General features: G+C 38.4%; 1 protein-coding gene across 2 annotated transcripts; it reads right to left on the reverse strand.

The window, feature by feature from the left end:
- Window positions 1–5739: 5739 nt before the first annotated feature.
- Window positions 5740–36425, reverse strand: GTF3C3 (general transcription factor IIIC subunit 3). 2 transcript variants are annotated; one of them, XM_057551806.1, is made up of 18 exons: window positions 36211–36425; window positions 35168–35279; window positions 31372–31562; window positions 30738–30861; window positions 28530–28721; window positions 27843–28008; window positions 24396–24543; window positions 23754–23853; window positions 22849–22952; window positions 21803–21887; window positions 18912–19114; window positions 18461–18566; window positions 17699–17830; window positions 15650–15887; window positions 14881–15071; window positions 10622–10746; window positions 8726–8878; window positions 5740–7303 (listed from the first exon to the last, which is right to left on the reverse strand). In XM_057551806.1, exons 1-18 carry the CDS (start codon window positions 36310–36312, stop codon window positions 7181–7183), a joined length of 2595 nt encoding a protein of 864 aa, XP_057407789.1. In that variant the 5' UTR covers window positions 36313–36425; the 3' UTR covers window positions 5740–7180. The 2 variants fall into 2 exon arrangements, with proteins under 2 accessions (XP_057407789.1, XP_057407788.1); XM_057551805.1 differs by having other exon boundaries at window positions 5741–7303; window positions 21716–21887.
- Window positions 36426–51565: the final 15140 nt, after the last annotated feature.

Genomic DNA, 51565 nt, shown 5'->3' on the forward strand with positions numbered 1-51565 from the left:
TCCTTAGAGGAAAAGTCTAGGTCTTTCCGGACACAGCAGAACTTCAATGTGTTAACACGCTAACCGGCTCTGTCTCTTTTCTCAGGCTTACCAGAGACCCTCTAGAAAAAGAGTAGGGCTGAGAAGAGATTAAGGAGAGGGGAAAAACCCCGTCCTGTCATTTAACACTACTGAAATTGTCAGGATATTTTTACCTTTCGATAATCTCCCAGCAATAAAAATCAATGTGAATTTTTCTTTACTCATCCAAAGCTGGTTTTAATCTGCGCCTCAAAAATGGCACGAAAGTCGTGCTTTCCAACCTTTTCCACGTCGTGGCACACGATAACTGGCAGTATCTGTAGGGCACGCAGGCGGCTCCAGGATTCTCTGGCCTCCGCAAGGCCTGGCGAGGTGATCAGCGCGGCTCCGGCTGGAAGATGCTCGCGGTTGGGAAGGTCTGTGAATACCACGCTCCCTCTAGCGGTCAGCGTCCCTACCTTTCTCCTCCTTTAATCACGGAAGAGAAACACCTGAAATGGGGAAGACGCGCCTCACCCACGCACGAATTTACCAAGCATCTCCTAACAAGGCAGAACTAATTCTGCAAAGCGTTTGTTAGAAAAATACCTCTTTCAACTGTCCATAGGTACGCAGGCGGGCTTAGATAAGAAACACTTGTTTTGCTGCATTCAACCCCCTCTGAAACTAGAAACTGAAATTAGTCTACACCACTACCTAGCTCTAGAAAGAGGCAACAACTGACATCCTTAGAACTGGCTATCCCAGCAGTGACTTCCTCCGGCCCTCTTGACACAGCTGCGGGCCCCTGAGTCAGAGCTGTGTTTATCAGCTTTCTCTTTCCTCTTTTCGCTTGCTTGAACTCCCTTTCCTGAATACAAACACCTGAGTGTCTTTGCTAAAATGCCAAGTGGTCTTGCTAATGGTCACTCTGATCCTAGTTTGCTTATCCTGAGTCCAAAAACAGGGTAGATTTCCTAATTTTCGTGCATGGTGTGGGTACCTTGATAGTTCCTAGACATTCTTTTGCTCAAGGCCAAAAAAATGGGCAGCAAGAAACATGTTAGGGCTCCAGCTGTCCTCTCCATGCTGATGGAGAGCAGTGCAAAGGGACAGAGCTTTTGGGATATGATTGCCCAAATGTGGAGAGTGTTTTTGCAATTTTTTCTCTTCAAGTAAAAATAATTAAGCTTATTTTGGGGGAAAATGTTAAAAGCTGGCATAACTGCATTAAGACAATGAAATGATGAAGTACAATTCTGAATTTATAAAATGTACGGCCATCTACTGCATATAAAAAAATCATTGTTCCTCCTACTGGAATTATTTATAATCAAGCAATCACATACCTTGAAATATAAATGAATTTATAAGATACGGTAACTGCCACAAAGAACTTGTATTAGACTGTTTTGTAACCTTTCATTTTCTCATCTGAAATTTTCTCATCTCTTCAATTTTCCTTTTTGTCTTTTTTAAATTCTATTTTCCCCAGCCCTTTCATGGAATTAATTCTGGCAGTTACATTTTTAATTTGATAAATCTTTTATTCTTTGAATATTCCTTTTTATAGCATTTTCTCTTCATGTATACAATATCTTCTCATCCGGGAATATTAATTACATTTTCTTTAGTTTTCTACTTCCTGCACTAGTTCTGTTCCCTTGAGTTTCCCCCCATCCCCTACCCATTCGCTTATATGAATCTCTGTCATTTCAGAGGCTTTCTTCAAACGTCTAATGATCATTAGCTGCCTCTTCAGACGAATATCAAGGTACCTCCAAGCTGACTGGGTTACGGTGAAAGTGGGAGGGGTTTGTCCACTGGCAGGTTTCACTGGGAACCCCCAGCTGTCAGTATCTACAGGTCTTTTATCTTGGGCCAGGTTTTCCTCTGCGAGGAATCCTCTAATCCCCTGCTTGGAGGATATTAACTTGGCTGCCAGTTTTCTGGGAGTTTAATAGGAGAAGGATGCTGAGATCACTGTTCCGTGTGTAGACTTTTACTTAATCCTCTGCTTTCGGTGTAACACTCTGTCTTCAGCTATGCCTGGTATTCCTGCATCCAGAGATCCTGATTCAGCAGCTCCAGAAAGTAAACCACTGGTGTTCTGCAGGGCGGGGGCGAAGTGGTAACCTACTCGAGGTGAACAGGGCAACTGAGAAGATCTAACGGCTTAACAGACTTTCAACTGCTCCACCTGCTTTTAGCCCCACCTCACCTGCCTTTGGAGGTTGCTGCCATCTCTAACGCGTGAGCCTCTCAGGGCTTGAATCAACTGGCATCCGATTGCCTCTCCACCACCTCCTGTGGGCACTTGGCTTTCATTTTCCTCTGGCATATTCAGTTGCCAATTGCCTATTTGCTTTTTACTTTCCAAAATTATTTCATCTGCCTGTCTTTTATTCTCTGTGGTCTTGAGTTCATACTGTATTTTTTGTTTGGTTTGCTTTTGTCTTTGGGTTTTTTGGATCTTTGGTTTTTTGATCTTGAAACCTCTGGGGTGTCTGTGTAGACCAGTTAGTTGACTGTTTTCAGCTCTTAGCAACTTAAAGCTACGCCTCAGCTTCGGAGCCAAAGCATGCTCTTCTCACCGGGGCCCCCAGCCAATGACTGAGCAAGGTGGAGATAACCCAGATCATGCTCGTCTCTGCTGAATTCTAGGCAATGACTGAGCAAAGCTGGAACGCAAGGGCCTAGCCGTGTCCACCATTAAGGAACTCTTCCAATGGGCGATCTGTGCTCCAGAGCTCCCCATTGAGCTGGCTCAGATTGTGTCGTCTGCATCAAAGTCTGATAGCTCCCCCTGCCCAGGCCTGGGCCTGTTTTCCTCACAAGTGTTACTCATCAATACACCTTTCGTTTTCAACACCTGCTTCCTAGAGAATGCAATTGGCATGCTAGCTTATGTAAGAAAGAGAATCTCTTGGAAGGATACAGAGTTATCTTAGAGAATCAAATGAAGAATTCACTTGTGAAGGAAGAAGCATTCCAGGTGCCTCAGCAACAGGACTCTGCCAGACTTTCCCTTAAGGCACTGCATTGGTGTAGTTTAGTTCCAAGGACACTGAACTTCACCATCATCTCTCAAGGCTGAGCTTCAAAATATCAGGAAGGGAGAATATGATTGGCCCAACTTGAGTCAAGTTCAATTAGCAGTGGCCAGGAGGACTTAGTACTAATTGAGGGCCATTTCCATAGAGGGAGGAAGTGTGAGCTAACAGTCATCCAAAAAAGATGTTACTCCTAGGCAGATGCCATTTGCCAGTGATTGTACAGGTGAAAATGAGGGATAATATTAGGTAGATATGTCTTATGAGCTAGATTCAGAAAAAAGAGAAATACCATTTATTCCGGGTCACCCAGAAAAAAGAGTAACCACCCTCCCACATGTCTGCCATTTACTATTTGAAAATAACTATCGTGTTTCCTTTTGAGTCTTCTATATTCTAGGCTAGGCATCTTAATTTCTTTCTAGAGTTCTCCAATAAACTCAAAATGAATTAAAGACCTAAATGTAAGACTGGATAATATAGGGAATTCCCTGGCAGTTCAGTGGTTAGGACTGTGCACTCTCACTACTGAGGGCCCGGGTTCGATCCTTGGTCAGGGAAGTAAGATCCCACAAGCTGCGTGGCACAGCCAATAAATAAATAAATTAAAAAAAAAGACTGGACTATAAAGCTCTTAGAGGAAAACATAAATCATATTTTCAAATTTGACATATTTATGTGAAAGGCAGGACACTCTGACATAAATCATAGCAATATCATTTTGGATCCACCTCCTATAGTAATGAAAAAAATAAACAAAAATAAACAAATTGGACCTAATTAAACTTAAAAGCTTTTGCATAGCAAAGGAAACCATAAACAAAACGAAGAGACAACCCACATTATGAAAAAAAATATTTGCAAATGATGCAACCAACAAGGGATTAATCTCCAAAATATACAAACAGCTCATGCAGCTCAATATCAAACAACCCAATCAAAAATATGGGCAGAAGATCTAAATAGACATTTCTCCAAAGAAGACATACAGATGGCCAAAAAGCACATGAAAAGATGCTCAACATCACTTATTATTAGAGAACTGCAAATCAAAACTACAATGAGGGGCTTCCCTGGTGGCACAGTGGTTGAGAATCTGCCTGCCAATGCAGGGGACACGGGTTCGAGCCCTGGTCTGGGAAGATCCCACATGCCGCAGAGCAACTGGGCCCGTGAGCCACAATTACTGAGCCTGTGCGTCTGGAGCCTGTGCTCCGCAACAAGAGAGGCCACGATAGTGAGAGGCCCGCGCACTGCGATGAAGAGTGGCCCCCACTTGCCACAGCTAGAGAAAGCCCTCGCAGAGAAACGAAGACCCAACACAGCCATAAATAAAATAAATAAATAAATTAAAAAAAAAAAAAAACTACAATGAGGTATCACCTCACACTGGTTAGAATGGCCATGATCAGAAAGTGTACAAACAATAAATGCTGGAGAGGGTGTGGGAAAAAGAGAACCCTCCTACACTGTGGGTGGGAATGTAAACTGGTACAACCACTATGGAGAACAGTATGGAAGTACGTTAAAAAACTAAAAACAGAAATACCATATGACCCAGCAATCCCACTCCTGGGCATATATCTGGAGAAAACCATAGTTTGAAAAAGATATGGGTACCCGAATGTTCACTGCAGCACTATCTACAACAGCCAAGACACGGAAGCAACCTAAATGTCCACTGACAGGAATAGATAAAGATGTGGTACGTATATACAATGGAATACTACTCAGCCATAAAGAAGAATGAAATAATGTCATCTGCAGCAACATGGATGGACCTAGAGATTATCATACTAAGTGAAGTAAATCAGACAGAGAAAGACAAATATCGTATGATATCACTTATATGTGGAATCTAAAAAACTGATACAAATGAACTTATTTACAAAACAAAAACAGACCCCCAGACTCTGAAAACCAACTTATGGTTACTAATGGGGACGTGTGGAGAGGAGGGATAAATTAGGAAGTTGGGATTAACATATACACACTACTATATGTAAGACAGATAATCAACAAGGACCTACTGTATAGCACAGGGAACTATACTCAATATTCTGTAATAACGTATATGAGAAAAGAATCTGAAAAAGAATGGATATATGTATAACTGAATCACTTTGCTGTACACCTAAAACACAACATTGTAGATTAACTATAAAATAAAAATTAAATTAAAAAAATAGAAAAAATAAAATAAAAACTTTAATTAAAAAAAAATAGGCAGAAGGCCTGGAGGATAGAAAAAATAACTGCTCATCTCCTTCTTCTTTCTAAAGTATATTTTTGCTCAATTTTTATGTTGTTACTCTGAACTGTAGCAAGTATGTTCCTCCAAAGGAACATCTCTGAGCAAGGAGTAGCCTGCTAGTGAACCTGAACATGCTATTTAATCTCTCATAAATAAGATGGGGATGATAATAACAACAATAACACCTACCTTGCAGGTGACTCTCCGACAGAATCAGAGTTAATGTATCTAAAATATCCTGCACTGTACTTACAACACAGTAGCATAGTAAAAACACTCAGCAAATGGTAGTTATGATTTTAAATGATAAACAAACTCATGCATTTATCAGCTTTTTTTTTCTTAGAAGACTGCTAGAGAGATTTATTGTGTCCTCCAAGGCTATTCAGCAGATACTGGAGTTACAGCACAGTGAGTTTAATTCAAGAGAGAAATTCTGAACACAGAGTACTCAACTCCACAGAATTCCAAGACACAAATCTACCTCATCACTATATCACAGTCGGCTTTATCATTACCTGCAAATGGCATGAAATAAAATATATATATAAGCATATGAAACAATTAACTTTAATTACAAAAATAAAGTTTATTTAAATTCTATATATACACATACATACACATACACACATACAGACTGCACCATACATTTACTTATTACATACAAATTCTGCTTCTCAACTACAAAGTTATGTATACAGTGTAAACAGTGGTAAGAATTCCTAAAAAGCCCCCACTGTACTTCTTTCATCCTAAATCTCATACTTGTTTTCCTCCCACAATTGGACTGGGTCTTATAATCCACATGTACATTTATTACAGTATTTGTTTCCCCCTAAAAAGAAACTCTAAAAAGCTCTTATTAAACCAAGTATATCTAACAAGTACTGTTATCTTAGATCCAAGAACATGTAATATTTGAGATAAGTAAAAGGTTTTTATCTGTTTCTACTTCATCAGTAAAACCTTATTCCATACATACAATTCCCCAGTCTTCCTACTACGTTCCTAGTGATCTTGAAATGGAAACCAGGTCATGGCTATTGAACCTAGTCACCTTTTTTTTCTTTTTTTTTTGGTCAGAAAGCCAAACATTGATAATGCATTTTTTTATTTGCCTCAGAGCAGTTTGCTATGAATTAAGCCCAGCCTCCCAGCCCTCAGTCTTTATGGCTAAGATACATGTAGGTGAAAAGTAAAAGATTAACTCCATTACTTGTCTTCCTACCACATAACCATTTAAAATAAGTTTGCAAGGAACTAAGTGAATTATATAATTGTGCTGACATGAGAGTCCCAATCTATCTTTCCTCTGCTAAGTAACCTCCTTTTCTATGTATCTGAAAAACTAATGGCAATAGTAACAGGGCACTAAGAAATGGATGACTGACAACAATGATATATGTAGAAATGTAGCAAACATTTCTTTCAAATAAATATATGCTCAAGGTCTGTATTTAAAGAACTGTATTGAGAGGTAATATCTCTCTTACTACTGTATTCCAAACACCTATCACAGTGCCTGGTACATAGTAGGTGTTTAATATACAGTATTAAATACACAAATGAATAAATGGTGTGAAAAAAATAGTGTATTCAACTCCATGCTGGTTCAATGGCTAATACTGTCCATTTCAGTTTGGGGGACAACTTACCAAAAAATAGTACGGGAAAATGACAGACCAATATAAAATTCTTGCAGGAATGATAATTTTGCATATCTACCAAAAGATCATTATCATATATTAAAAATGAAATACACAGATAATTCTGAAATTATCATGTCCATTTTTGGGTTAATAATAAGCCCTGAGACAGAAAATACAGGTCCATGCACAGCAGCTGCCCAAGCTGCTTTCCCAGCTGAGGGGCTTTATATAGAACAATAAGTATATAAAAGCTTCTGAGCCATTCCAATATTCCCGCTGTTCTGATATATGAGAGACAAATTGTAGGCAATATCTCTTCGTAAGTCTAACTGGTCAACTTCCATACCCTAGGGGGAAAAAATATATGAATGAGTTATATTTCAAACTGACAACCAGGACAATTTTATGGCAAATAAATAGTTTTGTAAGTGTTCAAAAAACTATTAAAATTCATAATACTAAAAAAAAATTATAAAACTAGACATATACCTTGGATTTAAATTTTTATCAGGTAATGCTGATTCAGTTAATTGTTACAGTAACTGTATCATCAAATATTTTTAAATGTGTAACCAATAAGTTAAAGAAAAAAGTCTCATCCACAAGACATGGCAGAATGAACTGTAGATGAATTAGGATTTAAGAGTAAAAAAGTGAAACCATAAAAGAAAAATACAGTTGAAAAATACAATAATATAATCTTGGGTAGGAAAGGCCCTTCTAAGTATAACAGCAAGAGTAGAAACTATAAAGAGAAAGATTGATATGACTTCATAAAAAATGTAAAACTTCTGCATGCAAAAAAAAATCATAACACAAATGACCAGATGGGAAAAAAATACCTGTACTATATAACAGAAACGCATATAAAGAATAGGTCTAGGAGGGCATATTGATTATATGATTGATTATATGATTATAACCAAATTGATTATAATGATTACCTTATGAGTGTTATTACCTTTTTTTCTACTTAAATAACAAAGCAATGAACTCAATGGAATAGATTAGATCTATGTTCCTAATCTTCCCCATGCAAAATTTTATAGTCACCTGAAAAAACATCTGCAACAATGAAAAATGATACCTATAAAGCTTAAGGAGCAATACATAAAGTAGTTATGAAATAAAGAACACAAAAGTATATGTATTTCATCAGCATAACTATAAGAATATGTATTCATTTGCTTAATAGCTAATGTTGAACAAGGGTAATAGAAAACAGTTGTGAGGGAATGTGGGGATTATGAGTGCAACTTAAAAATATTAACAGTGAAAACATACTTTCCTTCAGAAATTAAAAATCAGGCTTTAAACACAGACTATCATAGTATTGGCAACACTTCACCCTATATTACATTATCTTAAACAAAACTGCATTTATATTGGTCTTTCATTTTTATAAAGAAGTATGTTAGTTACACTTTTGAACTTGGAAATGAATAATGGCTATACTACTCAATACTCAGGCTTCCTGTCTACCAGCTCACACCTGTTAACCACAGGGGCTATCTTAGGATAACTGAAATGGTCATAACCAGAAGTCATATATGGCCACATATTTGCTGATCAGGTCATTAAGGCCAGGATGTCAAAGAATTACTTGTTGCTGAACATAATTAAATAAGTGCATTCAATAAGGAGAAAATACATTTTAATATATAAGCTACAATTAATTTCACTGTCTGGACCACTACACTGAGCTAACTGCACTTATCTATAGATGAAATGAGGTGACTCCTCAGTTTTTAGAGTAAATCATACAATACCTCTACCACGAATGGAGGGAGCTCCAGGGCCTTCTGATAATAGTGGATTGCAAGGTGAATCAGCCCCAGCTGGTGAAGGCCACGGCCCAAATTGTAGAATGATTCCTGGCAAGGCCCACGTAGACTGAGGTATCGATTAAGAAAGGAAAAGCCCTACCAAAAAGAAAAAGATAAATAATTCAATAGTTCACTCATTTGACAGTATGTGCCAGGTGCAGGAATACAAATATTTTTTTTCAAAAAGACAGTGCTACCCTAAAAGAATATATGCCTGTGGTGTAGTGTTATATCACAACATGGTCAATATCTCTTCTGAAGGTGTAAAAGAGAGATTTTTTTAAACTAAAGACAAAAGAATTCATAGAAAACAAAGCCAAATGTTACAACTAGCTGTTAAAGATCTGTAATCTATAAGCACACAGAATATATATTTTTATGGTTTCAAGTTGGCTTTTGTGGCATTAGAGGCCAGTAAAATTTTAGGTTTGAGATACCTGTCTAAAAGCTTGACCAAAATATAAAATCCAAGCCCTTATAATGACAATTCAGAAAGTTTCATCCTCATGAGCAAACTCACTTGAGCATATCTAACCTTTCTGGGTAAATGGTACCTTTTATATACCTCTCAGAACCTTAATAACCTCTTAACCTTAAAAAACTTGGTTTTTTTTCCCTCTGAAAACTTCTGACTCAATAGTTTTATGGAGAAACTGATTATTTCAGAGCCTAACTGAAATGATGCAGGCTCCGTGTGTGTCACAGTATCCAAAAAGCAACTTGCTTCTTAACTTCTTCTTGTATTCACTTTCCCCTTTAATGCAGCTTCAACTTTTATCACGCACAGAAAGCTTCAAGTTGCTAGGTGCAAGTATCTGATGTAAGTAATTAAATAAATATATTATCTGAGTTAAGAGTAAATCAACTAATTTGTACGTACAGAAAATAAAATGCAATTTCCTGGGTGATCTGCTATGTACTAAATGGTCACAAATTTTCCTTCATAAATTAATAATAAAAATTAAGGAATTCTTTAGAATTAATGCATTCTAGGAATAAAAATTATGCTCAGTAAACAAATCATACTTTCTGCACAATAAATGAACCCATTTGAGTACATGAATATGACCTCTACTCCACTGAAAAACATGGTTCTCTGTTAAGTAACAGCAGACAAACAATCTCAGAAATATCTTATCTTCTTATTTAAAAATGAGAAATTTAAAGACAAAAATCTGAGAAAGAACGTTTTCTTTCCTTTCCTAACTACTTAAAAAACAGGTATATACATGCATCAAATATATAAACATAAAAACTGAAATAGAAGCAAAAGTGTTGAGGATACAGGGGTGAACAAGACAGATAAGATCTCTGATCTCTTGGAGTTTACATTTTTACTAGAGGAGACAAGCTATGTAAAAAAGTAAACAAGAAAACAAAAAGGTAATTTCAAACTGCTTTACGAACTAAGAAGACTTTAAAAGAGCAAATTGTGGTGATGATGTAAGGAAACAGTCACACAGGCACATATTCATACATTACTGTATGTATACATTATTATATTTTTTAAATTAATTTAAAAAATCTTAAGGACCTAGAAGGCTGGAAGCCTCTGAGGCTCCAGAATATAAGGAAGTCTGCACCGGATTCCTTAAGATTCCGCCTGTGTCTTCTTCATTTATGATCTGGCTGCGCACCCTTTTCTACATGGTTGCGTAAGTCTTAGCCGGGGGTACCCCTAGATGTTGGTCCATGAGTGTTGAACATAGGGATAGGTGTTGGGTACTCCCAACATGTGCGCTAAGCAGGTACTACTTTTGAAGCAGAGTAACAAAAGCATTAAGTATATTCATTTTTAAAGAACATAAAATCAAGTAATGAGGAATCCAAATGAATTACCTGCACAATAAGAGCATGTCTCCTTAATACATACTTCTGAGATGCCATGTGAATAAAGGTTAGGCCTATACAGAGGCTATAGAGAGGTTCATGGGGATGGGTGCGAAAGGCCTGCACATACTGTCCTGAAAAATGAACAGTGATGTCAGATGGTGGGACAAAAACATAGTTCCTTATTTCTTCAACACTTACTCTAATATATTTTAAGGTAAACAAACATTACTGTTACTTTAACATATGCAAGGAGTACATTCTAAAATATCAACCAGGGACTTCCCTGGTGACACAGTGGTTAAGAATCTGCCTGCCACTGCAGGGGACACGGATTCAAGCCCTGGTCCAGGTAGATCCCGCATGTGGCAGAGCAACTAGGTCCGTGCGCCATAACTACTGAGCCTGTGCTCTAGACCCCGTGAGCCACAACTACTGAGCCCGTGTGCCACAACTACTGAAGCCTGTGTGCCTAGAGCCCATGCTCAACAACAAAGAGAAGCCACCGCAATAAGAAGCCCGCGCGCTGCAATGAAGAGCAGCTCCTGCTCACTGCAACTAGAGAAAGCCTGCGCACAGCAACAAAGACCCAACACAGGCAAAAACAAATAAATAAATAAATAAAAATAAAAAAATATCAACCAGGTGAACATTAATTTGAATTTTAACAAAGACCCAACACAGGCAAAAACAAACAAATAAATAAATAAAAATAAAAAAATATCAACCAGGTGAACATTAATTTGAATTTTAAAATAATATATAACATATAACAAAATTAGAAGGATTTACCCATGAACATATCCTGACCATAAAGATTAAATATGAGTATAAAAGTAACTTTTTTAAGGTACAGTTAGATATTTCCATGTAGAATAGTACTTCCAAAATAAACAGTGTATCAATTGTGATCATAAATATATCTTATGATCTTAAATCTTTTTAAAAGCCAATGGGGGAATGTGTCTTTTGGTGAATTCTTTCATAAAATTAATTGAGACCTATCTTATAAATTCAAATGTGATGGATCATGGAGGTGAGAAAAAGAAACATAGTTTTGTTTTGTATTTTAGGTTATGGGTATTATTTTCCCAAACGTAGCAACTACTTTGTTTTGCCTGAGAAGAGCTAAATGTATTTAATAATAAAATAAGAATTCATGGTTTTGTGAATTCCATGTATTCTATATATATAATTGTCTCATATCAAATGCCTAACTGTATGAGATAGAGGAATTTAAGCAAATTTTTCTTATAAAGGTATGATCTCTAATTTATCATATAGATAAGAAAACTTCTATTCCAGAAGGAACAGCACTGTAAAATCTCTTTAGCAGCACAGATGGTAGCCTGCCATTTGGACTTCCTATTTTTGGGGAGTGTAAAAGTTTCTAAATATAGGAAAATAAAATAAAATCTCTATTTTATATTTTCTTAATATTAAACTAACAATTCCAAAAAAGCATACACAATGAAGGAAAGTTTCAGTGTCTGATGTTCAAGATTACTGGCTGAACAACTATAAAAACAGCAGCCATACACAAAGAAACATGAAAGTATTAAACAGCCAAAATCACAGTATATTCAGAAGTGAACTTGGCAACACTAGCTTTCAGGCAGCAGGAGATACATGTCTCACCTAAACTTTTGGTTAGGTATTTTTCTACTTGTTTGCTCCTGATTCCTTATTACAGAAATTTCCTATAAATGATTAAATTTTCCCTGAGTTTAATTAGAATTAGTGAGAGCTATGTAAATAAATCTTAATATAAAGACTTGTCTCCCACCAGTCAGAATGGCCATCATCAAAAAAGTCTACAAACAATAAATGCTGAAGAGGGTGTGGAGAAAAGGGAACCCTCCTGCACTGTTGGTGGGAATGTAAATTGGTGCAGCCACTATGTAGAACAATATGGAGATTCCTTAAAAAACTAAAAATAGAACTACCATATGATCCAGCAATCCCACTCCTGGGCACATATCTGGAGAAAAATATGGTTCAAAAGGATACATGCACCCCAGTGTTCATTGCAGCGCTGTTTACAACAGCCAAGACACGGAAACAACCTGAATGTCCATTGACAGATGAATGGATAAAGATGTGGTACATATCAGTGGAATATTACTCAGCCTTTAAAAAGAATGAAATAATGCCATTTGCAGCAACATGGATGGACCTAGAGATTATCATACTAAGTAAGTCAGACAAAGAAAGACAAATATCATATGATATTGCTTATATGTGGAATCTAAAAAAAAAAAAAAAAGATACAAATGAACGTATATACAAAACAGAAACAGACTCACAGACTTCGAAAACAAACTTATGGTTACCAAAGCAGAAACTGAGACTCTGGGATTGACATATACACACTACTATATTTGAAATAGATACCCAACATGGACCTACTGTATAGCACAGGGAACTCTACTCAATATTCTGTAATAGGGGACTTCCCTGGTGGTCCAGTGGTAAAGAATCTGCCTTCCAATGCAGGGAATGTGGGTTCGATCCCTGGTCAGGGAACTAAGATCCCACACATGCTGTGGGGCAAATAAGCCCATGCTCCACAACCACTGAGCTCGCACACATCAACGAGAGAGCCTGTGTGCTACAAACTACAGAGCCCACATGCCCTGGAGCCCATGCACCACAACTAGAGAGAAGCCCGCACACCACAACGAAGAGCCCATGTGCCGCAACTAAGACCGAATGCAGCCAAAAAAATAAAAAATAAAAATAAATAAATAAAACAAAGAAATATTAAAAAAAAATCTGTAATAACCTAAATGGGCAAAAAAATTTGAAAAAGAAGAGATATATATATATGTAAATAAGTAAGTAAATAAATAAATAAAGGCAAAAAAAAAAAGACTTGTCTCCTAAAGCAGGCATCCCCAACCCGTTCATGGCCTGTTAGGACCTGGGCCACACAGCAGGAGGTGAGCGGCAGGCGAGCAAGTGAAGCTTCATCTGTATTTACAGCCACTCCCCATCACTCCCGTTGCTGCCTGAGCTCTGTCTCCTGTCGAATCAGTGGCAGCATTAGATTCTCATAGGAGCGTGAACCCTACTGTGAACTGTGCATGCGAGGGGTCTAGGTCGTGTGCTCCTTATGAGAATATAATCGCTGATGATCTGAGGTGGAGCTGACGCAGTGATGCTAGCGCTGGGGAGCGGCTGCAAATACAGATTATCATTAGCAGAGAGGTTTGACTACACAGAGACCATAATAAATCAACTGATGCAGACTCATATCAAAACTCTATAACTCAGTGAGTGGCAAGCAAAAACAAGCTCAGGGTTCCCACTGATTCTGCATTATGGTGATTTGTATAATTATTTCATTATACGTCACAATGTAATAATGATAGAAATAAAGTGCACAATAAATGTAATGCGCTGGAATCATCCCCAAACCATCCCCATTCCCACCCCCCTCCCCTCCACCCCACCCCACCCCTGGTCCGTGGAAAAACTGTCTTCTATGAAACTGGTCCCTGGTGCCAAAAAGGTTCGGGACCGCAGTCCTAAAGGAATGAACCATCAGCAAATCTTAAGTCCCTCTTTGTTACTATAGCAAATTAAAATCAGGTAGCAAAGCATCCATAATTAATTAAAATTATTTTGAGAACGAACAAGCCTCAGCAGGGAGAGTTGTTGAGCTTTAAAGTCCTACTTTCGGACTTCCCTGGTGGCGCAGTGGTTCAGAATCCACCTGCCAATGCAGGGGACACAGGTTTGAGTCCTGGTCCGGGAAGATCCCACGTGCCGCAGAGCAACTAAGCCCGTGTGCCACAACTACTGAGCCTGTGCTCTACAGCCTGTGAGCCACAACTACTGAAGCCTGTGCTCCACAACAAAGAGAAGCCACTGCAATGAGAAGCCCATGCACCGCAACGAAGAGTAGCCCCCATTTGCTGCAACTAGAGAAAGCCCATGTGCAGCAACGAAGACCCAACGCAGCCAAAATAAATAAATAAATAAGTTTTAAAAACCATTCAAAAAAAAAAAAAGTCCTACTTTAAAGACTTACTTTAACCTTTTGAAACCAAAGCATCATAAGAAACATAAATATTAATTATTATAATTACTGAGAACACTTATAGCCACTTACTGTATGTGCCAGGCATTATTTTAAGTACTTTATATTAACTCATTTAATTTCCACAATAATCTACAAGGTAGGTCCAATTATTATCTCCATTTCAGAGATAAAGAAACCAAGGCAGAGGGAAGGAGACAAAGTCATATGCCAGGACACTCACCAAGTGCATGCTTAAAACTACCAGATACGAATGCGTTGTGTCCATTCAAGACACACAGGGCATGATTATCTGGGTTTTTCAGCATTAAACGGAGACAAAAGCGGTGATGTCGTACATCTTGGGAATGCATGGTAACTTGATTGAAAATGTTCCAGAGCTGGGGTTTATTGACATTTTCCATTACCATTATCCTAAAATTGCAGAAAGAGGGTGAGGGTAAAAAATAATGTAAAAAGAAAAATCTTCCTGATTTTTAAGATTGAAACCTTTCAGTGCTGTCCCACCAACACTGAAATGCACCGCCCCCAACAAGGGGGATGTAGTCCTTCTACATCTTGTTTCTGCTTTTCAGCAAAACTTTTAAACCACAAAACAGAATCAAGAGGTTTAAGTTTCACCTTTTCTCTCCCAGCCCACTCTCATAGCTGCAGAACAATGAACACTGCATAATAATAATGTGTATCAGACATTGTTAAAAGGTGTTACATACGACAACTCACTTAACTCTCACAGTAATCCTATAAGGTGGTAATATTATGATGCCTGTTTTATCACAATAAATGGGGAGACTGAGGCACAGAGGTTAAGTAAATGGGAGTGCATGCTCTCATATATGCTTCTGAGAATCACCAATTAACAAATTAATCTGTAAGTGACAAGAGAGTTAAAATAAAACAGCTTATTAAATCTTGGCCATGAGAAACTACGTCAAAGTAAATATACATGCTCCATCAAAGAATCTAATTAAAATAAGTTATTGGAAAATCACCTGATATAGTTGTATGCCTTTCTGAAATTTTTGTCCAGAATTGCAGCAGAGAGACCAAAGTATTCTAGCTCTTTGCGTTTTGGCCTGTCCTCATAAAATGAGTAATATTCCAATGAAGAATCCACAAGTAACTCAGCCTCCTGAAATCGGGATAGGTCACATAAGGAGTATATGGCCTTCAAAAGAAGGTTCCACCAGTCATCTTTTGTCAAAACACTCGTGAGTACAGCAAATATTGCTAAAATGAGACCAATGAAAATCAGTTAGGACACTGCACTTCCAGAAATAGGAGTATTAGAAAGAAAATTCACATGACCAATTTTACGGTTAAATTTAATAACCATGGCCCTATGGGACTGAATTCTTGCCAACATTCTTCTGACAATGATGAGAAGGAGGGAGCTGCTTGTTTCCACTCCCTCAACATGACCCCCCTCTGCTCTGCCTGCCTAACAACCTGCAGTCCTAGGTAATTCTCATTTCTGATTGTAAAGTCCAGCTACTTCATTTGTGTTTCTCAGTGCTAGCTAGAATATATGCTCCCCCAGGGCGAGTGTGCTTTCCATGATTGAGGTCAGATATGGGATTCTGCATCTACAAGGCATTCAAATATTTGCTAAGCAAAGGACTTCAAATTCATACTTAACAAATCTTCTCTTCCTTATTTGTCTGTAAGAAACCTCCCTTTATAGCCCTTGAAAAATATCAAAAGCCATAAAATTTTTTTACTGTCTTTGATCCAGTAATTCTCTTCCTGGGAATCTATCCTAAACAACTAGTCAGAAATATGGATAAATCTATAGGCATGAGGATGCTCACTATGGTATTATTTAGAAAAGAAAATTATCAAAAGCAACCGTATAATCAAAAAATAATACGGGAATGATTAAATTATGGAACTGCTATCCAATGGAATATTACACACTCCTTAAATATAACAGCTACAAAGAGAATAGAACATGAGAAAATGTTGAGTGAAAAAAATCAGTAAAAAGATGCATGTAACATAAAGAGCCCTAGATAATCCTACCATGATGCACTGGTGTAATGTGATCCCCACCACGATGAAACTAACTGACAAAACAAAAATCTTATGAGCTTAAGAAAAACCAACAATGGACCTGAAATGAGGAAATACTGAAAGAGAAAACAGCCAGGATCAGATACAGAGAAAAATATGTTAAGGAAACATAGTCCAAAATAATGTGTGCAGAGGCAGAAGCCACTGGGATAAGCCCAGAATCAGTAAACTAGAGAGATGGCAGGGCTCTGAGACTAGATTGTGAGCAGTCGAGCCCACACTCCTATCCTCTGACTCTCTTCCCCTGCGACATCTTGCTTATGTCCTTATAGTGTGCTTAACAGAGATTCAGCTCTTCTGGATTCCAAAACCCTGTCCATTGCACACTGCCATGTCAGTAACAATGGTTTAATTAGTATCTGTGGACCTGATTAACAATGAAAAAATTTTCTGCCAGATTGATATCTCTAGTTTATAGCCTAGGTCTCTTCCAAAGTTCCCTGAGTAATAACCTCACCCAACATACTTGATCATTTTTCAGCTAAAAATAGATGGCTTGCAAAGTCACATGACTTGAGATTGGGCCAAAGCAACTTATTTTCAGACTTTTTATGACCGTTGCTACATTTGTCAAAAATAAGTTTAACAGAGAATGGAATATATGTAATTGAAGTGACTAGACAAATAAAGCAATCTGTATTATCATCTAATCATCACAAATTTCTTTAAATAGGGTATATTTTCCTCTTAAAAAGTCAAAATTAAAAGACTGTTTTAGTTTTTTCACAGAAGGATCTAAGTAGATGCCTGCCTTTTAATTTTTTTAAACTGAAGTATTTACGTATAGCCTTTCTTTCTTTTTTAAAAACACCAAAAGAGTTTATTTTACCTGAGGGATCTAGATTAGAAAATATCATTTTATTCAAAAAGGATATATTTTCAATTAGATTACTGTCAAGTATTACTTCATGAGTTTTTTTTTCCAACTCAGCCAAGTTTTGTGCAATAAAGCAAATGAAAGTAATTACCTTTTGCATCACAATTTGCTGACTCTTGGTCATTGTTGTCTGATATTTTGTCTCTTGACACTTTAATAAGGTAGAGATGCCTCTCTCCAGATTTGGAACTAGATATCAAACAGACTTGGGCTCTATTCATTGCTACCTGAATTAAAGATGATAATTGAGATTTTTTAGTCACATAATTTTTTAGAGAAAATCTATGGGAAACAAGTGTCACAGGTGTGCCTGAAAGCTTCTTTAGTAAGGCAAAAAAAAGACCAGTCATTGTGTATATAAACGCCTAGAAGAGAATGAATAGACTTATTTTTTCCTTAACAAAGGAATCTGGGTCACACTACTCACCTTAGTAAGGAAAAAGAAAGCAATTCATACTAAGTTTATAACACACACACACACACACAGCCACCTCCCTGTAAAAAAGCCAGACTCAGAAAGGATGTCATATCCGGAAAACATTTTTGCAAAGTGAAAAATTTTGGCACATAGCAGTGTCTACAGAGCCGATAACTGATACCATGATGGTTCTCATTTTTCTAAATATGTATTAGCAAAGATTTTATTGTACAATCTATAGTAAAGTTTACACTTTTATGTAGAACTTTCAATTATATACCATTAATCTCTAAGTCTTCTTTTATCTGACTTTCACTTTAAAAAGTTTGAGTTTAACAGAGTAAAAGAGAGTTACAAAATGGCTATAATCTATGTTTAAACCAAATTCTAAACATTTAAGAAGTCAACAAGGCTAATATAAAGAAAGATCATTACCTACCCTTAAAAGCATGGCTAACATGGTAAGCAAGGTATCCACATAACCATACATTTTGCCTTGTGAGAACAATAGAGTAGAACGTTGAAGCAGCAACTTCAGTTCCTAAGTAAATAAGCACATGATAATAAGTGTGACAAGATTCCTTTGCTGTAAATTGTTTTGTTTGCATAGAAAAGTTTTGTCTTAGAAACCAAACCTTAAGAACATTTGCTTTATGATCTCTCACAATAAGTAAAATCCAATGTTTTAGAAACTATAAATTATAACATTAACAATTACAATGTTAAGTTGCTGTAACTTAAGACTCAAAATCACTTTTTCAAAAACACTGAATTTAATACACTAAAATAAAACTTGGATATAAGCTGTAGGGACATCATTAACCGAGGAGAAAGTTCTAAAACATAATCCATCAAGAAAAACGTCTTTCTATGTTACATGGCCTACCTGCTGTGCTGCGTTTGCATCTTGTGCTAAAGTATCTGGATCATACATGGGTTCCAGAGCTTCCAGAGCTTTCTCAGGACGGCCCAGCTGCTGCTGAAGGGTGGAAAGTGAAATTCTTGCATCCAAATGGAGGGGGGCCAGATCAACCACTTTGCCATAGCTTTCAGCAGCACGCTCCATATAGCCTAAGGCCTTTAAGCATTCTAAAATGATGTTAAAATAAAGCATTAATATGAACTACAGATTTGTAAGCGGGCCAAAATTATTTCTCCATTTTAAAAGAAGTTATAGCAATACAGAAAAATTATAACAAGAAAGAAATATATGCATATTTCCAGTACTTTAAAACAATTATCCCTTCTAATCTCTATCTATGCTACAAGGATGTAATCAGTATATATTTTTATATATTTATATATATATATATACACACACAATTTGGTATTCTGCTTTATTCACTTACTATTATGCTTTCAACATTTTCCCATGCCTTCATTGGCATTCTGACTGATTATAATATTCAATTAAATTGCTTATTTACTTAACCATATTATTTGACATTTAGGTGATTCCCAAATTTTTACTCTAATAAATAACACCACAGTAAATATCTTCATGTATAAAAGCCAGAGTTCACAAATTGGCAGACCAGTTTAACCTACAGATATGCTTTGTTAGGCCGCAGTGCTGTTAAAAACAGTGAATTGCCTACATTCTTAAAAGCTAGGATGTTTTATGAAATCCAAGTTACTGGATTCCTTTGAAAAATCTGGATTTGGCAACAGCACGTCCCTTCATTCCCACCTGGTGCATCAGCCATGCTGAGAGACAGCAGCACCCTTTAGACGGGCGTCTCCAGTTCTCACCCTGCCCTGGGCCTCTCACTTACCTACTCTATTCACTTTTGTTACCTGCCAGGCTCCTGAGTTTTGTGATCTCCAATATAAACCACCTCCCCTCACCTCACTCAATTATTTCCTCAGGATAAGTTCTCAGAAGTGAGGCTACTGGGCCTTATTCCTCACACTTTATGCCAATCAATCATTAAGTCCTATCATTTGAACTCGAAGATGAATTCCTGGTAAGCATTTCTTCTTTCCACCCTAATAGCCACAGCACTCACTAATCTAAGCCCTTTCACCTCTTTCCTTTTCACTGCAATGATCTCCTAAGATGGTATTTTGCCTCCAATTGTTTTCTCAAATCTCAGATTTCTCAAATATCTCCTTATCACTATCTTTAGGTTAAATTTTGGTAATAAAGGAAGACTACTAAATGTGGATGGATCATTGTGATAGAATTTCTCATAATTTTTCACTTCTCACTTTAAAAGATATTTTGTTATTATGCTACAAGCATTAGATTCCTCTAGTGATCTTTCTTATCTACTGTTCCAAATTTCTTTATGATTTTTAGATGATTCTGAGGTTTTACCTTCCACTCATCTCAAGCTACACAGGCTCAACATGGAAAAAGCATTTATCAGTATCATGATCATAATTAAAGAGGATTTTAAAATGTCTACTGTTAGTAACAGGAGCAGTTTAAATACCACAGCCTTATGGAAGGCAATAAAAACTTCAATTCCCAGCTCATGTCTTTAAAATTCAAAACCCACAAATAATGTAACTTTTTATGATGGTATTACATTTGTATTCATGTTCACTCATCCAAATAGTAACGTGCTATCTTAATCATTAAGTGCTCTCTTTGCCATTTCATATCTGTGATATGTGTCAAAATATCCCAGAATATCAATCAATGCTACTCTAGTTATAGAGGATTTTCTACCACTATGTAATATTTTAAGAAAATATTAAAACTTTCTGCCATCATGCAATACTGGAAACAAAGACTATTCAAACTTTAATGCATCTCTTATGTTGATTCAATAGGAAATCCTATGAGAATATTTTTGGTTTTCATACATTTCTGTAAGAGATTTAGTTGTTTTTCCCAAGCTGCTTTTCCTACTCTAAATGATTTATTTCAGATTACTGTGGATTTAGATGCAATGAAATAAAATGACATATAAAATCCAATCTTGAGCATATTTTCAGCTCAAAGAACATTGAAAATATATTAACTTTTTCCTCAAAATAACATTAAATATAAATCCTTAAAAGCTCTTCAAAAATCAGATTGCATCCCAAGTCTTACAATCTATTACTAGAAACCAGAGCCTGTGGTTAAGACAGGTAAAAGACAGGTATTTAAGGTATTTTTAACAGGGATATGTTAGTCTTTCTACTTCACTCTGGTACCATTAAGTGAATCATTCCTCCAATGCATTAGTGAGGGAAAATCACTTAGCAGTAAACCAAGACAACTTAAAATACTGACTTTCAAAAAACTGCCCTGGGGGCTTCCGTGGTGGCGCAGTGGTTGAGAATCTGCCTGCTAATGCAGGGGACACGGGTTCGAGCCCTGGTCTGGGAAGATCCCACATGCCGCAGAGCGGCTGGGCCCGTGAGCCACAATTACTGAGCCTGCGCGTCTGGAGCCTGTGCTCCGCAACAAGAGAGGCCGTGACAGTGAGAGGCCCGCGCACCGTGATGAAGAGTGGCCCCCGCTTGCCACAACTGGAGAAAGCCCTAGCACAGAAACGAAGACCCAACATAGCAATCAATCAATCAATCAATTAATCAATAAAAAAATAAATAAATCTTTAAAAAAACTGCCCTGAAACCAGAAATACTTTCACTAGGACATTAACATTTTATAATAATTATTACCATCTTAGGGAAATAAGTTCTTGCCTGCTTATGTGATTAAAACTTCTCCTTCCTACAAAAAAGTATTACCTGCATGCCGAAGCCAAACCACTGCGAGGTTATATCTTTCAGAGCAGACTAGCGCACTAAGGAGGGGAAGTGCAGAATTATATTCACCAACATCCAGAAAAGCTTCAGCAACATCGAGATAGAGGTCTCCCATGTCTTCGGGATTCTGTTCCACGAGTGTTGTCAAGAGAGGCTAGACCCCAACAGTTAACAGCCGGAAGTCAAACAGTCATTACAAATACGCTCATCTACTTATATTTCTCTTTTTAACATATATACAAGTTATCTGAGGCAAATCTAAGAGGAGAAAGGCTTAATAAAACCAGCTTTAAATAATCACTTTTTAAATTCATTTCTGAGTCTCTATTAAAAAGAATTCATACTGCCATCATTCACTCATTCAGCCACTGCTTCCGAAGGCCTGTTATAAGGCAGGCATTGCAGGAGCTAGGGCAGCACTGACCTGCTGTGCTCTTCCTCTGGCAAGTCAATAATGCCCAGGCCTCAGGGCCTCTGTGTCTGCCGATTTTCTGGAAAGCTGTTCCCTCCGGTACCCGCCTGGTTTACTTCGTCACTTCCTTCACGTCATCATTCAAATGTCACTTTTCGGGGGAGGCTTTTCTTGACCAATTTAATAAAATTGTAACTCCTCCCACCCCCAGTATCCCCTATTCTTCTCTGATTTTTCTCCAGAGCACTGATCACCAACTAACATCCTATATTTTATGTATTTATTTTATTTATTATCTAATCCCATTAAAACAAAAGATCCATGAGGACAGGGACTTGTATATTATTTTCAACACTTTATCCTAAGGTCTGCAAAGTAGATGCCCAATACATTTTTTAATTCAATGAAATACTTAGTCCAAAGTCGGCAAAAGAGAACAGCTGTCAGAAACTGCCAATTGTCTAAAAGGCCCAATCTCACATTCTGATCTCTGGATTATTCTCATTTTAAAAGAAAAACAAATGATCATAAGCCCATTTCCAAACACTTAGCTTTTAAAAGACATTCACACAAAATAATCTGATGTTTACTGTGACTTCCTGGTTATTAATATGAAATCTAGGGTCAACTTAAAATTTCTTGTTATCTAAACATTGTAGATTTGATCTAAAGTATCTTAAGTACAAATCTTAATGTTACTTACATTAAGTGGTTCAAGGATGTTGAGATGTACAAGGCAGACCATCAACTTCACTGTGATATCTATTGGCACACCATCCGGTATAGTGCAGGAAACATTCTCACCAGCTGTGGATTAGACAGACAGACAAAAAGTTCCTATATGTAATCTTACAAAGTGGGGCAAATGAAGCAAACTGTAACTTCTATGCAAGATCTCATTTACTTCACTCAAAGCAAATGATTCTACAGTCAATTCTAAGTTCGGCCAACTCTAGTTCTAGGTTCTTACACCTCTTTCGGTCTGTCCTTTGGTAGCAATTATCCTTCCTATTCTTTTCCTAATACCTTATCCATTTACTGAAAACCTACATAAACTCCCACACCTTCTATCAAAACTACAAAGAACTAAAAAACAAAAGTGACAAATACGGATACATGAACTTCCTCTTTTTCTTCTTGAATCCAAAAGCCTCTTTTTAGTCTTCACTACAAAGAGGCTGAGAAAGGGATAAAGTAATAGTGTGCTTAAGTCTGAAGTAGCATTTTATGTGAATGCTTAAGTTTCAAGTAGAATTTTTTCAATGCTTAAGTTTGAAATAAATTAGTAGAGAGCATTTTAAGCCCTTTTTGAAAAGTAAACTGCTTCAGTTCTAAAGGTTTTTGATAAGTTGCTCGGTAATTCATTCTTTTTTCACATAGCACTATCAAGACCCTGGGTCAATGACAAATGCCAAGTTCAAATGGATGTATTGAGAAATAAAAGGGACTGAAAACACTTTTTTTAAAAAAAAAGATTACCTGTGAGTGAACACTCACAAGAAAAAGATATGGAATCTCTGTTACGAAAAAATGCTCCTTGGGAAAACTTGTTATGAAAACACTATCTATTTCAAAATGCCACATTATGAACAAGAGAGGATTACGCACACTCTCCTATGCACAGGAAACTACAACTTTTATTCTCTTCTGAAGCGCCTTCTTCTGTAGTTTTTTTTTCTAGCACAATTCCAGAAAAATCTGTAATTACCTAAAAGAATGGGGGAAGAAAAGGAAATAATACAATAGGTATGTATGAAAAACCTTTTCACAATGCAAAGATTTGTAGTTAATTCAAATAATCCTTACAAAATATAAATAGGCTATAAAAAGCAACAGTATGTCTCTTTAAAATAAGGAACCACTGTGATACATTAACATTTTTATATCATATTAACTAATGCTTAACTGAAAATACATAATTTCTCTATATCAAACCAATCTAATTTTCCCAACAGATTAAGAAATGAATCATAGCAATTAGTCTGGCTGCTGAGTCCTGCTACCCTGAAGGACACACATATCTAGCACCTGTGATAACGGCAATAGCTTTTATTATATGGTAATTACATTTTATATTTCATACGGGATTATTATAAAATCTAAATGTGTCCATACAGACTTTAAATATATAATTTAAAATATAAGTAATTTAATATATATAACGAAAATGGGGAATTGTCAATTTGTAAGAATTTCTAGAACACAGAAACGTGTTCAAAACCTAACAGAGAAACACGTAAGTGTTCCTACCTCCAAAGCTCTGTCATATTGTTTATTAGAAATGTATAGTTCAGCTGCAATATTAACATCTTCCATGGAGACTAGGCCCTGGTGCTTTGAGAAAGCTTCTTCAATTATGTTAATAGCTGAAATAACATCATTGGCTTCATAGTAACTCCTAAAAAATTAATGGCAAAATGGATGAGTGCTTATTTAATTCAGATTGTAAAATTCATTTTCTTACACAGACCCTCTAACTATTAACTATGATTTTCATCTTCTTAAAGTTTGGGAGGAGGAAAAAAACTCTTCTTTAAAATCATAATCAGAGCTGATCCAGAGAAAAATGTGTAATGTCATAACATTACACATCTCAGTCTCCCAAAGCTACTTCATATCATTCTAGCTCACTTGCTCTGTAATGCAATACCAACAACTTTTCTACCTCAATGGGATCTACAAAGCTTTGATCCTACCACTTTTTCACTGTCTCTGCACCCTTCCTGTCCTCAGTTTCCTCCTTCCCTGTGATCCAACATTATAATTACTCCATTGCACATCTCAATTCTCCTGCCCTTCTCTCCCTTTATCAAAATCATCTGATAAAAACTCCAACCCTGGTTAATCCAAATATGCCTTCACCACCAGCTGCCCAGCTGCCCATGCTCACTAAACTCTAAATTAATGACCACTAGCCTCAAGTGGGCCCATGGTGCTGGTCAGGAATCTTACTACAGTTACCAGTCCAGTACTTCTCAAACTTGAATGTGCACACAAGTCAACTGGGAATCTTATAAAAAGGCATATTCTGATCCAGTAGTGCTGGGGCAGGGTTGAAATTCTACATTTGTGACAGGCTCTCACGTAATACAAATGCTTCCGGTCTGTGGGGTAGCAAGACCTCAAGGACCCAGACAGCTATTTCACATCTTCTCCTCTACAAACCCACAATTCTCCCATCCTCACTCTCAGCTGATGACCTCACTTCTTATTTTACAAAGAGAATCAAATCAGACATCCCACATACTCCCAACACATCTACCTACTTACCCATACCCATGGCCATATCTTCTGCCTTCTCCTTTTATCATAAGCCCAACCCTCAACTAGATCCCATTCCCTCCAATCTATTCAAGGATATCAATCAAGCAATTGTCCCTTCTCTCATGAATCTTCAATATGTCCCTTGGTTGTAGATCATTCCCACCTGAATACAAATATACTGTAATTTTTACCAACTTAAAAATTATCTCTTGTCCCTACAACCCATTCCAATTACCTCCCCATTCTTCTGCTCCCCTTATAAATTTCTCCAAAGAGCTGTCTATCCCCCAGACTCCCCCAACCCATCCCCAATGTTCATACTTAGTCCTCATTTTATGTGATCTACCTGTAGTATTTCATACAGATGGTCATCCCTCCTCCTTGAAGTGCTTTCTTCAGTAAAAAATTCTAGAATATCATGTTCTCCTAGTTTCTTCCAACTTCACTGTCCATTTCCTACAGTCTCCCTGTTGTTTCCTCCTCATCTTCCTGACTTCTAAACACTGTAGTGCCTCAGGGTTTAGTTCTCAGAACTCTTTCCTTCTCTGTTTCCCCTCCTCCTGTCCCCTCCCCCCATCTCTCTCTCTCTCTCACATACACACACACCTTCCCTCATACCCAATACATCAGAAAATCCTTAGAGCTCAGCCTCCAAAATACATCCAGAATCTGGTTATTTCTCACCATCTCCTACGGCTTTTACCCTGGTCCAAGCTACATTATCCCTTCCATTAATTACTACAATAATTTCCTAACTGTTCCCCCTGCTCTATCCTTACCATTACTCAATCTATTCTCAAAAGAGCAGCCAAAATTGATGCATTTAAAATTTAAGTCAGATCAAGTCACTCTTCTACTCAAAAACTTCCAATGGCTTCCAAACTCATTCAGATTAAAAGTCAGAGACCTTATAATGACCCACAAGGGCCGAGGGATCTTTTCCTGATACCTCTCTAACATTACCCCTTCCTGCGCTCCCCCTAAACCCTCAGCTTCCATGTTGTTCCCTGAGCATACCTTTGCACTTGCCATTTCCTTTGCCTATAATACTCTTCCTTAATATCTATTCCCGTTATCTCCTTCAGTTCACTTTCGGGTCAGTATGACCATAACATAAAGAATTAAGTCCTTCTCTAATCCCCTTATTTAAAATAACTCAGTCCTATTCCTCAACTTATCTCCCTTCCCTGCTTCATTTTTCTTAATATCACTTACCAACATCTGACATACTACATATTTAGTTGTTTATTTGCTTACTGCCTGTCTCCCCCAACTAGAATGTAAGCTCCTCAACAGCAGGAAATTTTAAAACTCATTCAATACTGAATCTCCTGGTGCCCTGTACAGTGCCTAACACCTAATTTATATTCAATAATTATTTCTGGAGGGAAAGTAGGGACTGAGAGAAAGTCTAATCAATCAGAAGTTATAGTAACAGAATTCCATGTAGGAAAGACTTCTATGGCAGTGGCAGAACTGTTCATTACCACCCTTTCCTGACAAGATTATAAATACAAGTGGAAAACAAATTTACTCTCATAGGCCATCTAACAATTCATAAAGTAGAAGCCTACTGGGCTCACCAGTATGACAGCCAAAGATTTGACTAAAAGAAAGTAACCTGGGAAGATCCTCAATGTTCATCATATACATCAGGGATCGATTAAGGGTTGCCTCCCCTCAACAAATTTCCTAAAAACACTTCCAGGATTCCTACATAGCCCATCTTTGGGAGCACAATGAGTGATCTCACAGCTAAGCATCTTCATGACAATGGCCATGGAATTAATAGGGTTAACCTAAAATACCCAGATCATAGATTAACATGGTTAATCCTAGGCTGAAACAGTAGACATCCTAGAAGAGAAAGCATACCACAAGGCATTATGTAGCCGGAATGTTCCCTGCTTTATTTTGCTGCACAGCATATCAGAGAAGAGAATGTAGTTGGGCATATTTTAGAATAAAATATATACCATAGTCAGTAGCATGTGCCAAATCTAAAGAAAAATTTTCATCTTAAAATGTTATTCTAGTACAGGCTCAAGATAAAATGATTACAGAAGATTTCAGAGCACAAACATTTCAATAGCACATGTGCAATAATTTAATATTACTGCAAATGTACATAACTTCAACCAAATTCTGAAAACCTGGGAACCTAGTCATCCTTTCAGAACATGCTCCATTTTTAAACTTCTGAGCATGTGAAAGATAATCATATATCCAAATTTTTCTAAACAATCACACAGTTGACTTGGAAACAGAACAGTACTGGGGGGGAAAACCTCTATATTTAAGCACAATATAAAATACAAGAAGCAAAACACTTCACTGAACCTCAATAAAAAGTATATTCACATCAAATATATGCTTCGATTTCTAAAATAAGATGATTAATGAGCATTTATATATATCTCACTTTGAACTTACTTTGCCATATCTCTGGCCAATTGCATAAATCGTTCTCCATCAGACGGAGATAAAAGGTTTAAAATACGCCTGTAACCATCCATTGCCATTTTGTGATCTCCCAGCTGTTCATAAAGGCTTGATCGCTCCCACAGATAACGGACATTAGTAGGTTCATATTTAAGTGCTAAAAAGAAAAAAAGGAATACAAATAATAGATTTATCATAAAAAGGGGTTCATGGTACCTGGGTGTGACCCACCTTCTTTTCAGAAAATCTATTAAACACTCTAAACTAATTCTCCAATACAACCAAGTGGGTTATTCTGGGATAAATCTACCTTCACAGGAACTCTAGACGAGGCTTGATCTAAGACCAAATAGAACCTGAAATCTCCATATTAATCTCCATTTGGTCACTGAAGTCTAATATTAACCTTCAAGGAACAGCTTAGAACCAACACTGATCTTGGTGGGAAACTGAAGGTCCTATTCTTCTACCAACTTTTGTGCAGTATTAGCTCACAATATAAAGAAAGTCGCTGATAAACATGAAAATACAGGGAGCCCAAATACTTACCTCTGGTATAACAGAATATAAGGAATAAATATACTTCAGCTAACATCACCCCAGAAGAGCAAGTACATAGATCAAAAAACCTATTATATAACATTTTATCAAAGAAAACGAGAAAAACATTTTTATTACCTTTTGTGTAGCAAAAAATAGCCTGCTTAATATTGTCTTGTTCCAGGGACATTTCTGCCAATCTAACCCATTCTTCAGTGTCACTGGGATTCAAATGTGCAGCAATCAACTCAAACTGCAGTGATTTCTCCATGTCACCTTGGTCCTCATATATCATAGCAAGAGTAGAAAATGGCTCATAAGCCAAAGGAGCTATAATGAATATAAAAAAAACAAATTCCATTGGTTGAGGGAAGAGGCTTGAGCTGATGTCAATTCCATGTTTCACACGATGGATCCTTTCTCTAATATTTAAACTTTTAAAATAACTTGAGCAGAATTATACAAACCACTTAATGGAATTTAGAATAAACAGTAGAGGGGATTCGCTGGTGGTGCAGTGGTTAAGAATCCACCTGCCAATGCAGGGGATACGGGTTCGAGCCCTGGTCCAGGAAGATCCCACATGCTGCAGAGCAACTAAGCCCGTGCGCCACAACTACTGAGCCTGCGCTCTACAGCCCGCGAGCCACAACTACTGAGCCCGTGAGCCACAACTACGGAAGCCCACGCGCCTAGAGCCCGTGCTCCGCAACAAAAGAAGCCACCACAATGAGAAGCCTGCACACTGCAACACTTGCCGCAACTAGAGAAAGCCCACGCGCAGCAACGAAGACCCAATGCAGCCAAAAATAAATAAATAAAATAAATATATTTTAAAAAAAAGAATAAACAGTAGATTACATTTGCTTTAGTATATTTTCACATTTTTAAAATATTCTTTTCTGTAAGCAAAGTGTAATTTCATGAAAAACCCTACTCTCTACCATGCCCCTTCATGAAAATCCCCCTTTGCTAAGGCTAAACAGGGCTCACTAACTCAGCAAGTTCATCCTAATGAGCATCAGACACATCAATGGGGTTAAATCTTCATGATCCGGCTTCCACACCGAGGAGTATGGGATTAATGGACAGAAGATACGTAAGTAGCACCTAAATCCAGATTATCAAAGTGAAAGGTTAATCCACATTTCTGAAATAATGTTTTTGAATTGAGGTTCTAAGATCACAAGGGATTAAAATCAAAGGTAATTGTCAAAATAAACAATTATAAACAAATAAAGGAACAGATAATACTGAAAGTAGGAACCAAACAAAATATCCTAAAGGAAAAAATTCGATTTATCTTATTTCTGATGGGGTAAAAGAGGAAAAGCAGCGACCTCAAATTACTCTAATGAATAATCCAGGAATCTTACAAGATTTCTAAAAGGACCCTAGACTAAATGAAAGGAAATGTCAAAATATTGAAAAGATAAATTGAAAGTTCACTCTAGTACAACTATCCCTGCCACTATGCAGGGCATCATTTGGCAACACATCAGGAGAGCAAAATAATAAATATAAGTGATTAGTCAAAAAGTGACTTCTGAAGACATCCTTCAATATGCCTGAGGTTTGCAGTTTAATGGAAAGATGACAAGTATATACTGTGTCTTTTATCAAAAAGTAGATTAAAATAATCTAACACTGATTTGGAAAATAGAAGAAAAAAGAATACTCTTGAAAAGTGGTTTTAAAATATTTTGTTTGCCATATTTTAAAAAGACTAATACTATAAAAGCCTAAAACTCCTAAAATGAAACATTCAAAAACACACAAATTTAAAAAAAGCCTGTAAGAGTTCAATAAATATTAATGATATTTCATTGAATCACACTCTGCGATTTTCATATTCTTGGCAATGACTCCTATTCAATGTGAAAAGTGGTAAATCACTGTTATCACAATCACCTCCAAGCTTCTGAATGTATTTTCCAAATAGCACAGTGAAGTGCTCCTCCATTTGTTTTAAAAGTCAGACTATTAGGACTTCCCTGGTGGTGCAGTGGTTAAGAAACCACCTGATAAAAAAAAAGAATCCACCTGCTAATGCAGGGGACACGGGTTCCAGCGGAGCAACTAAGCCCGCACGCCACAACTACTGAAGCCCACATGCTACAACTAAAGTCCACACGCCCTAGAGCCCATGCTCTGCAACAAGAGAAGCCACCGCAATGAGAAGCCCGCGCACCGCTACAAAGAGTAGCCCCCGATCGCTGCAACTAGAGAAAGCCCGCGCACAGCAATGAAGACCCAATGAAGCCAAAAAGAAATAATAAATACATTTATTAAAAAAAAAAGTCAGACTATTAAACTGCTATTGTCAATAATCCCCACATTAAACACCTTGTCTTATGATTTCCATGCACATCAATATCGCCTCTTCACGTTCTCCTCGAGCAAAGCGAATGTTGGCTTCACCCATGAGACCTCTCAGAGCTCTGGGAAGTTTACTCCGAGGCCTTTTCTCCTGTACAGAACAAAAATGACATTTAGATTCAAACAAAAAACAAATCCAACAAAACTTTCCTACAGTAGCAAGTTGAAATCACAGTAAAATATTTAAAGAAAGCAAAAATCAAACTGGTCAGGCATTACTAAATTACTAATTAGAACAAATGTGGAACTGGATGCTGTAAAATGGATTTATATGTCAGGAGATTTATGATGCAATCTACTGAAGATTCTCCTTTCAAATTTATCTACTCAGAATGAACTTGGTTAAAAAAATATCAAGTTACAATATGGAACTTTTAATAGCAAAACTACAGTACATTTTGAGACATGCAATAATTAAAGTTTTACATTTAAAAATCTCTAAAATGAAACATAAGAAACCAATAACAGTAGTTGTCTCATAGTATTTCCTTTCTTACAGCTTGAATTCTTTCAGAATATATGTATAATTTAAAGATTCTTTTTCAATTTCTATGTCACATTTTTACATTCCATTTATAAATACGAAAATAAGAAAATTTACTTTCATCATTTTCTTGGTTTCACGATTGAGAACCATCTCTAATACAAACACGTCGCCTGCAGTGGGTTGCTCAGGTGTCTCCTCCTCCTCCTCCTCCTCCTCTTCCTCCTCCTCCTCCTCATCTTCATTCTCTCCAAGCATGGAAGCAAAGACCTTGTGAACTGACTTACTGACTCCATCTGATGTTTCTCCTAAAGAAAAAGACATTGAGGTTGAAAAAGAAAAAAAAAAAAGCTTTAGCATACTCACTAGTTGAAAGAAAAAACAAACAGTATTTTCTGGAATATACATTTCTACCCCAGCAACACCAAACTTGAAAGAAAAACACAGACAAATGAACACTCCCAAAAACAATCCAAAGCGGAAAGCTGTCACAAAGCCATGTATTTTACTCTGTAGGAATTGCTGACTCATCCTTTAGGCCTTATCCAGACATACAGGCAAAATTAAGTGGGAAATCAGAAGCACACACGGTAACTGTTAAAAGCAGAGAGGAAAAAAAAAATAAAAGAATTGTAGAAAAAAAAAAAAAAAGAATTGTAGGACACAGACCTAAGAACTAAACAAGTCTGCAGTGGTACATAACTAGGAGGTACAGAACAGTGGTTTAAGGTGGTACATAACCAGGGGGTGTAGCACAGTAGTTTAAGGTGATACATAACCAGCAGGTATAGTACAGTGGTTTAAGGTGAGGTCTCTAAAGCCAAGCTGTCTGGTTTCAAACTTCATCTCCATCTATCACCAGCTGTGTTACCTTGGGCAAATTACTGAAGCTCTCTGTACCTCAGTTTGCTCATTTGTAAAAGGGGTCAATAATGTCTGCCTTATAGGGTAACTCTGAGGATGAGATGAGTCTTTATATATATGTACTTAGAAAAATGCCCAGCATATAGTAAGAGCTTAATAAATGCTATTATTAAAATTAAAATACTATTATTATTTCAGGAACAAAATAACATGACATATTTCATCTGTATCTGAGGATATCACTACAGTAAAATGATTTTTCTAAGTTCATAATGATTATCTTTTTTTTTTTTAAATAAATGTATGTATTTATTTATTTATTTTTGGCTGCATTGGGTCTTCGTTGCTGCACGCAGGCTTTCTTTAGTTGCATCAAATGGGGGCTACTCTTCGTTGTGGTGCGAGGTCTTCTCATTTTGGTGGCTTCTCTTGTTGCAGAGCACGGGCTCTAGGTGCATGGGCTTCAGTAGTAGTGGCACGCAGGCTCAGTAGTTGTGGCACGTGGGCTCTAGAGCGCAGGCTCAGTAGTTGTGGCACACGGGCCTAGTTGCTCCACAGCATGTGGGATCTTCCCGGACCAGGGCTCAAACCCGTGTCCCCTGCATTGGCAGGCAGATCCCCAACCATTGTGCCACCAGGGAAGCCCTCATAATGATTATCTTGAATGATCAAGAAAAGTTAAGTTTAGAAGCCAATTTTCTGTTAAAGCAGAGACAAGTAGCATATTTTAGAAAAGCTACAACAAAACAGTTAAAATTTTAAATATATATATATATTCAAAAATCCTTAAGCTTATTCACTTATGTGAAATACCTCAAACCCCAAAGATGCTGGATAAATGAGATAGTCAATACACTTAAGGAAGAAGAGAATGAAAAAAACCCACACGTTCTGAGCAACAAATAGTAATTATTATTATGAAGTCATAATGATCATCTTCAAGAATTCTAAACACCCAAAATAAATATGAAAAAAAGGTGTAAAATAAATCAATAAAATTTATTACAGTACAGAAAAAAAAAAGAGAAAAGTCATATGATCATCTTGATACAGAGAGGCATTTTTTTTTTTTCTTTTTTGGCCATGCTGCATGGCTTGTGGGATCTTAGTTCCCCAGCCAGGGATCATACCTGGGCCCTGGCAGTGAAAGCGCCTGGTCCTAACCACTGGACTGCCAGGGAATTCCCCCAGAGAAGCATTTGATAAAATCCAACATCTATTCCTAATAAAAACTTTAAGTCAACTAGAAATGGAAGGGAATACCTTCAGTTTGATAAACAGTACCTACAGAAAATTTTCCACAAACACAGTTAACGGTTAATTATTCAAAGTCATCAGGAATGAGACAAGTATGCCTACTATCACCGCTCCTTTCAATACTTTACTGGATGTCCTGGAGGTCCTAGCTAATGTAATAAGGGAAGAGAAATAAAAGACATAAAGATTAAGGAAGAAATAAAACTGTCATTCACAGATGACATGATTATATACATAGAATATCCAAAAGAATCTTTGCACAAAAACTGTCAGAATTCATGAATTAGCAAGGTTCCTGGATACAAAGTCAATATACAAAAATTAACTGCAATTTTTATATCAGCAACAATTAACTGAAAATGAAATTAAAAGAAGTCCCTATTTGCCTGGTGCTCAAGAATAAGAATTTTGCAGTGGAATTCACCAATGTATAGGAGGAAAAAGACAATGACTCCAGTGGCCATATATTCCAATTAGCAGACTTTACCTGTTCAAAACTGACCCCTTCCTCTGCTCTGAATACATGTTCACAGTTACCAAAGGTCTTGGTAAAGTTCTGGGACAATACCTTCCTGGGAAATTGGGAGTTTAATATCTTAAAAGGACTGATGGGATTATTTGAGCTGAGGCTAGTATGCCTGACTGCTCATGGGGAGCTAGAATGGGATTCAACTAACCACCTTTTTTTAGGGAGGGCCTAATGGCCACCTCTCAGGGGCAGCTTTAGGTAAGAAAACTGGCAGGCACCCCATGGTGTCTGGTACTACAGTTGCACCTCAAAGATGTGATGATGGAAGAGCAGCTCCTCCTCTGAGCAGATAAGGAAGGACTCACAGGTTTTAGAACAATTTCAGCCCCATTTTTCACCGCACTTGCCTGGCAAGGTAAGAAACTATAACCCCAATTTTCTCTCCTCTTTACCCTTTCCTCCCCACTTGGCCCAAGGAAGCAGGAACAAAGCCTGTTCGTTTTCTGTCCACCCTACTAGTGTTTTCTCTGTGTAAAGTCTTACTTATTTGGAGGGAAAAGAACCAGCCTCTATTTCTACCCACTAGGACTAGAAAGTTTAATTAAGTTCTCAATCAGACCTTACACCCAAAGCTAAATTCTAACTGATAGTTCAGTACCCCAGGTTACTTGACATGGGTAAATGGATACCGTGAACTATCATCAGTATTCTGATCACTAAAAAGGTGTATCAGTCACCAGAAATTAATAAATTTGCATAATAATTCATCATTTGGGCTCTCATGAGTTTAATTAGTCTGGGTGCAGCAACCAAATATAATATCCGGTCATGCAGAGCTGAGGACTGGCTCCTGGAATGAGGCGACATACCAAGATACCTCTCGTGTGTGTGAGGTCCCATGTGGAGCCAACTGGCCTTCCACTCTGACATTTCTATCTTATCTCCCATAATTAAAAAAGTGGTTTGGAAGCCACTTTGTATAGAAGTGTAATTCATTACAATTTGGGGGAGTATAGTCTAGAAGAATTAGTAATCAAGTGAGGGGGTCAATTTAAAGAATAATGACTCTAAAAGGCTCCCAAACAAACGCTGACGTCGATTTGAAACACTTCTCCACAAACATAACCCACTAAACTAACCATCATCATAATCAATAATTCAACAAATATTTATTGAGCACCTCTTACACACCAAGTACTATGCTCCTAATAAGCCAGGTATCAATGACAGAATACCACTGCAGGAAAAAAAAAAAAAACACTTTCACTAAACTATTAGGTACCCTTAACATTTAGTGCATTTAAGGTAGTGATCTTAACATACCTTCATTGACATCTTTGTCCTGAGATTTGGTAGAGTCAATTCCTGATGATGATGGAACTGCAGAGTCATTTGGATTTTCTTCAGCTGATGACTTGCCTTTTTCCTGAAGACTCTGTGATTGAAAATTAATTAATGATTCCAAAAACAAGTGCACATTTAGCGCTCCCCAGTTGAGAATACAGCATCTGCCTCATTCTCTATTTCTATGACTTGAGCTCTGAACGCATACATACTATGTGGAATCTAAATTTGAATACTGCCAACGCATTTCATAGTACTTAGGTCTCATCCTTCAGGCTGAATTAGTCGTTTGTAAAAAATAATTTTTAAAACCTTGATGATTTCATTAATCTACGCATTGTATCCTTGCTTCTTAAATGAAAAGAGACGGGGCGCTATTAGTTGCATGATTTAGGAAGGAATCCAACAGCTAATCTCAAAAGGTGTAATTACTTTTATTTTCCTTCGGACTTCAAGTGAGAAGACATGGAAAGTTCATGTATTTCCTCATAAGTATAAAAAAATATGTACCAGAGATTCTGTTATCAGACAAGAAAATTCACTCTTTTCTGTGGAAGATTACACCACACCATTGGGAGACTGCTCAAAAATGGGAGCTCAAATCACTCCGTCTCGAAACAGAGACACTGAGGCCTAAAGAAGAGAGGTGAGTTGCGCAAGGAGACAGTGGCAAAGCTAGGACTAGAAACAGATACTGACTCCAAACTCTACTCCCCACGCCCCCCCATTTAATCCACCAGCGTTATGCTACCCTTAAATAAAAAATGCACTATTTGGCAACAGAAAAAAAGATAAGTGGTTACCACCGAGACAAAAGCTTTTTGGTGGGTGAAATGTTTTGAAGAGGAGCTTAGAACAGGGACGAGGTGAGAACCCGAGTTTCTGTAATAAGGGGAAGAAACTGCTGGAAGTACCCGGCCCGCCCCATCACAGCGAATGGGGTTACTGGGTCCCCCACATCTCTCTTAAGTGTTTTAAGGCGACAAGACAGTGGGGAGCATCCTGGCCCATTATGTCCTCACTTTCTTCTCACGGGTTTTTCTCTCTTCTCTCCGCCTTTCGAACTCCTCGAAGGAGATCTTCCCTTCCAGATAGTCGATGAGCTCCGGGCTGAACCCCGACATGTCTGCGGGGTTCTGATGTGCAGTTCCAGGAACCGAGACAGAAAAACGGAAGAGCAGAGGCTCCCAGACGCTACCCCCACGCCGAGGCGCTAAAAACAAGGACCCGTAGTCCTTCCGGGAAACCTGCCCGGCCTGCGCCGCAACCGCGGCGCTCGGGTTCCGCGGGAGCTTCTGGCCCTGCCTCTTCCTGGCGGCGTGGGCGTGGGCAGGACCCGGACTGGACCGCGGCTGGACCCTCCCGGCGACCGGGTCGCCGCGCTTGCCGCTGGGCTCCGGCTTCCGGTTTAAGCTTATTAAGGAGTTGGAAAAAAAATGTGCTTTAAGAAGATGTTCCTTTATCTACATCATTTCCCGCAATTCTCCATTAAAATTCTGACTCTCAATCCATTTCTTTTTTGAATGTTTGTTTTTTAATTTAATCTTTGGTGTAGTGATTTTTTTTTCTTAATTTAACCATTTGCTCTGCCACGTGCACGTTCCGCTTTCCAGTTCTGCCCTGCACCAGAAAGCTAAAGTCCTCCCACAATTTATGGTTTAACTCTCATCTCCTCCACTCAATGGCGCCATCAGTTTTCCCCTCTTCCACAAATCCTCAAGCTCTCCCCTTCCTCAGACTCCTTCTCAGTCTGTAAATAGGTTATCTAGACTTCACGTCCCACCTCTAATTCTCACCCAAATTTTCTTCTTTTCTTAACAGTTAAACTTTTGGAAAGAATCAAATATTTGCTATGATTAGCATACACTATTGCCTATTTACTATACAGGCCGTGTACTGTCTTATGCATATCACATTCATATCTCAAAATAATCCTTTTGGATTGTATTTATTTTATTATTTTATGTTATTCCTAATGCCAACGTTCTGTATCTAATAAGTAGTAGAGCCAAGATTCAAACCCTGGTCTATCTGACTCCAAATTAACTTGGAATTAATATGATATACTGCCTCTCCTCAGTGGAACGCTTCTTCAGCTCCTACACACTCCTGTGGTTTATATTTTACCTTGTCTTATAACTATTTCTCTGCTGTCCTCTTCTAAAGACACTAGTTAGCTGTCAACATCTTGAGAACAGCACTACCTGACACATCTTTGTGAACTCTCCTCTGTAGGCTAGTAATCTATGCTCAAAACACATTTATGAATTCAACTGGTTGGAACTGAAAGTGCCTGGGGAATGGGCAAAGGATAAGAGGTACGGAATGCAGCTCAATACGAAGCTGAGGTTAGGGACAAGTTACAGGGAGCCTATCACCTGGCTTGGCCATTGGTGCCTCTTTATGACAATCCAAATGAGGAAAAGCAACAGTTGGATGGGAGAATAAGGGGCCAGGACCTGTAAGAGGGGAACTTCTAGGTGAGAGAAAAAATACCTCACAGCTGGAAGTCATTCCTTTCTCATGATAAAGGATCCTCAGGGCCCTATCTGGGTATAAAATATGGGAGGCTAGGAGGGTGGGTTGGGTTAAGGTAATCCACAGAAATCCCTAATAGGTAAATTCCCCCCTGAATCTCTCCAGGCAGTCAGGGAACTGCATTTGAGAGGAAGTCGAGTCTCTAGTCCTAACTCTCCTAGGGGAAAAGAAGGAAATCAAAAGGAGCAAATCTGGTCACCTGGTAAGGAGAATGTTCTCCTAAGACCCAGATGGCTTAGACTAGCTTGTTTTGTTATTGGCTGCCTGGAATATGGGAATAACAACTGTGATGATATAGATTCACATTGCAGAGATTTGCAGCAGGGAGCAAGGGGTGGGAGAACAGTTTTTCTGCTGTGGAACACCTTGATGATGTGACAGTTTTTTTTTGTTTGTTTTTGTTTTTATTTTACAGGTCAGAATGTAGCAAAAGGTCTTGAAATTGGAATCTCTGCTTCGTTGTAAGTGACCCCTGGTGAGTCAGAGGCATCCACATTACCTTGAGATGAAGCGGAATTGTTATAGCAGTAATGACAATAGCAAGAAGAAACTTTTCAGACTTTCAGACTGATTTCTGAGAATCAAAATGGAATGTCTGAAGAAAGCAGAACATTGAATTTATACCATGATGAGAGCATGAAGAGTACACAGGGAGGTAATGACTCCCTCCTTTCTCAAGGGGAGGAGCCAGGATGGGGTGTGACACTTTCGGGGAGACAATTTTCCCCTGGTTCTCTCACTTTTCTGCAAAAACTTGTGACTGCTTTCACTCTGGGCTATCTTTTCAAGGATGTCTGGAGAACAAACAGCCTTGAAAGACAGAGATATTGTCTCCCTCTGGGACAGAGGGCAGATTTGTTTTCTGACCAGTATGATAATGTTTCCCTCTGGGGCAAAGGTTGGGCATGTTTGGGCATGTAGCCCCCTTGTAAGAGTGGGGATTTCCTAAGTTTGGGGTTCCTCAGCTGTGGCACAAACCAACTAGTGCCCAGTAAACACCTGGACTCACCTCCACATGGCCCCCATGATACTTGGGGGACAAGGAGAACCAATATGAATGTAAAACGCATGCTGCCTGCTAAGCCATGAATAATAAAGTCCATTGCCTTAGACCCACTGGTCTCAGGGCCCACCAGGATCTGTGAAATTGTAGCAGCCAGTGTGTAGCTTGCAAATCGGGTAAAATCTCATACCCTTAATAGTTCTTGACCACACTAGACCCGGGATAGGGGACAATAGACCATGTCCTAGGGATGGGGAATGGGATGGTCATCAAAGAGGAGCAGAGTCAGTGTTGAGAGACTGTCAAGGACCTATGTAGAGAAGGACCACAGACCCCTTGGGAGCCTAGATCACCTGCAGAACACTTATTTTCATTGCAGGAAACACTACACTTCTGCTGTTTTCCTAACGACAGTTCTCGGCCAAGAACAAAATCACTTCCCCAGTGGCCTTTTAGAAATGTAAATAGGGAGGTTTTGGTGGTCAAAATAATAGCGCAGGGGTGGGGAAATCACTAATATACCACTATACATTGTCTGGGGACCAGGTGTGCTAAATGGTCACCACGAAGACTTGTCCTTCCCCAACTGACAATACCATCACTGATAAGAAACTCTAGTCTAGTGGAGTGTAGGCCTCCCATCAACAGCTACCTGCCAGTTGCAAGGAATTTTCCAGCAAAAGGATGCATGTCCTGCGCTGAGACTTTGCAAGCTCATAGCTAAAAGTCCCCTGTGGATGCCCTTCCTTTTCAGAGGCCTTAAAACTAATAAACATTCCCTTTGTGGAGGTCTTGACAAGCAGAGCAGGAGTGGTGAAAGGGAAAGGGAAAGCCAGTCACTGGTACTTGAGTGGAACTGGACAGGGGTGAAGCACTCCCTACCACTCTACTATTTATCTGAACAGGCTTATTTTTATGAGGAATAGCTCATCAATAATTACTTATAGGACTTCCCTGGTGGCGCAGTGGTTAAGAATCTGCCTGCCAATGCAGGGGACATGGGTTCGAGCCCTGGTCCGGGAAGATCCCACATGCCACAGAACAACTAAGCCCGTGCGCCACAACTACTGAGCCTGTGTGCCACAACTACTGAAGCCCGCACACCTAGAGCCCATGCTCCGCAACAAGAGAAGCCACCACAATGAGAAGCCCGCGCACGGCAACTAGATAAAGCCCACGCGCAGCAACGAAGACCCAATGCAGCCAAACATAAAATATAATTATAAATAATAATAACATATCTTTTAAATGGTAAAACAAAAAAGTCTGGCATTAACTAGAAGCAGCTTCCATTACTGTGTGACTAATAGCAAAACAACACACATTTATTTAAATTCAGCAAGTATTTATTGAGTATTTGCTACATGCAAGGCATTGTACTAGGTGCTGGAGAAATAAAAATGGCTTAGATATGACCTTGGCTCACAAATATCTCACAACCCTCCAGGGAAAACACTTATACAACTAATTACAATAGAACATATTGAACCAGGTATAGAATCTGTTCTTGCATAAATATTTTATTCTTGATATTCAATATCAATCATCCACAAAAAAGCCACAGAAAACCATTTTGGAATGTACAGACTAGTGTTTTTAGGATTACAGTGTTTCCTTCTAGTACAGTGTTCCTTTTGCAGAAATCAGAGAAAATGATGCAGCTCTTCATAAAGAAAAGTAGCTATTTCAGATGAGAATATGAGAATCAGAATGATTCAGCCTCAGCTGGGGAGGGGTGGGTGGAGGAAGAGAGTTGGTTATGAAAGAAGGGAAATCCATCTGTTTCTACTCTCCCTTCCTGAGGTTGTGTGTGGAAGAGCCAGAGGTGAGACACGGCTAGGATATCTGGTGTAGCACAATGTCCACCTCTGAACATCGTGGCAGAGAACATCTCCCAGAGGCCCAAGAGACTCCTAAAATCCCACGTTTCTTTGCCTTCCATTTCAACTTAATTGTGGATATTCATCACTTACTCTCCCTTGATATGTAACTAAGACTGTAAGGTCTTTCAATAGCATATGCTGACAGTGGGAATGCATCTTCCTTTTAGGAAAAAGATAAATTTAAAACCCAAATTCCTGTTACATATAATGAACTAAAGTAAAAATGAGCAATGTCTCTTTCAAATAAAAACAGATTGATAAAAGGTAAGAAACATGGAAGACAAGCTTAAAGGAAACATAATTTAGAAGACCATTTCTTTTGACTTTATGGTGTTTCTGTAATCCTTGCAATATATGCCGTGCTCTACACTGGTATCTATGGATAGTGACTGCGAAAAAAACCCATGCACGTAAGTCACATATGTCCCAAAGCTCAAGCTATTTACATAGCTTGAGCTATGTAGAATAAAATGTAGAATAAAATCATTACAAATTAACAAAAATGGAGGGAAAACACACACAAAAGTTTTAGCCATGACCATGAATCAATTTTTCTAATGAGAAGCTTCATCTGTAGTTTTAAAACCACCAGACATCTGAAAGAAAACATTACAACGAAATGGAAAATGAAGATTATACGATTAACACAAAGACCCAAAGATCAACATAGTTCAGTGAAAACTCTTTTTTTCTTCATTTCCTAATGACAGTTGTTAGGAAGGGAGAGCTTGTAATTATGAAATATTCTCCAAATCAGAAACTTTGCTTCTTTTGCAAAGTTGAATAATTCTTATATTACAATATCACTAACTGGGTGCTTTCTCTTTTTTCCTGCCCTTAAACATTTCCTTGTTTCATGCTCACACGAAAGTATGTATTTGATGTTTTCTCTGATACTTTTTATTAGAGATCCATATATGCAATTTATAGATGAATAAACTAAGGCTTACAAACAACTTGTATGCAATACTGTCTCATACTGAAATAGGTACTTGGTATTAATAATTATTCTGTTTTAGTGTCTGTTACCCTAGGACCTGAGTGTGAAAAATAGTCAAGGGATCCTTCATTAATATACTTGTGTTTATTCTATTTTATTTTCTCATTGTAGGACAGTTCTCAAGTGCACATATCATATGGTAAATCGCATCCTCTTAGAATAACAATCAGTATTTTAAAAAAACATCACATTTAAAAGAGCTAATCATCAAAATCCTTTCACAATCATAATGAAGTGCAACAATGGTTTGCTTCCTCACAATTTCATCCATATTTCCATGAAAGAATGGGCGTAGATTTTAATTATGATTCGGTTCCCTTTATTATTCAGCCAAATGAAAAGCTAACAGACTAGAATCATAGTATATTTTCTTCGACTGCACCATACCTGTTCCTTTTTAAATGGTAGGTATTTATTTGATAGGAATGCTAAAGTAATAAGAATAGTAAAATTCAAATCTTAGACATAAATTTCTAATTTTTTCCTATGAAGTGCCATCTTTACTAATATTTTACCCTTTTTCCCCCTCTAGGTGAGGAAGTTCAAGCTCAAATATATGCTTAATACTTTCTCCCAAAAGAAACCATTCTTTTAAATTTTTAATATCCATTTAATCCAACTATACAGCTCAATATATTTCTTTACAGACGATTTTCTACATAATTTAGCTCTATGACCTGGTCTGAAAAAAGATATAGGTATAAGTATGTGGTTTTTAATTATATTTCATAATTCTATTGAGTGATAGTTCTACTATTTTAATATATCTCTCCCCAGAAAACTATGCTTTAAAAATCATAACTGTCATTTCTTTTTAAAACCAGACTGTAAAATATATGAACCAAATCAGAGTATTAACAGTGATGAGTATCATCAGAACTGAGCAGTTATTTACATGAGGAAATAAAATCATTTTTCAAATAAATATTTTCAAAACCTCTTTATGACTTTATGACTGAGTTGTATGTTTAGATAGATGCTGGGAATTAAGGGGTAAGTTTTACCTGCACTCAGAAGAAGCATTCAGACTTTGAGGTAATTGGGGAAGGAGTTTTTCTGTTCTTCATAATCTGCAAATGCAGAAGCAATAAGTTCTGATTGGAAAGAGAGAGGTCCGGGATTCTCGTTCATGGAGGAAATATTTGAAAACATCCCAAGATCAAGACCTCTTCCTTTAAAATATGCCTGAAGGGTTCCGAAAAACTGAAGAGAGAAAGAAAATGTTCAATGTCGTTTATCATTTAAACACTCCAAATACTCAAAGATGAGTGTTTTTCCCCTCTCATTTTCCCCCCAAATTGACTTTAGAGCTAACCTAGGAGGCAGGAGGTGGAAACTCAGAAACACAAGCTGTGGTTCCTTCTCCCCTTCCCCCTCCTTTCTACCTGACATTTCAACTCTAAACAAAGATAATCCACCATTCTTGAATATCAATTATTTAACAGCCCACAGTGAGAAGAATCATTGCCCATCTCTGACTACTGCAGTCAGAGATGAAATTGAACTCCACGGTGATCAGAGCTCAGGTGTCTCCTCTCCGATTGATGGTGAGATAGACCCCAGTCATTTCAGACGTGGGGTTTTCAGCTGTGTATTCTGTGAATACATAGAAGCTGTGCAAAGTGCTATTTGATTGTTTTAATCCTATATTGTTATATTTCACATCATTTTCTTTAGAAAAACTATATTTTGAAATCGTAATGTCATCATGTTTACTGTATTTGGTTTTTTTTTTTTTAATTATTAGCACCTTTAATTATTTATTTATTTGGCTGTGTTGGGTCTTCGTTTCTGTGCGAGGGCTTTCTCTAGCTGCGGCAAGTGGGGGCCACTCTTCATCGCGGTGCGCGGGCCTCTCACTGTCGCGGCCTGTCTTGTTGCGGAGCACAGGCTCCAGATGCGCAGGCTCAGCAGTTGTGGCTCACGGGCCTAGTTGCTCCGCGGCATGTGGGATCTTCCCAGACCAGGGCTCGAACCCGTGTCCCCTGCATTGGCAGGCAGACTCTTAACCACTGCGCCACCAGGGAAGCCCTGGCATATTTTTAAAAGAGAATTTTTACTGGTATTTTGAATTCTATTTCCTAGATAACGTTATGTTGAAAATAATGCCTAGCAAATTGAAAAGAATGCAGGTCGACTTTCAGTTTTTGCAATGGAGCTTTGCAAGTATTGGTTATGTGAGAATCTGTTTTGCTATCAGTTCAACCTAAGCTGTGCAAAACGTAATTCCCTGTTACACTCTTGATTCTGTATATATCAATATATTAGAAATTAAGGCTATGAAGTCAATGTGTATATAATATTTACAAATGTAATGTGCTATGTGTGTATAAGATCATTTCTAAATATAAATTTGTTTCTCCGTACAGAAACAAGTGTAAATTGGCTAGAACACCGGCCACTAGGCTAGCTAATTTCTTCTCTGGTCCTGCTGGGGAATCTTCTCAGACCTTGGCAGCCTTCTCTCCACCGTGCTCTAGCAGAGTGCAGTGTGCATAACTCCAGGGAGGTGCCAATTTCACCCTGCAGCCTGGCATGTCCCAGTGGCTGTTCCCAGATCTCGGTTTCTAGGATTGTTGAGGGGCTTCCATTTTTCTTCGTTTCTCAACATGGCTCCACGCACAAGCCCTAGTAGCACCAGGGCAACAGCCAGCAGCGGGAGTGCTTTGGGCATTGTGGAAGGAAGCTGAGTGAACGAAGGATCAGGGAAATGTCAATGGCCAGAGAGAGAGATTGAAGGAGGGAGAGAGAGGAGAAGGGAGGGCAAAAGTAGAAAAGAGAAAGAGGAAACATTTTTAAAGGGAGACAAGGAAGAAGAAATAGTATATTGGTTCACCTGAATTTTGCAGCCCTCTTTTTTTCCACATTCATTTCCTAATGAACCCTCCTAAAACCAATTATTAGCTTAAAGGAGTCCATGATAAGGAGACTGTTATACAGTGATAAACAAAGCAATTATGAATACAACCTAGAAAGTGAGTATGCCTTTTCATCTGAAAAAATTGCACTTTGTTGTCTCCAAAGAAACTGCAATTCTTAACAATAACAAAAAACGGAAAAACCAATCTTAAATTACTTTAAGTGTTAAGACAGGAGTCTTAAAAAAAAAAAAAGAAGAGAGAAAAGATAAAAATATACACCCCGACTGAAAGATGCACCTTACACACAGGTCTGAGACAGACACACACCACACCGGTGTAAGTAGAGATTGTATCCCACCCCAAGGTGTGAAATGGAAAAGAAACACACAGAAAGAGCTAATAAAGCTTACCTGGAGTTTGGTTTTGCCTGGCCCTGGTTGTTTACCCTACCTACAATCTGCAAGGCGATTCATGGCTACCTATAACCAGTGGATCGGCTGCAGGTGGGAGTCATTGACGTGAGCGGGGGTGCGGGGGGGGGGGAGAGGAGCTCAAAAATAATGATTCTATTTTCATCCACAGCACAAAGACCCTTGAGAATCACATCTTCAGGCTTCTTCAGGGTTAACAGTGAAGCTATTTGTCCTAAATACAGCAGACTCTCCTCCAACCACTGAACATTTCATTTGGATGTTATAGAACACACAAGGCACTTCCACACAGCAAAATGGCTTTCTCCTTTTTCACTTTTAAGAGAAGGTGTATACACAGCAGCTGAGAATATGATGATGATTATCCCACCTAATAGAATGCTCTTTTGGAGCTATCAGCCTTTCAAATTAATCACATTTTTTAAACAGAAAATTCTATTGCAAGAGACAAAATTGCTCTTTGTGACCCATACCTTATATTTCTTCTTAGAATCTCAAGAAGCTTTACAAGTTTTATATAGTGGTATGGTTAATCATAATACCCTTTCAAAATAGAGCAAAAAGATAGCACATGTTTTGTGGAAAAAAGAAAAATTACCTTACCTATAGCATCCCCTTGCTAAATAAATGCCACCCGCAGAAAATGGTAGGGTTGAGAAATTGGACTTGATGAACTGAAGTTGCTTTGGTTCCAATAATTCAGAACAATCCAGACCAAGCTCTTTGTTGAGAAGGCTAGTAATCTGGACTGGAAATTAGAATACCTGGCTACAATCTCAGTCTTGCCATTTTGACCTTGGGAGGGTCATTGTGACCTTCATTTATTCACGCCTTTGTTTATTCAACAAACTTTTACTGAGTGCCTACTATGTGCCAGGCACTGCACAAGGCTTTGGGGATAAAATAGTAAGAATAATAAATAGATTCCCTGCCCTCATGGAATTAACAGATTAGTGGGCAAGACAGATATTAATCAAACCATTATATAACAAAGTGTATAAATATCAATGATGATAATTTCTATTGAGATTATGGCACTATGACAGGGTAGAACAGGTGGATTTGATGCAGTCTCAGGGATCAGGTAAGGCTTCTGTGAAGAAGTGACCTTATATCTGGTAGATGAGTAGAGTTACCTAGGCAACCTAGGGAGGACAGAGGGAGAAGAGTTTCAGACAAGGTGAACAACTGTACTAGACCTTGTGGCTGGAAGGAACATGGCACATTAATGCAACTGAAATTAAGTCAGTATCTGAGGAGTATAAGGAGTAAGGTGGGGGGCTGATGCAATTTGGGCCTTTAGAGGTAGTCAGATTATGATCTTTCTGCTGCAAACAATGCTAACTGATTGAAAAGTTTTAAGCATCCAAGTGACTTGATAACAGACTTGCAATTTTAAAAAGCTATTCTGGTTGCACTGGGGAGGACAGACTGAGCTAGAAAAGAGGGAGACCAGTTAGGTGGCTACTGCAATAGTCCAGGCAGGACAAGATGTTAACTTGGATTAGGGTGGTAGCACAGATGCAGAGTTGTGGATGGATCTGAGAGATATTTAGAAGGTACTGATAATGTACTGGATACTATGGGAGGCAGAGCTAAGGGGAAGAGAGTTTCAAGGCCAATCCCTAGGTCTCAGGATTATGCAGCTGAGTGGACTACAGTGCCATTAGCTGACATATCAAACACCGGCATGAGGAGATGAGGCTCATGAGTTCCAGGTGGGACACATTGAATTTGAGGAGCCTTGGAGATCTCCAAGTGGGGATGGGGAGTATACAATTGGATACACAGGCCTGAAGCTCAGAGGAGAGGTCTGGAAAGGAGATGTAACTATGGGAGTTATAAATATGGCATGTAAAGGATGAGATTACCTCAGTGAAGATTAGCAAATGAGAAGAAAAGGTGACGTAGGACTTGAGCTTTGAGAAATTTTAACATGAACCAGCCCTATACCAGAATCTATATGAAGGAGACCCTGGAGGTAGGGGGAAAACCAGGAGAGGATGGGAGCAAGAGAAGAAAATGTTTCAAGAAGGGACAAATTGGGTAAATGAGGACTTAAAAGGATCCATAGAGCATTAGAGATGTTTGGGTAGATGGAGGTGAAGGTCAGATTAGAAGGGAGTCGATGGACAGGAAAGAGAGAATGAATCCATCAAGCTCTTGAGAAGTTCACCTGTGTGTGTGTGTGTGTGTGTGTGTGTGTGTGTGTGAGAGAGAGAGAGAGAGAGAGAGAGAGAGAGAGAGAGAGAGGCAGTACCTGGAAGGGGAAATAGAAATAAGAGAAGGTGTTGATTTTATTGTTAAGACTTGTGTCTGTTTAAATATCAGTGGTCAAGTGAGTAAATGAATACCCTGGAATTTCATTACATCAACTCTCCTTAAAACTCCAGGACTTTGGTACGGTTTGCAGGGCAGAAACAGACACAGATGTAGAGAACAAACGTATGGACGCCAAGGGGGGAAAGTGGGGGGGTGGTGGTGGTGTGATGAATTGGGCAATTGGGATTGACATGTATACACTAATATGTATAAAATGGATAACTAATAAGAACCTGCTGTATAAAAAAATAAATAAAATAAAATTCAAAAATTAAAAAAACAAAAACAAAAACTCCAGGACTTTGAAGTTAAAGCACCTAATAATATTGAAGTATTAAGTGCTGAGATTATTAACACTGTAAACTCCTTAAACAGCGCTCACCTTTACGTTCCCCCAGTACCAGCATTGAGCCCAATGCATAGACAATGAACTTTTTAAATGGGAAACACTGAATAAATCAGAAAAGATTTGCATAACCATTTACCTATGAATAATTTCTAACTTTAGATCCATTTGTATAAAACCATAGCTCATTTGTTTTAAGAGCTCCCCATTTAAGAAATATTTATAGTTTCTCAAAAGAGCAATGGACTAAAAGTAACACACACATATTGTCATCTTGTTCACTAAGACTGGAGTTTTCCTGATTGTTAAAAGAAGTTATATATTTAAATAAAACTATTTTACATTCTTGTAATTGTTTCTTAATTTCAAATCTCTGTCTTGAAAGGCAAAAGCTGATGACATTTTTTTCAGAATGTATCAACACAGCACTAAGTAGGTATTTTGTAATTATTCAGTTGATAAGTTCAATCAAAAGAGAGGAAAAAAACCCAGAAGAGTTTGGGTTCCCAAACCATTAATTTCTAGTCTAAATTGTCCCATTTGGCCTCTTCATTAAATAGAGTGTGTGTAAAAGTAGCATTTGGGATATTCAGCCTTCCACACCTAGACGCATCTGAATGAAGACCTTTGCTGCCAGAAATTAAGAGGAAAATAGAGTACTCAGCACAGGGCTTCCACATAAAAGAAATCCAATAAATATATAGTGACTGAATCACAAACTTAATTAGATTATAAATTCAAACATAATGGTAGAACTACCATACGACCCAGTAATCCCACTATTGGGCATATACCTGTGAAAACCATAATTCAAAAAGAGTCATGGGGGCTTCCCTGGTGGCGCAGTGGTTGAGAGTCTGCCTGCTAATGCAGGGGACATGGGTTCGAGCCCTGGTCTGGGGGGATCCCACATGCCGTGGAGCGGCTGGGCCCGTGAGCCACAACTACTGAGCCTGCGCGTCCGGAGCCTGTGCTCCGCAACGGGAGAGGCCGCGATGGTGAGAGGCCCGCGCACTGCGATGAGGAGTGGCCCCTGCTTGCCGCAGCTGGAGAGAGCCCTCGCACAGAAACGAAGACCCAACACAGCCAAAAATAAATAAATAAATAAATAAATAAATAAATAAATAAATTTATGTTTAAAAAAAAAAAAAAGAGTCATGTACCACAATGTTCATTGCAGCTCTATTTACAATAGCTAGGACATGGAAGCAACCTAAGTGTCCATCGACAGATGAATGGATAAAGCAGATGTGGCACATATATACAATGGAATATTACTCAGCCATAAAAAGAAATGAAATTGAGTTATTTGTAAGTGAGGTGGATGGACCTAGAGTCTGTCATACAGAGTGAAGTTAAGTCAGAAAGAGAAAAACTAATATTGTATGCTAACGCATATATATGGAATCTTAAAAAAAAAAAAAGGTTCTGAAGAAACTGGGGCAGGACAGGAATAAAGATGCAGATGTAGAGAATGGATTTGAGGACACGGGGAGGGGGAAGTATAAGCTGGGCGAAGTGAGAGAGTGGAATGGACATATATACACTACCAACTGTAAAATAGCTAGCGGGAAGAAGCCGCATAGCACAGGGAGATCAGCTCGGTGCTTTGTGACCACCTAGAGGGGTGGGATAGGGAGGGTGGGAGGGAGGGAGATGCAAGAGGGAAGAGATACGGGGATATGTGTATATGTATAGCTGATTCACTTTGTTATAAAGCAGAAACTAACACACCATTGTAAAGTAATTATACTCCAATAAAGATGTTAAAAATAAATTCAAACATAATGGTAAAGATGAGGAGAGGAATGAAGAGGATATTGTGGCAGGCACAGAGGAATTTTAAAACTATTGGACTGTTGGACTCTATAACCTATTCAAACCCTTCTTGTCCTTATTAGGGAAAAAATAAAAAAGACAGAGCTGGTATAGCTATTTAGCTGTATCATGAACAGGGACGAGAATTTTACCTCCTTTTTCTTCCCTCTGCTCTGAGTAAGGGAAAGGGAAAATGACTGTTTATAGACTGCTTCCTCAGTGATGATGAGAACTTCAGAGATAACAGAAAGGTTGCTTACATGACTAATAGAGTATGCGAGGCAGCTTTCTGTTCACAGCAATCGTAACTGCTTTTTGTGGCAGCGGGCAGATTTCAGTTTGAAAATAGACTAAAGAGAAGAGGGGAAAAAGGGATAAGGCTCTTGCCAACCATAGAACAGAAGCAAAGAGAACCCACTGTGACCTCGATGGATGGGAGAGGCTCACCCCTCATATCCTGGGGCCACATAAAGTTTCCAGATCCTGTGAGACCCTGGGGAGGTGAGGGAAAGTCCAGAAACTGCTGGAATTGGATCTTTGCTCCCCAACCCCATTCGGAAAGGGGCTTAGAGTCAGACAAGTTGGTTTTAAAAAACCCATGACATTCTCTAACACCTCCACAATACAGTTGACTGTTTGTTCCTTTCGGCAGTATCGGTACAGGGTAAGTACCTCTGACTGTAGAGAGTTGACCCTCAGAATTCTCTAGCTATTCACTATGGAAAAATCTGTTTTATTCTTTGCTATCCTCTATTTTGTTTAAAAAATGTGAAAGGAGTATTTTGAAGAGAAAAAGAGATCTTCCTCCAAAAACATGTTACAGCTGTTTAGGGCCAGGGTGTGTGCCAATCCTAGAAGCCAAGGCCAAGTGGGGTGGCCATCCTTCCCTGAGAGCATTTGCTTTCAAGCCCAGCTTGGTCTCAAGGCCTCTGCTTTCATCAGGTCTCTGTTATCATCAGCTGGGGCTTCAGCAGTGGCCTCCCTTCTTCCCAAGGTCCCTCCCCTGGTTGGTCTTCCTCCCTGCCACCAGCCTTCTGGAAACACAAACGCCATGGGCTAGTTAGAGAGGGACAGCCAGCACATATCTTTCAGTGCTGCCCCAAGTTCCAGCTATTTCTCCTGCAACTAAGATGAAGGAGTAGAGGCAACAAAAGGTAGAAATTAGGACAATCATGCTTGATCTGAAACCAGCTCGGAGACACAGAGCAAGAAAATGGACATCTAGATTCACAAGGTGACTGAAGTATCAACCAAACTCTCTCAGCCTGGGTTTGAGAACCAGATCCCAAAACCCTTGCCACCTCAGGCCACACTGGTATCTCCAAAGCCGTAAATAAGTTAAGGATTTTTCCTAAAATATAAAAGGTTGAATCATTTCTTATGACTTTGCAAAAAGCTTTTCAGCAAGCAGTATGTTTTTGTAGCAGAGAGCCTGAGGTAGTTGGTAACAAGTTTGTTTTTGCAGCTGACCCTGGTGGAGAGACAACAGAAAAAAAAAGGTCACACAGCTCAAAAAAAGCTTACTAGCATCACATCCAACTCTAGTGGCTTCAGGATGCCCATAAGATAAAGTCTAAGCTCATGACTATGATGTAAAGACCCTCAATATGACCCAGTCCTACCATTCAAGCCATCTGACCTCGCTAATGAACACCACCCACACATATACCTCAGTGCCTTTGAACACACTGTTGCTTCTGCCTGGAATGCCTTCTCTAGCCCTTGTGTGTTCTCAGAACTTCTCCCTGTCCTGCAAGGCCCACCTCAAATGTCACATCTTCTGAGAAAAAGAAACCACTTAGTTACTTCAACAGCTTTTACCTTGCTGAATTTGGATGATGATATTTGCTTCCACATGTCTCATTGTTCCAAGGTGAGCTCCTTCAAGTTGGCATCATGTCTTTTTTATCATTGATTCTTCAGAGTTTGGCATAAGGCCTGGCATAGAATAGGCCAGCATATCACAAATGCTTATAGAATTAATCATTCTTTAGGTAAAACTTGAGTTCAGATCCTTGCAATTTTCTTTTGAAATTTGAGCCTTGTTACATTTCTATTTTGTACTGTTCATCTAAAGATTTACATAGTGCCATATTTTAATAAGGAGGGAAGAGATAACTGTAGGTAGGCAATAAATATTTTTTGATTTGACTTGAATATTCAGTGGACTAGTAA

Source organism: Balaenoptera acutorostrata, chromosome 8 (genome assembly GCF_949987535.1).
Source record: "Balaenoptera acutorostrata chromosome 8, mBalAcu1.1, whole genome shotgun sequence".
Classification (NCBI taxonomy): Eukaryota; Metazoa; Chordata; class Mammalia; order Artiodactyla; family Balaenopteridae; genus Balaenoptera; species Balaenoptera acutorostrata.

Excerpts from the sequence above, each read along its gene's own strand:
- GTF3C3 (XM_057551805.1), bottom strand. The coding sequence starts at position 36,312 with ATGTCGGGGTTCAGCCCGGAGCTCATCGACTATCTGGAAGGGAAGATC. Across the intron at positions 22,953-23,753 it reads TTTCCTGTGCATAGGAGAGT|CTGGTGAGAATGTTTCCTGC; the intron begins GTGCGTAATCCT and ends TCTAATCCACAG. Across the intron at positions 19,115-21,715 it reads GGTTTGGCTTCGGCATGCAG|AATGCTTAAAGGCCTTAGGC; the intron begins GTAATACTTTTT and ends ACATCATTTTAG.